A 72,089-nucleotide genomic window follows, 5' to 3' on the forward strand; every position below is an offset into this window, starting at 1 on the left:
ATGCTTGCTTTAATCCATAAATAGATCTTTGTAGCTTACATATCTTTCTAGCATCTTTTGGATTGAAAAAACCTTCAGGTTGTGTCATGTACACATTCTCTTCAAGTTTCTCGTTAAGCAAAGTTGTTTTGATGTCCATCTGCCAAATTTCATAACCATGAAATGCAGCTATGACAGGCAAGATCCTGATGGATTTAAACATAGCTACAGGAGAAAAGGTTACATCATAGTCAACACCATAAATTTGGCAAAAACCTTTAGCGACTAATCACCCCTTATATGTTTGTACATTACCATCCATGTTGGTTTTTTTTTTTTGAAAACCCACTTGCACCCTATAGGTTTAACCCCTTCGGGTGGGTCAACCAAAGTCCATACTTGGTTTTCATACATGGAATCCATCTCAGATTTCATGGCCTCAAGCCACTTTTCAGAGTCTGGGCTCGTCACCGCTTCTTGATAAGTCCTAGGCTCATCTTGATCTAAAAGAAAAATGCCACCATGCGTTGTAATGAGAAATCCATATCTCTCAGGTGCATGGCGTTCTCTTAAAGATCTGCACGGTAGTTGTGTTTCTACTACAGTTACTTGTTCCTCAATTTCTTGTGGAATTTGCTGTTATTCTATTTCTGGTTCAGTGGTATCTTGTGATTCTCGAATTTCTTCAAGTTTAATCTTTCTCCCATTTCCTTTTCTAGAAACAAATTTTCTCTCTAGGAAGACACCAGTTTGACCAACAAACATTTTGCTCTCAATGGGATTAAAGAAATAATATCCTTTGGTTTCCTTCACATACCCCACAAAAATACACCTTTCTGATTTGGGTTCAAGCTTAGTAGACGTCTGACGTTTAACATAAGCTTCGCAACCCCAAATCTTCATAAAATACATACTGGGACATTTCCCAATCTACATCTCATATGGTGTCTTTGGAACCGATTTAGATGGAACACGGTTTAGTGTGAAAGTAGCTATCTCAAGTGCATGTCCCTAAAAGGAAGTCGATAGATCAGCATGACTCATCATGGATCGAACCATATCTAACAGAGTTTGATTTCTTCTCTCAGAAACTCCATTCCATTGAGGAGTACCAAGAGGAGTAAGTTGTGCGACAATCCCACATTTCTTCAAAAGATCATCAAACTCTAGGCTGAAATACTCTCCACCTCAATCAGATCAAAGTGTCTTGATAGTTTTTCCAAGTTGATTTTGTACTTCATTTTTCAATTCCTTGAACTTTTCAAGGGCCTTTGACTTATGGCGCATGAGATAAACATACCCATATCTATTGAATCATCAGTGAAAGTAATGAAGTAGTGAAAATCACCTCTGGCCTGTGTATTTTTTGGTCCACATACATAAGAATGTATTAAGACCAATAAATCACTAGCTCGTTCACTTTTACCAATAAAAGGAGATTTAGTCATTTTTCCCAATAAGCGAGATTAACATACTTCAAATTGTCCAAAAACAAATGAATCCAAGAGACCATCTTTCTGGAGTTTGGATATGCATTTCTCACTTGTGTGGCCCAAACGACAATGCTAAAGATAAGTTTGATTTGAGTCATTTATTTTAGATCTTTTAGTATTTATGTTGTAAATGAGATTCATTTGATCTAAAATATAGAGGCCAATTATCAATTGTGCTGAACCATAGAAAACATTATTGAGATAAAAGGAACAAACAATTATTCTTAATAATTATCTCAAAACCAATTTTGTCTAAACAAGAAATTGAAATAATGTTTTTTGTCAAACTGGGCACAAAATAACAATCCTCTAAACATAAATCAAATCGACTAGGCAAAGATAAAATGTATGTTCCCACAGCTAATGTAGCAACTCTTGCTCCAATTCCAACTCACAGGTCTACATCTCCTTTAGCCAAAGTCCTACTCCTTTGTAGTCTCTGTACAGAGGTACAAATATGAGAACCACAACCAGTATCTAATACCCAAGAAATAGTAGTTGATAAATTAATATCAATAACATAAATACCTGAAGCAGACACTCCGCTTGTTTTGGCCTTCTTGATTTCCTCAAGATGATAGGGCAGTTCCGCTTCCAATGTCCAGTCACACCATAATGAAAGCAGTTTCCTTCCTTAGACACCCCACCTTTAGGTTTCAGTGTAGCCTTTCCTTTTCTAGGCTTGGGCCTACCCTTCCCCTTGGACTTTGTCTGAACTTTGGCCTTTCCCTTGCCTTTGTTGTTACGGACCATCAGTGTGGGCTTGGGTCCAACCTTTTTCATGTTGTCTTCAGAAGTTCGTAACATACTGAGCAACTATGGTAGAGTCTTGTAAATTTCATTCATATTGAAATTGAGGACAAACTGGCTGTAGCTATCTGGCAACGATTGAAGAATAACATCAGTGGCCAACTTTTGGCTCAATGGAAACCCAAGCTTAGATAGGCTTCCAATATAGCCAATCATCTTAAGAACATGAGGTCCTACTGGGCTTCCTTCAGCCAACTTACATTGGAATAGGGCCTTAGAGATATCGAACCTCTCTTGCCGTGCTTGCCCCTGATAAAGTTATTTCAGGTGCTCGATCATATCATAAGCAACCATGTCCTCATGTCGCTTCTGAAACTCAGGATTCATAGTGGCAATCATAAGACGTCCAACATCTACCATGTCATCAAGATGCTTCTTGTGAGCATCTCTATCAGATCTCGAGGCATTATCGGATGGTTCATTAGGAAGTGGTTGTTCAATGACATATAATTTTTTTTCTTGTTTAAGGACAATCCGCAAGTTAGAAACCAGTCAAGAAAGTTCAAACCATTCAATTTGTCATTCTCAAGGACCAATCGCAATGAAAGTGTATTGTTTGCAACCATAATATATCTATAACAATAAAATATGCCTGTGAATAAATTTACCATGTTTATATCAATCATTAAAAGGACTTTATTAAACATGTTCCCACTATTTTATTTCAAAATTAATAACCCTCATATATTAATTTCGAAAAAACTTCCTTAAAAGTATTTCTAGTGGGTTAAGGATCCATATTTCACCTCTTTTTAAGTCAACTTTGGCTTTACTCTCAAGATTATGGTTATTTAGGTAAGCAATCATTTGCTAATTACATCATATGAAACTCCTACAATTTGGTGAACAACTCTTGTTCTAATCATCTTATGATTTATTCACATTACTTGCCTCTAGGTTTCTAATCCTATTAGAGTAACCTAGTTAAGTCATTAACCAATTTTTAACCAGCGAATATCACTTGTTTATTCTTTGCGTTTAACCTAGATAAATACAAGTACTTTGCTTTGGCATAATCTACATAGTATTGATCGAGGCCCTAACGAGGGAAAAATTGGAAGGCCATGATGACTTAATATTTTAATGGAGGTATTTTATTAAAGATGTTGCATCTCACCAATTATGGTCTACTTCAGTCCATTTAATCTTTTAATGATCTCATCAATTAATGAGGTTTATTATTACCTAATTTGCATGTTTTAGACATCCATTATAACAGTTCGATTGTGACCCTAGTCAGAATAGTGGTTTCAAGACCACGTAACTAATTCTGAAAAAAATATTTTAATATGATTTTCTGGGTCTGTGATATGTGAATTTATATCTGCGAAGTTTTTGTGATTTAATTTGTCTATTTCTGTGCTTAATTATGAAAAATGATTTAATCGCGTAAATGATAAAATTTGCATGCCATATATTCAATGTGTTTTATTGGCATGGCTATGGATTATTATGGCCTTATGTGGCAATTACTCCATTGAATTTACGAGTGGTCATAAATGACCTTATTTTATGTAATTGATATGTTTATTTATGAGGGATACAATGGTAATTCATGCTTTAATATGAAATAAAGAAAACAAATTGCATGAATGTGTTCAAAAACACATATTATATCCAAAAATCAAAGAAAACAAAAAGAAGAAAGACGGCTAGCTTAATCTTTGATTAAGGTATGAATTTTCATCTGTTTTTGATAATTTCTATGTTTCTGTGATCGTTGCTTCCTGTTCTTCAAAACCCATTGATGATTATATGAGCTTTGTAATGTTTTTATATGGATTGTGAAAGATATATGTGAGATTATCATGCTTTGTTCTTGAATTTTTGATGAAATAGAGCTATTTGGGCTAATTTGTGAAAATGAGGTTTTGAAGGGCTAAATTATGAATTTAATATGTTATTAGGGCTTGTATAGAAGCAATGTATATTCGGCCAAGCTATAGTCTTGGTGAATTTTGCATATTTGTGATTTTGTGAAAAATGAACTAAATTGTCAAAGTGTAAAAATGTAAGGGCTAAAATGCAAAGTGCCCTAAATATGTCTTCATGGATTATTTTGAACGAGATGAATGATTGAATGGTTGAACATGAATTGTATTAGATCAAGAGCAAAGGAAATCGGACTTAGATCGAGGGAAGTCCAAAATAGTCGAATAGTAGGCTCGTTTTCGTCCAAAATTCGTACGAGGTAAGTCAAATTACAATTACGTGTTAAATTGACTAAATTCTGCCCATACAAACTGTAATCTGTATTGGACGGCCTTGAGAGCCTGATGAATAAATTTCGAGTAAACTCCGACAATATGCTAGTATCTGGAAAGCTCTGTATGTTTTTAAAAGAACGTTGACATTGATCTGAGATATCGTGTAAGACCGTATCTGGGACACAGGCCTCGATATGAGATTTACATGTAAGACCATGTCTAGGACATAGGCATCGTATCTAATTTCGTGTAAGATCCTGTCTAGGACAGAGGCATCGATACTGAATTCCATGTAAGACCATGTCCGGGACGTTGACATTGTACTCGTTTATGAGTATCTGTATCATTTCTGAACCGTCTGATGATAGAGTACCAGAGATGGGAATGAATATATGGAAAGTATAGTCTATACATGTATGTTTGTATCGTACTAAATTTCTGAATATGTAAGACTCTGTTTCTGTTAAATAATGGATGCGATGTGATATCCCGAAGTAGGGCCTAATCAGAATAGTGGTTTTGGGACCACAAATCTGAGATAAAAATAATTATTTTATGATTGTTTTGAGGTCTATGATATTATTGCATGATTGTGTGAAAATTTCGTGAAGAAATTCTATGCATAAAGTGCTTAATTTGAAGTTAGGGACTAAATTGAATAAGTTACAAAACTTGCATTCTAGAAGTTTCTAGTATGAAATTGCTTTGAAATATTAATTAGGAGGTCTTAAATAGAAATTTGACCAATTTCTAAGTTTATGGACAAAAATTGGACATGGATGAAATTTTTGAAAGTTTAGTAAGGAAGGGCATTTTGGTCATTTGGATATTAAATGAAATAAAATGGGAAAAATAACACAAAAATGATCATCTTCTCCATAAGTTGCTGCTGCATTTTTAAAATCCTCGTAGCTCGGTTTAACTATTTCTACCAATATTTTGAGCTAGGATTTATATTTAAAATTTTACCCATGGATGATATGTATGAATTTTGATGTTTTATGGTAGAATATGAAGTTTAAGATTGTGTTAAACAACTTTTGCTAAGTGATTTTTCGTAAAAACAACTAAAATGACATAATCGGTAAAAATACCTAATATTCATAAGTACATGTTAGAGTGAGAATTGGATGTTGCTGTAGAAGGGAAAAATGATCAGATATCATAAAACATAAGAAAATAGGATGAAGTTTAATTTATTTAGATTTGGGGAAAAAGTGTAAATATGTGAAAGTTTAGTGGCAAAATTGTAATTTTTCCAAAATATGATTTTGGGTTGATTTGAATAATATGAGTCCTAATTAGGCTATATTTGAAATGATAGAGCAAGGAAAATCGAAATTCGGGCTAAAATCAGCAAAATACCAAGTTGTGGACAAAATGGTAAAAATGACCATTTTCGCATGCGAGGTAAGTTCATATGTAAATATTGTAATGTAACTGTTATTTTAAATCATTTAATGTTATTTATACGATATTATGATTGTTATTATGTAATTTTATGCTTTGTGGTCATTGTTGGACAACATGCAAAAATTTTGTGAATTATGTGAAAAATGTAAAAGACTACCGAAGTATCGTCATTGGTATTCTAAGGAGAATGGTAAAAGAGTATGAATGAGGAAAGTCCCGTTGAACCTTAGGAATAGATTAGGATATTTTGGCATCCGAGCTCATTGAGTTGAGTCCGAGTTCACTTATGGATGCGAAAGCCCGAACTCGTTGAGTTGAGTCTGAGTTCGTGAGATGTAACTAGGCATCCGAGCTAGTTGAGTTGAGTTCGAGTTCACTTATGGATGCGAACGCCTGAGCATTGAGTTGAGTCCGAGTTCGCTTATGGGCGGGTTACATGGTAGCTTGGCTACATATGTGGAACTTATGTGCAAACTTTCCAAGTATCCGAGTTATATTCCGATGTGTTCAACGGGTAAAATTCTAGTGAATGGAAGAATACTCAATATGGAAGTGACCTACTGGTAAGTGTTGTGGAATGGGCACTTTGGACAGGTATGTACTTAACCCTCGGGTTGAGACCTGATATGACAACAATATTATGTTTTGACAAGCCGGTTTGGAGATCAGGATAGTCGGAGGCACGTTCACACTATCAACGGACCATCTCGGTTTGGTGGCTTGCATATTTTGGGAATATGGCATGTATAGCATTATAATCCTTTTGTGTATATAATCTTATGATATAGCTCATGTATGGCATGGAAATGTTTGAGAATGATTAACTATTGGAGTGGCTAATCGAGATTATATTTGATAACACGTATCCTTTATGTGTTAACTAATCTATGGAAATCCATAAAATGGTGAAACTGGCTATAAAACAGAATCACACAGCAACAGTGACGTGAATTTGAAAAATCACTAAAAATAGTAGAGATAGAATTAGATGATGAATAAAATATTTAATTGAATCTTAATGAATATATTTTCATTTGGAAGAAACATAATAGGTAAAAGAGTTGTATTTTATGAAATATTTATGTTTTGGTGAAACAGGGGCAGAGCAATTTCTGAATCCCCTGTTCTGATTTTAAAAATTCACCATAAATTGTACAAAAACAATTATGAGTTTTACATTACATGTATGAAATCCTTATTGAGTCTAGTTTTATGATAAACAAACGGCATAGTCATTGAAACTCTTTACATGGAGATATCTAATTCGTAATACACATGGGTCAGAGTACCCAAACCTTGAAACAGGGGAGATACTAACTAATAAACTGTACTAATTGGCCCAACCAAAAATTATAGAAAACAATTCGTAAGTATATATATGAGTCTATTTTCATGAAAAATTTACAGAATTGGATTTCGAGTTTCATAACTCGAGATATGGATTTTTTAGCAACTGTGACGCAGTTAGCCAGCTTGTTTGGAAATTCTAAAATAAATTGTTTGAGCTGTTTAATTAATGAATTCAGTCCGTTAACACCTCGTGCTCGACTCTCGCGATGGTCTCGGGTACGGGGGCTTTTTACATATGAAGTATGTATGAAATCATGGAAATGAAACATGACATGTATACAAGCAAATGAGCATGGTTAGGCTCATGAACTATTCTATAAAATGGTTATGAATTCTTGCTGTTGATTTGTACTTTATATGATTTAATAGTTAAACCAATTGTATTTGGCTTCCTAAGCTCTTTGTAGCTTACTCGGTGTGATTTATGTTTGTTTTACAGTTATCGTAGCTACTGAAGGCTTGGGGATAGTCGAGGAATTGTCACCATACTATCGAACTCATTTTGGTACTTTTGAAAGTGCAAATCTTTTTAAGTATAGCATGTATAGGCTATAATGTCTATGTATTTAAGCTTTGATATGTAAATATGTTATGCCATGAGAGTTGGCTAGGAAATGGTATGTTTGTGCTTAGTTTTGGTAAATGGTTTGTGATGCCAAATTGTGTATGCTTGTAATGGTTATTTTGCCTTGTATGTGGTGGTCATTTTGAAATATGCCAAGTTAAGAAAATGATAAGTTTAAGCATGTTTTGAGCATGGAATTGGCTGAAAATTTTAGTATAAATGTTGTTTAATAATCCTTATAGATATGACCCAAAAAGGGGTGGCAAATTGGATTAAACCAAGCCTGCATTGTGCCACACGGTCAGTGAACACGGGCATGCTTTGTGGCTGTGTATGCAAAGTAGTAACCTCTTAAGACCACACGGTTAAGACACATGGGCGTATCATATGGCTATGGGCTTAAGTCAATAGCTAGCTAAGTATCAAAAGGCCATGGCACACGGTCGTGTCTGTTGGCCGTGTGTAAAAGTCAGTATATATACTCTGTTATGGCATGGTTGGATTACATGGGTGTGTCCGGTGCCCGTGTAAGGCACACGGCCTGGTCACACGGGCATGTGACCTCAACAGAATTGAAAAATTTTTCTAAGTTCTGAAAATTCTGATTGTGTTCGATTTAGTCTCGACCTTATCTAAAAGTATGTCTTACGTCTTGGAGACCTCCATAAGGGATGAATTGTTGATTTGATTATGCATTAATATTATGTGATATCTATGATTCTGTATTCATCTGTAATGTTCTGTCTGTCTGCTAATGCACCTTACCTATTCCGGCGACGGTTACGGGATAGGGGTGTTACATCCATAGCATCTCATACATGAATAAATAAAGTAATAAATAAATGCAATAGTTATGGCCCATAAACTATGGTGGTTCAACCTAAGCCAATGGGAGAACCAAAAGGAAACCTAAAGGTGTAAGCCGTCTCACAAGCTATCAATGCACACTAATTGGCCCACATTTCTTCTCATCTAACCCACATCAACTTTTGCAAATTACAAAATGCAGAAACTCGTTTTACATACGAGGGAGTAAGATGAGAAGAGAAATACAAGAGATAAATAGTAAGGCACGACACGTAGGTTTTATTTTATAAAATTACAACCTTTTATCAAATGGGTTATCGGGCTATAACTATGCATTTTAAACACCGTGCATGTCAAAAATAGCATACATCATTCAATGTTTTTCTAAGTGAATTATAAAATATCCTTTCCATCTTTTATGGCCCATCAAGTTTTATTTATTAAAAAACATACCAGAAGATGATGGGCCGCCGCGGTATGGACCAGGGTGCAGGGGCAGAGCCCCCGCGATATAGGCCGCATACCCCAATCAAATGAAACCTTACGATTTGATAAATTTTATCAATAGAATCATGATTTTAGGATTTTAATCCTTGAGGTTTCATACCGAAACAACCCTTGTTCCACTAGCCGGTTAACTCTTATTGGACATTGTAAATACCACGATTGCATAATTACAGATTTGTTAAAGTTAAACAATAATAACATAAAATCATATTGGCCATAACACCATGATTAACATTTAATCAATTATCGAAAGAAACAGATATCAGAATATACTTAGACGATTTGAACAGTCAAAAATGTAATAAAATTAAAGCATGCATCTCATACAATTGCATCACCCAAGTATTTAAACCCGAGTCTGTATCACACAAGTGGCTCTGATACCACTGTTGGAATGCCGGTGCCCCCAAGGCGTAGTGGAAAAATAAGATTCCGACAATCGAAACCATGGATCCATGTGCGAGGAATGAATCAGAAAAAATTTATAATAATGGTTTCGAAATTACCAAACCTTCAATCTGAGTAGACACGACGGCTCGGCAATGAGAATTCAGAACCACTATTGAACCAAGTCGCAACTTTTTCAGATGCTGACCTCTACGTAATCCACCCAATTGACAATGAATGGAAGAAGTCCCCAAAACTGTTTTAGAGATTTCTTTGCTTGATGGCTGCTAGACCACTCAAGCTAGGTTTTCGGGTTTTCTTTATATATAACTCCCCTTTTTAATTGGTATATTTATAACAAATCTTAATTCACAAAATTTTAAAATAAATAAATATAATAATTTTTAATCAAAATTATAATTACATTAATTGTAACAAAAATTTCGATAAACTATATTTATTTAAATTTATATAAGAACCAAATTCATATATTAATAGAATTATGTGTACAAAATTCTTGTACATATAATATGTTCAATATTTGATTGTCCAATTAAATTAATTCTATAATTAATTTAATTCATGTGACAACCAAACACAATACCAACTATGTTTTATTCTGATCATCTCAACCATATGGTGTGGCCCTGTAGGCTCTTGTAACGTTAGCAGTAATACTAGTACGATTCTAATGTTACATATAATGAGTGGCATCTAGAAATGCATCATTGCTACCTAAGTTACAAGAAGTCATGATTCGACATAACCTTTTGTGATTTACCTTTTATGCATTAATCCTTAGGTACTTTATCTCTGGAATGAACACAAGCCATGGAATAGTCACACTTGCATAGTCCATCTCATGTTTCTTGATATCTTGAGTAAACTATGATATACAAATAAGTATGACATCTCATATCAACTTATTTGAGCATGGCCATGCATTTCTAGTCTCACTCAATCAAGTGGCCTAAGATATTACTCCCATTATGTAGGAGGGACTTATTCTCTATTGATCAACCATATCCCTCTACATAAATTATGGTATATCCAACATCAGCCTTTATAGAACAACCAATTACGATGTACAGTTGACTGTATCAAAATATACATCCTACTATGTTGGGATAATGGTGATCTCAAGTCTGAGGATCATATAGATATTAATCACTATGACTAATGTTGTGACAATTACATAATAATCCAAGAAACATACTCATAGCGGGTCAGTCCAATATGTTGTTCTGTAACACACATATTCATGCATTGATTTTGACTCTCCATATCAATGACAACTCTTTATCATCAATCAACTACATGTTAGTCTTAATGCATTATTGTTGTCCTAGTCAACAATAATACTTGACTAAGAATCTTTTAAGAACAATTATATTATTCTCAGGACATTATTATAAAATAGTTTATTTATACACACAGAAAGGAAACTAAAATAATAATGGAAACATCTTATATTAATAAACATGGTAAATCAAGTATGTTATTACAACCATCTCATGATTGATCTTTGGGCATACTCTTACATAATGTTGGCTAATATTGATTATTATTAAATGCATTTGGTGCAAATTTCTCATAGTTGTGGTTGATTTTGTTATATGTGTTAGGCTTAGATTGGTTTTGATTGATATTGTGTAGGTTGGTGTAAGTAAGGGTGGCAAAAAGGCTTGGTAAATAGCCTTAACTCTGTCCACATGGGCAGACACACGGGTGTGTGTCTAGGCCATGTGTGACACATGGTCTGCCCTACGAGCGTGTAGTCCGACCATGTGTCCCCTGCACCCCAATTTTACAAGTCAGTATGCATGGTAGTAAACACACAGTAAGAGACACGGTCGTGTATCTTAGCCGTGTGAAGGACACGGCCTAACACACAGGTGTGTGCCTTGGCCATGTGCCCTTAACTGGTTGATGATGTCAGAAACAAAATGCCAAGGTTTTTTAACACGGGCCATGGACACAGGCGTGCGCCAGGCCATGTGAAAACCCCTATAGGTTCGAATCAAAAAATAAATTCACACGGTTTAGGGACACGGGCGTGTCCAGATATTTTCATGCTGTGTGAGCTACACGGGCCTTGAGCACGATCATGTTAAGACGACACACGGGCGTGTCACTTTTACACACGGGTGTGTGCCCTGTTTACCTTAAAATTTTTCAAAGTTTTCTAAAGTACTCAGTTAAGTCCTGAATCTTTTTCGAAGTGTGTTTTAGGCCTCGTGAGCTCGTATTAGGGACTTTATCTTTGGTTTTCAAAAAGTTTTAATTCGGATGAAAATTTATGGAACAAAAATGTTTGTAAGCATGTGTTTAAGTACGATAACACCTCATATCCTATTCTGTCGTTGAACTCTGGTAAGGGGTGTTACATTTTATGGTATCAGAGCCATGGTTTAGTCAATTCTCAGACTAACCTAGCATGAGAACGAGTCTAGCTATACACGCCATAAATATATTGTGATAGTGTGATAACTCCTGGCAAATTTAAATTGTGTTTTCCTATAGTAAATGAATCCTGACGGAGCTATGGTGTATGATGTGGAAAGTAATGCGCTAGCTTCCACTGAAGGGATCGTGCCAGTCGAAAGTGGGCCTGTGACATTAAGTCTGGGCGGAGGAGCTAGAGAAGCCACCTCCATATGATGGATGCTTTGTACTCAAAGTTCGTTCGTGAAAATCCAAACACTCCGCCTCCCTTACCTTTTTCGATTCCTCAGCCTAACCATATGGCTCCCCAAAGAGTAGAAATGGTTAGGAGAGAAAAACCTCAGGTAGATAGAATTCATAAGCACAGGGCCGAGGAATTTCGGGCTAAAATTGATGCTGACCCAGAGAGAGCAGAATTCTGGTTGGAAAATATCATTAGGGTATTCGATGAATTGTCTTGTACCCTTGAGGAGTGCATGAAGTGCGTTGTGTCACTTCTGCGAGATTCGGCCTGCCAATGGTGGAACACCCTTGTGTCAGTTGTACCAAGGGAATGGATTACATGGGAGTTTTTCCAGGAAGAATTTTGAAAGAAGTATATTAGTTAGAGGTTTATAGACCAGAAGAGGAAAGAATTTCTAGAATTGAAGCAAGGTTGAATGACGGTAACAAAGTATGAGCTCGAGTTCTTGAGACTCAGCAAATATGCTAGGGAGTGCATATCTACTGAAGCCACTGTGTGCAAAAGGATTGAGGATGGTTTGAACGAAGACATCTGATTGTTGGTTGGTATTTTAGGGTTAAGAGAATTTGTAGTACTTGTTGAGAGAGTGTGTAAAGCCAAAGAATTGGCCAAAGAAAAGAAGAGAGCTGATATTGAGTCATGTGAATCAAAGAAAAGACAAATGGGAACATCATTCCAGACCTCATCCAAGAAATCAAGGGAGTTTCCTACTCAAACAAATGCGTCGACAGGATTCTCAAGCAGAAACAAGAATAAACAGTATGCGGCATCTAAAGCTCAGACCACTTCCATCGCGAGCGTTGGTAGTGCTCGACCGAATAGACCAGAGTGTTCACAGTGTGGTAGACGACACTTCGATGAGTGCCAAGGTAACGATAGAGGCTACTTCAAGTGTGGTTCACTAGACCACTTTATTCGAAACTGCCCTGAGATGGAGGAGAAAGAGAAAAAGGAATATGTGAGAGTGAGTAATACTCCATTGAGGGGTAGACCACAGAAGAACCCTAGGAGTGGGGCTGGTAGCAGAGGTATGCCTAGATATTCTACTATGAGGTCCGAGGGTAGAGCGCCTGCAAGAACATACACAATTCGTACCTGCGAAGATACTGCGTCTCCGATGTGATTGCGGGTACCTTTTCTATCTATGATATATCTATGCTTTGATCAAACTGGGGTCTAACCACTCTTATATTTACATGAAATTGGTACCTAGTACGAGTATGCTAGTGGAGTCTACTAAATTTTTGGTAAAAGTGTCCAACCTGTTAGGCAAACACGTAACAATTGATAAAGTGTGTAGAAACTGTCCTTTAACGGTTAGGGGCCACTATTTTTCGGCTAACCTCATGCTACTAACGTTTGATGAATTTGACTTAATTCGTGGCATGGATTGGCTGACTGTTCATAACGTGTTAGTAAATTGTGGTAGTAAATTTATTGAATTGAGATGTAAAAATGGGGATATTATTCAGGTTGAATCAGGTGAATCAGACAGTTTACTAGTACTAATTTCTTCTTTGACTGCTGAGAAATACATGAGAAAAGGGTATGAGTCTTATCTTGCATTTGTGTTGAATACCCAAGAGTCTAGAGTAAAGATTGAGTCTATGTCAGTGGTATGGGAGTACTCGAATGTGTTTCCAGAAGAATTGTCCGGATTACCTCCAACTAGGGAAGTTGAGTTTGGTATCGAGTTAGTCCCTGGTATGACACCTATCTCAATTTCTCCATATAAGATGGCTCCGATGAAGTTAAAGGAGCTAAAAGTACAGTTATAAGAACTAACGGACAAGGGTTTTGCGAGACTGATCTATTCCCCATAGGATGCTTCGGTACTTTTTGTGAAAAGGAAAGACAGGTCGATGAGGTTATGTATAGACTACAGACAACTCAACAAGGTGATGGTGAAGAACAAGTATCCCTTGCCAAGGATCAATGTTTTGTTTGATCAACTAAAGGGAGCCATGGTGTTTTCTAAGATAGACGTGAGATCTGGCTATTACTAGCTAAGAGTTAAGGAGCAAGATATGCCAAAAATCGTGTTTCGGACGAGATATGGGCACTATGAGTTCCTTGTCATGCCCTTTGGCTTAACAAACGCCCCCGCCATGTTTATGGACTTGATGAATCATATTTTTCGGCTATACTTGGATAACTTCGTGGTTGTTTTTCTCGACGATATATTAATTTATTCTCATGGTGAGAGTGAGCACACAGAGCATTTAATAACCATTTTGAAGACAATAAGAGATAAACAGTTGTATGCCAAGTTTAGTAAAAGTGAGTTTTGGCTCTGAGAGGTCAGATTCTTAGGACATATCGTGTCGAGTGATGGGATTAGAGTTGGCCCGAGTAAGATCTTGGCTATTGTTGAGTGGAAACCACCGAGGAATGTATCAGAGATTAGAAGCTTTCTAGGCCTAGTGGGTTACTACAGATGATTTGTTAAAGGATTCTCCATGATTGCTACTCTGATGACAAGATTGCTGTAGAAATATGTCAAGTTTGAATGGATGGAAAAATGCCAACAGAGTTTTAAGAGACTAAAGGTGTTGTTGACTGAAGCTCCAATTTTAGTGCAACCAGAACCGGGAATAGAATTCGTAGTGTATAGTGATGCATACTTGAATGGATTAGGATGCGTACACATGCAAGAAGGTAAGGTGATAGCGTATGCCTCAAGAGAACTGAAGCCGCATGAGAAAAACTGTCCAACTCATGACTTAGAGTTAGCCACCATAGTGTTCGCACTGAATATTTGGAGACACCATCTATATGGCGAGAAATGCTGGGTATTCACTGACCATAAAAGCCTAAAATACTTGATGACTTAAAAGAATTTAAATCTACAGCAACGAAGGTGGCTGGAGTTGATTAAAGATTACGAGTTGGTAATTGACTATCACTCGGGGAAGGTGAATGTGGTCGCTGGTGCATTAAGTAGGAAGTCATTATTTGCCTTGAGAGCTATGAATACTCAGTTGTCCGTAATGAGGATGGTTCGATTCTAGCAGAGTTGAGAGCTAGACCTATGTTTCTTCATGAGATTTGTGAAGCTCAGAAGAGTGACAAGGATTTGCAAGCCAAGATAACTCAGTGTGAGACAGTTGAAGAATTAGATTTTCAGATTAGTACAGACAGTTGTTTGATGTTTCGAGATAGGGTTTGTGTACCTAGAAATGATGAGCTTATTGGGAAAATTCTTCACGAGGCACATAGTAGTTGTATGTCAATGCATCAGGGTAGTACTAAGATGTATAATGAATTGAAGATATTGTATTGGTGGTTGGTCATGAAAAGAGACATCTTAGATTTTGTGTCGAAATGTTTAATTTGTCAGCAAGTGAAAGCCAAGCACCAAGTACCATTGGGTTTATTTCAGCCTGTGATTGTTCCCGAATGGAAATGGGATCGAATTACCATGGATTTTGTGATGGGATTACCACTGTCACCCAGAAAGAAAGATACTGTTTGGGTCATAGTTGATCGACTAATGAAATCACCTCATTTTGTTCCGGTGCAGACCGACTACTCACTCGATAAGCTAGCTGAGTTATATATTTCTAAGATTGTGAGACTTCATGGAGTACCTTTGTCAATTATTTCGGCTAGAGATACGAGGTTTACTTCGAGGTTTTGGAAAAAGTTACAAGAAGCTTTGGGGACAAAGTTGAATTTTATCACGGCTTTCCATCCACAAACCAATGGTCAGTCAGAGAGAGTAATTCAGATTCTTGAAGACATGTTGCGGTGTTACGTCCTAAAAATCCAAGGCAGTAGGGAAAAATATTTACCACTGGTAGAGTTTGCCTACAACAATAGCTATCAGTTGAGTTTGAAAATAGCACCTTATGAGGTTTTGTACGAGTGTAAGTGTCAAACGCCCTTGTATTGGACTGAACTCAGAGAGAATCAAATTCACAGGGTTGACTTGGTCAAAGAGACTGAAGAGAAAGTGAAGGTGATTCGTGACTGTTTGAAGGCCACTTTAGATAGACAGAAATCCTACGCGGAATTGAACCGAAAAGAAATTGAGTTTCAAGTCAGTGATAAGGTGTTTTTGAATGTATCTCAATGGAAGAAAGTCCTCAAATTCAGTAAGAAAGGAAAATTATGTCCTCACTTTCTTGGACCTTATAAGGTGACTGAGAAAATTTGACCGGTAGCTTATCGGTTAGCCTTGCCTTCAAGTTAGAGAAGATCCACAATGTTTTCCATGTGTCAATGTTTCCCCATTACCATTCTGAAACTTCGCACGTTCTTTCGCCAACAGAGGTTGAGATTCGATCAGACATAACTTATGGTGAAGAGCCGGTTAAGATCTTAGCCTGAGAGGTCAAGTAATTGAGAAATAAATGTATAGCACTCGTGAAAGTAATTTGGCATCGACATGGGGTTGAAGAGGCCACATGGGAGCCTAAGGAAATTATGAGAAACCAATAGCCAAACCTTTTTAACGGTAAGATTTTCGGGGACGAAAATCCCTAAAGGGGAGAATTGTAACAGCCTAATTTTGGGGCTAGTAGGAAGAGTGGTTTCGACACCACTAACTCGAGGTCAGAGAAATTATATTTAATATAATTTTATGTGTTATAGCATGTGAGTACATGAAAATTTTGGTGAAAACAGACTAAATCGCATAAAGAGCAAAAGTTTTGTTTTTCTAGTAAATGGTGTTAAATAGCTAGAGAGTCATAATTAAGGGTCTTTAAAGGGAAAATAGACCCATTTCAATAGGGGTGGTCAACCATAGGGACAAAGATGAATAGAAAAATCAAATTTGGTGAAGTTGGTAGCCTATTTTGACTAGAAAATGAGATTAAATAAAACAAAAGACTTCATCTTTTTCATCCCTTCTTTCACCATCGAAAATTTCAGCCATTTTAGGGGTTTTGGAGCTTCAAAATTTTAGCCACTCTTTACCCTTACAAGTAAGTGATTTTGATGGCCTTTCTTGATAATTTTTGTACTTTTGGGACCCTTGTAGCATAATCTAGCTAATAAGGGGACTATTTTGCAAAATGGTTGAAAGTCTAGGGTTTTTCCATGAGAGTGTTCATGTTTTTTGCTAAATTTTTATGGAAGAAAAGGAATCATGGTTGTTAAACAAACAACTTTTGTGAAGTAGTTTTCATGAAAACCCTAACTAAAGACCATTTTGCAGAAGTTATAAATTATGGGGTAAATGTGTGAATGATGGGAACTATGGGCTGCTTCTAGTATAAAAAGAATTTGGCTAGGCTTGGTTAGTGAGAAAATTTGATAAAAATCAATTTACGAGCCTAGGGGTAAAATCATAATTTTGTAAAAATCTAGGGGCAAAATGGTCATTTTGCCAAAATATGATTTATAAAATGCATTAATTAATATGATGATTAAATTAGTGAATTTTTATCATTTCAGATCAAGAAATACGAAATCTAGACCTAGACCGGGGAAAGGCCAAGCTAGTAGACGAAAGCCAATTAGTCGTCCACGTTTTGTATACCGAGGTAAGTTGTACGTAAGTAAGGTAACTTTATCGTTATTATGTGTGGAATGATTTATTTTTCATATTATGGTTGAATATGATTACGAATAATGCATGATGAAATTAATGCAGTAAATTCCCGGTTGAACCTAGAAATAGATCGGATATCCATGCCATGATATTTGGGTGATATGTGTGCCAGTGTAAGACCATGTTTGGGACATGGCATCGGCCACGATATGAGAGCCAGTTTAAGACCATGTTTTGAACATGGCATCGGCAATGTTATGAGGGCCAGTGTAAGACCTGTCTGGGACATGGCACCGGCATTGAGACGAGAGCTAGTGTAAGACCATGTCTTGGACATGGCATCGGCCTCGACATTTGAGGCAGTGTAAGACCATGTTTGGACCATGGCATCGACAATTCACCCTCTTGTGTAAAGCTTGTCAAATATCCTTTAGGATTCCACATTGTTTCACGGGTTATTTTAAAAGCTTATGACAATGATATGGAATGACATAATCACGTTGTGAGTGGTACAGGATCTTATTCGAAACTCATGAGATATGAGTCTAGTTATGTTTCCTTGATGGTAAGCATGAAGTGAGTAAATTCTACCTATGAAAATTATCTTGGGACAATATTGAAATCTTTGGTTTATACTTGTGATATACATAAGCATGTAGTGGTATTTACCCATGTTCACTCAAGAATGTTGTGTTGATTTATAATATGCATGGTTGATGTTGTCACTTCTTTATATGCAACTTACTAAGCTTTATGCTTGCTCCCTCTCCTTTCCGTTTTCTTATAGTGCCACCGAGCTAGTATCGGGGATCAAGGGACGTCGGAGGCATCGATCACACTATCACCTGAAGCTTTGGTATAGCTAGTTTAATATTTTTATTTTGGCATGTATAGGGACTTGAATCTTTTGTTTAAGATTTTGTTAGTTTAGTCACAAGAGTTTCCTCATATGATGGAGGCCATTAATTTTGGCTAATATTGATTATTATTAAATGCATTTGGTGCAAATTTCTCATGGTTGTGGTTGATTTCGTTATATGTGTTACGCTTGGATTGGTTTTGGTTGATATTGTGTAGGTTGGTGTAAGTAAGGGTGGAAAAAAGGCTTGGTAAATAGCCTTATTTTTGTTCACACGGGCGTGTGTCTAGGCCGTGTGTGACACACGATCTGCCCCACGGGCGTGTTGTCCAGCCGTGTGTCCCCTGCACCTCAATTTTACAAGTCAGTATGCATGGTAGTAAACACACGGGCAGAGACACGGCTGTGTGTCTCAGCCGTGTGAAGGACATGGCCTAACACATGAGCGTGTGCCTTGGCCGTGTGCCCTTAAATGGTTGATGACATCAGCAACAGAATGTCAAGGTTTTTGTACATGGGCTGAGACACGGGCGTGTTATGGGCATGTGAGGGACACGGGCCATGGACACGGGCGTGTGCCAGGACGTGTGAAAACCCCTGTAGGTTCAAATCGAAAAATAAACTCACACAGGTTAGGAACACGGGCGTGTCCAGATATGCCCAGGCCGTGTGACCTGCACGAGCCTTCAGCACGATCATGTTAAGATGACACATGGGCGTGTCACTTTTCCACACGGGCATGTGCCCTGTTTACCTTGAAACTTTTCAAAGTTTTCTAAAGTACTCTGTTAAGTCCCGAATCTTTCTTGAAGCGTGTTTTGGGCCTCGTATGCTCGTATTAGGGACTTTATGTTTGGTTTTCAAAAAGTTTTAATTTGGACGAAAATTTATGGCACAAAAATGTTTGTAAGCATGTGTTTAAGTACAGTAATAACTCGTATCCTATTTCAGTGTTGAACTCAGGGTAAGGGGAGTTACATGATCGATAGTGCGATAACTTATTCTCGATGATCCCCGAGTTCGAGCTAGCTTCGATAATCTATAAAACATGGAAAGAACAAACAAAGTATGCTTTAAAAGCTTAGTAAGCCATTTACAAACAAAGCTATCACTTGAACATTTGCATTTCAATTCAAATATGTTTAACATAGCTAATACCATTCGAATTCACAAACCTTTCCATTGAACATATATTCAATGTCATAATCACGTTCATGAAATATTTCCCCTTTTTAATATTCGTATGAATTTCGTACATACCTGAGTCACTTAGCTCATTCACATATTCTTTTTCGACTTGACTTTGCCCGTTAACCATTCAGAATCATTAAGAATACTCAGAATCACATAATGCTCGTACAATGTCATATCCCAGATGTGGTCTTACATGTTATCACATATCGATGCCTCTGTCCCAGACAGGGTCTTACACAAAATCAAATAACGATGCCAATGTCCCAGACATGGTCTTACACATATTCACAATACAATGCCAATTTCCCAGACATGGTCTTACATGTAATCATATCTCGATAACCTAATGTCATGACATTTGTAACCTACACTATTCCTAAGGTTCTCACGAGACTTTCAGGTGTCGAAACTTCTTTGTCTCTTGCTCATAATTGCTTGTTCCACATTCATAACAATTCAATAGCAAGTAAACACATATAATTCAATTTAAAGACATTTATTTGCATATGAACTTACCTCGTAGTTAGAAATAATGGACGAGGTCGACTATTCGATAACTTTCGTTTTCCCCCAAACTAAATCTGATCTCTTTCGTTCTTGGTCTATATACATTAAAAATTAACTCTTTTATTCATCAAAACATTCAATTTAGTCCACAAACACATATTTTTTATTTTTGCACTTTAGCCCCTAAAATTACACATTCTTATAATTTAGTCTTTATTTCATAAATACACATAATTCACAAAATTCTATATGGTCCATGCTTAGCCGAATTCCCTATAGCTTCATAACAGCCCATATTTTTATTTATTTCACACTTTTAAACACACATTTTACATTTTTCACAAATTAGTTCCTTTTATGCAATTTCACTAAAAATCACTTTACAAAACTTCAATATCTATCAACAAGCTTTCAAAATTCATCAACAATCATTCAAAAGCTCAAGCATTCCTCAATGGCAACTCACAAATTCACCAACAATTTAAGAAATTAGGATACGGGCTAGCTAGATTACTAAGCAACGATCACAAAACACAGAAATCATCGAAAATGGAATAAAAATGGACCTTCAATTGAGCTTCAATATGGCCAAACCCTAAAGCATCATATTTGCCTTATTTCTCTTCTAATTTCAGCGATGATGATGATAATTTAGGCATATTATAACTTTGTTTTATTTATTATAACCTTATTAACCAAATTACAATTTTAACCTTAATGAATAAACATGAAAACCTTATAATGGATGTCCATAAATATCCATTATCACAATCAATGGTCTAATATCAACATAACGACCTCTCATTTAATTCCACATACAAAATAGACACTTTTAACTTATAGAATACAACTTTTGCATTTTACGCGATTTAGTCCTTTAGTCAAACTAAGCACTTAAACGATAAAATTTGCACATGAAACTTTCACACATATATAATCACATACTGCAAACACAAAAAATAATATCAAAATAATTTTATGACCTCGGATATGTGGTCCCTAAATCACTGTTTCAATTTAGCTAAAATCGGGCTGTTAACTCCCCCCCAGAGATTTTCGTCCCCAAAAATCTTACCAGTAAATAGGTTTGGATATTGTTTTCTCATAGCATCCGCGAGTTCCCACGTAGCTTCTTCAACCCCGTTTCGGTGCCATAATACTTTTACTAACGCTATTCTTTTATTTCTCAACTCCTAGAATTTGAATCGGTTATTCACTGAACGATAAATCTGATTGTATCTCAACTTCGGTTGGGGAAATATTATGCGAAATATCAGATTGGTATCATCGAAGCATTGATACGTGAAATACATTATGAATCTTTTCTAACTTAGACGGAAATGCTAGCGAATAAGCCATTGGTCCAATTCGTTCAATAATCTCATATGGCCTGATGAATCTCAGACTCAACTTGCCTTTATGACCAAAATGAAGTATTTTCCTCCACAGAGATACTTTCAAAAATGCTTAATCCCTAATCTGAAACTCAATTTATTTCTGTTTCAAGTTTGAATATGATTTCTAACGATCTAACGTTGCTTTCAAACTATCTCAGATCACTTTTACTTTCTCTTATGTTTCTTTAATCAGATCAACCCCGCGAATCTTATTCTTACTTAGCTCAGTCCAGTATAATGGTGTTTGACACTTCCGACCGTATAAAGCTTCGTACAATGCCATTTTAATATTTGATTGAAAGCTATTATTATACACAAATTCAATCAACGACAAATTTTTTTCCACGTACCTTCAAACTCAAGAATACAACATCTCAACATATCTTCAAGTATCTGTATAACTTGTTCGGATTGACCATCCGTTTGAGGGTGAAATGCGGTACTAAAATGTAATTTTGTACCTAGTGGATCTTGCAGTTCTTCCCAAACCTTGATGTGAACCTCAAATCTCTATCTGAAACAATAGAAATAGGTACTCCGTGTAATCTCATAGCCTCGGAGATATACAACTTAGCAAGCTTGTCAAGCGAATAATCTGTACGTACATGAATGAAATGAGCTGATTTTGTCAACCGGTCAACAACAACCCAGATTGCATCTTTCTTACTCAGAGATATGGGCAAACCCGAAACATAATCCATAGCCACTCTATCCCATTTCCACTTGGGAATCATAATCAGCTGTAATAAACCAGACGGTACCTGATGCTCAGCGTTAACTTGTTGACAAATCAAACATTTAGAAATGAATTCTCAAATGTCACGTTTCATACCATGCCACCAAGAAAGCTGTTTCAAGTCATTATACATTTTAGTACTTCCCAGATGAACAGATAAACGACTATTATGTGATTCATTCAAAATCATCTGACTTAACTCTGAATTTCTCGGAACACATATTCGGCCTATGAATCTTAAGCAATCATCAAAATCAACTTGAAACTCAAAATCAGGATTCAAATCACATTGAGATATTTTAGCTAACATTTCATTATCAGCCTTCTGAGCTTCATAAATCTGCTATACAAACAATGGTCTCGCTTTCAACTCAACCACAATTGAGCCGTCATTAGAAAGAGCCAACTGAGTATTCATAGCACGTAGAGCAACCAAAGATTTTTGGCTTAATGCATCAGCAACAACATTTGCTTTTCCCAGATGGTAGTCAATCACTAGCTCGTAATCTTTTAGCACTTCTAACCATATCTGCTGTTGCAAATTCAAATCTTTTTGAGTCATCAAATATTTTAAACTCTTGTGATCTGAATAAACATGGCATTTCTCTCCATACAAATAATGGCTGGTAACTCTAAATCGTGCGTCGAATAATTCTTTTCATTCGGCTTTAACTATCTCGAGGCATAAGCTATGACTTTGCCTTCCCGCATCAAAACACAACCCAGACCATTCAACGATGCATCACTATAAATTACAAAATCTTTACCTGATTCTACCTATACTAACACTGGAGCTTCAGTCAAAAGAACTTTTAGCTGATCAAAACTTTTCTGACATTTATCTGACCACTCAAACTATACATCTTTCTGAAGCAATCTTGACAATAGAGTTACAATCATCGAAAAGCCTTTTACAAACCTTTGGTACTAACCAGCCAGTCTCAGAAAACTGCAGACTTCAGATACATTTCTCGGAGGCTTCCATTCCATTATTGCAAAAATTTTGCTCGAATCAACTCGAATACTCGATTCTAACACAATATGTGTAACACCCCTAACCCGTAACCGACATCAGATTAAAGTTACAAGGCATTACCAGACAGACAGAACATTTTGGACCAATTCAAAATCACAGATACTATTTAACATCATTTCATAAACAATCATCTCTAATTATGGTCTATGAGACCTAAAATATACATTTAAAGAAAGGTCGGAACTAAACCGAACATATTTAAAATTTTCAGAACTTAACCAATTCTTTCAAACTGTTAAAGTCACACGCCCGTGTGAGTAGGCCGTGTGGCACACACGGGCAATAGACACGCCCATATAAGCCAACTGTGCCAAAAATAGGTCCTATACTGACTTTTTCACATGGCCAATAACCACGCCCGTGTACTACGGCCGTGTGATACTTAGCTAGCTACTGACTTTAGCCCACAGCCATATGACATGCCCGTGTGTCAAGACCGTGTGATTTTTAGGTGAATACTATTTTTCTTACACGGCCATAAGGCACGCCTGTGTTCCCTGACCGTGTGGCACTAAGTAGGCTTGGTTTAAACCAACTTGCCACCCCTAAATGGGTATTTTCTACTATCAATATTTACAACATTCATGTGACCATTAACAACCAATTCCATGTTCCAAACATGCTTCATTCTAACAAAAACATATTAGCTCATAAAACACTACAACCATGCATCATTTGGCACCATTAACCAAATACCAAAACTATAAACAACATTTCATTTGCTAGCCAACTCCCATGGCATAACATATGCACATCAAAACTTATATACATAGACCTTCTAGCCTATACATGCCATACTTTAAAATATATACACTTTCAAAAGTACCAAAATGAGATCAATAGTGTGGTGACGATCCTCGACTATCCCCAAGCTGTCAGTAGCTATGATAATTGTAAAATAGATCGTAAACACTTAGAGTAAGCTACAAAGAGCTTAGTAAGCCAAATACAATTGGTATAATTACTAAAGCATATATGTACCATTCAACTATTTAGATTCATAACCATTTCATAGAATAATTCATAAACTTAACCATGCTCCTTTGTTTGCATATATGTCATGCTTCATTTCCATACATATTTCACAGAGACAGAGTTTTTCATATTCAGAAAATTTAGTAGAATACAAACGTACTTGCATAGGTCATACAATTCATATACTCAATCTCAGATTTCGTACGCTATAATCCGACGAGTCAGAAACGATACAAATGCTCATAATCAAGTACAATGCCGATGTCCCGGACGTGGTCTTACATGTAATTCAATATAGATGCCTCTGTCCCAGACCAGGTCTTACACAAAATCAAATACGATGCTGATGTCCCAGACATGGTCTTATACATAAATCTCAATCGAGGCCTGTGTCCCAGACACGGTCTTACACGATGTTACAAACATATGTCAACTTTGCTTAGGAACATACAGAGTTTTTTAGATATTAACATATTATCATACTTTACTCCAAAGATATACATCAGGCACTCAAGGCCATCGAATACAGATTACAGTTTATATGTGCTTAATTTTTTTCAATTAACACATAATTGTAATTTAACTTACCTCGTACAAATTTTAGACGGAACGAGTCGACTATTCAAATATTTTGGACTTCCCTCGATCTAAGTCTGATTTTTTTTGTTCTTGATCTAATACAATTCAATTTCAACCATTCAATTATTCATTCACTCAAAATAATCCATGAACACATATTTAGGGAACTTTTCATTTTAGCCCTTGTAATTTCACATTTTGACAATTTAGTCCATTTTTCACAAAATCACAAATATGCAAAATTCACCAAGACTATAGCTTGGCCAAATATACATAGCTTTTATACAAGTCCAAATAACATAATTAATTCATAATTTAGTCCTTCAAAACTTCAATTTCACAAATTAACCCAAATAGCTCTATTTCATCAAAATTCAAAGACAAAGCTTAATAATCTCACACGTATCTTTCATAATCCATATAAAAACATTACAAAGCTCATATAATCAACAATGGCATTTCATGAAATTTTTAACAGAAACAGAAATTCAGACATGGGCTTTTAAGAACACGAAGCAATGATCACAGAAACGTAAAAATTATAAAAACGGACAAAAATCCATACCTTAAACAAGGATCAAAGTGCCGAAACCTAGCTTGTTCTTTTCCTCTCTTTTTCTTTTGTATTTTCGACACGGATATGCATGAATGAACAAATTTTCATGCATTTGTTTTATTTAATAACATATATTACCTAATTACCTAACCATCCTTTAAAAATTTATCTATTTACTATATTTGAACTAAACATTTTGAATTATGGCATGTATAGTAGGCTTCCTTATTTTGTTACGTGTCATAATTGCCTAGGTTTAAAATATTGGTTACAGTATTTGACTAATTATTTTGTATAAAGCCATTGAAGTTGGCTAATATTATTCAAGACATATGTTATAATGATACATTATCTAATTGGATGACATATTTCTATCTCGGTTTTGTTTAATGGTATGTGTTATGTTCTGGTAATACCTCGTACCCTGTTTCAGTGTTGAACATGGGTAAGGGGCATTACATATAGTGGTATCAAAGCTATGGTTTAGTCGGTTCTCGGACTAATATAGTGTGTGTAAAAGTCTAGCTATACATGCCATAAATATACTGTGATAGTGTGGTGACTCCTGATTATTCTAAACTGTGTTTTGTTTTAATATAGTAATGAATCCCATTTAAATCATGGGCTGCGATGATGATCTTTAGTAATGCTACTGCTCCCACACAAGGGACCGCTTTGTAGAAAGTAGGCCTGAGACATTAAGACAGGGAGATGAGGCTCGGGATGCCTTTCTCCAAATGATGAACAATTTGTATACTGAGTTTATTCGAGCAAACCCAAATGCTCAACCTCCTCCACCCCCTCCCATACCTTAGACGGTTCCCATAGCTGCTCAAGATATAGATTCGGTAAGAATGAACAAGCCTCCGGTCGACAAGATTCGAAAACAAGGGGCCGAAGAGTTCAGAGCAAAGATCGACGATGATCCCAAGAAAGCGGAGTTCTGGCTTGAAAATTCTACCCGTGTATTTGATGAGCTCTTATGTACACCCGAGGAGTGCTTAAAGTGTGATGTATCACTTTTGAGAGATTCGGCCTACCATTGGTGGAAGACTTTGGTAACAGTGGTGCCAAAAAAAAGGGTTACTTGGGATTTCTTCCAAGAAGAATTCAGAAAAAAATACATAAGTTAGTGATTTATTGATCAAAAACAGAAGGAGTTCATTGAATTGAAGTAGGGCAAGATGTCTGTGGCAGAGTATGAACGCGAATTTGTAAGACTCAGCAAGTATGCCCAGGAATGTGTGTCCACCGAGGCTACTATGTGCAAAAGATTTGAGGATGGACTTAATGAGGACATTAAAGTGCTTGTAGGAATTCTGGAGTTGAAATAATTTGTAGTATTGGTTGATCGAGCTCTTAAAGCCGAAGAATTAAACAAAGAAAGAAGAAAAGCTACCATTGAGGCCCGAGATGCCAAAAAGAGGCTGATAAGCAAGTCATTTCAATCTCAATCAAAGAGGTCCAAAGAGGCAAACCCTCGAATGACAGTTTCAACTGGGAATTCACACAGAGATCGTGGTAGGGCATATTCGAGGTCTAAAGTTCAAGCTACTTTAGTGGCAAATGTGGGTAATGTGCGGTCTAGAGAGCCCGAATGTCAACAATATGGCAGGCAACATTATGATGAGTGTTGGGGAAACGAGCGAGCTTGTTTCAGGTGTGGTTCTCACAAGCATTTTATTAGAGACTGTTCGAAGAAAGTTAAAGAAGAAAAATTTCAGAGTATTAGAGAGAGTACTACAGTTAGCAGAGGTAGACCACCGAGAAATACTTGAAGTGGAGCTAGTAGTAAAACTGTAATGAAAGATTCAGCGGCGAGATCAGAAGCTAGAGCACCTGGTAGAGCTTATGCTATACATGCTCGAGAGGATGCATCATCTCCCGATGTGATTATTGGTACATTTTCTGTCTAAGATACTATTATTATTGCATTGATTGATCCTGGGTCTACTCATTCCTATATTTGTATGAATTTAGTATCTAATAAGAAGTTGCCTGTTGAGTTTACTGAGTTTACGATTAAAGTGTCGAACCCTTTAGGCCAATATGTGCTAGTTGATAAGGTTTGGAAGAATTGCCCATTAATGATTCAAGGTCACTATTTTCCGGCTAATCTGATGCTGTTACCATTTGATGAGTTTGACGTTATTTTGGGAATGGACTGGTTGACATTGTATGATGCCAAGGTAGATTGTAAACAGAAAACGCTAGAGTTGAAATGTGAAAATGGTGAAATTCTGTGGGTTGAAACAGATGAAACAAATAAATTGCCTATGGCGATTTCGCACAAGTCTGCACAGAAATACATGAGGAAAGGGTGTGAAGCTTATCTAGCCTATGTAATGAATACTGAGTTGTCTGAATTAAAGCTTGAATCAGTACCAATAGTCTGTGAATTTCCAGATGTATTTCCAGAGGAATTGCCTGGATTGCCTCCGAATAGAGAGATAGAGTTTGCCATTGATTTGTTGCCGGAGACTGCACCGATCTCGATTGCTCCATATAGAATGGCTCCAACTGAATTAAAAGAATTGAAGGCTCAGTTACAAGAGTTAACAGACGAGGGGTTTGTGAGACCGACTTTCTTTCCCTGGGATGCTCCTGTATTGTTCGCAAAGAAGAAGGATGGCTCAATGAGGCTTTGCATTGATTACCATAAGCTCAATAAGGTGACTATAAAGAACAAGTACTCGTTGCCAAGGATTGATGATTTATTCGATCAGTTAAAGGGGGCAACAGTGTTTTCAAAGATCGATTTGAGGTCCGGTTACTACCAGTTGAGAGTTAAGGAGTCGGATGTGCCGAAAATCGCCTTTAGGACAAGTATGGACATTATGAGTTCCTTGTGATGCCTTTTGGCTTAACAAATGCTCCAGCTATATTTATGGACTTGATGAACCGAATCTTTTGGCCATATTTGGATAAGTTCGTAGTAGTATTCATAGATGACATTCTAATTTATTCTCAGGATGAGTCTGAGGACGTTGAACATTTGAGACCTATATTGCAAATCTTGAGAGAAAAGAAACTATTTGCTAAGTTTAGTAAAAGTGAGTTCTGGCTTCGTAAAGTCGGATTTTTGGGACATATAGTCTCAGGTGATGGTATTCGGGTGGATCCGAGCAAAATTTCCGCGATCATTGATTGGAAACCGCCAAAGAATGTATCTGAGGTTAGAAGCTTTTTAGGCTTGGCTGGGTATTATAGACGTTTTGTCGAGGGAAGGAGTTCATAATTTATAGTGATGCATCATTGACAGGCCTTGGATGTGTGCTGATGTAAGAGGGTAAAGTGGTAGCTTATGCCTCGAGACAGTTAAAACCGCATGAGAAGAACTATCCTACACATGATTTGGAATTGGCCGCTATTGTCTTTCCCTTGAAGATCTGGCAACATTATTTGTATGGTGAAAAATGCCGAATTTTTACTGATCACAAAAGTTTGAAGTATTGGATGAATCAAAAGGATTTGAATCTACGACAGCGGAGATGGCTTGAATTATTGAAGGATTATGAGCTAGTGATTGAGTATCATCCGGGAAAAGCGAATGTAATTGCTGACGCCTTGAGCAGGAAATCTCTTTTTACTTTGAGAGCCATGAATACGAGGTTTGCATTGTCTGATGATGGGTCAATCTTGGCAGAGATAAGGGTTAAACCGTTATTTCTTCAGAAAATTTGTAATGCTCAAAAGAACGATAGTGAGTTCCGAACCAAGAGAACTCAGTGCGAATCGGGTTACGACTCAGATTTTCGAGTTGGACCACATGACTGTTTGATGTTTCGAGATAGAATATGTGTACCGAAAAATGATGAATTGATTCAGAAAATATTACATGAGGCGCACAGTGGCTGTTTGTCAGTTCACCCTGGTAGCATAAAAATGTATAATGATTTAGAGAAGTTGTATTGGTGGCGAGGTATGAAAATGGACATTTCTGAATTTGTAACCAAGTGTTTAATCTGTCAACAAGTAAAAGCTGAGCATCAAGTGCCTTCAGGATTACTCCAACCGGTAATGGTACCTGAGTGGAAATGGGATAGGATTACCATGGATTTTGTAATCGGTTTACCTCTGACTCCTAAAAAGAAGGATGCTGTCTGGGTAGTGGTTGATAGGTTAACAAAGTCGGCTCACTTTATACCGGTACGTACCGATTACTCACTTGATAAATTAGCTGAATTATATATTGCTAAAATTGTGAGGTTGCACGGGGTACCTATGTCTATAATATCAGATAGAGAACTGAGTTTACCTCGAGATTCTGGAAAAAGTTACAAGAAGCTTTGGGTACAAAATTTAATTTTAGTACCGCGTTTCATCCACAAACAGATGGTCAATCAGAAAGAGTAATCCAGGTACTCGAAGATATGCTTAGATGCTGTGTTTTAGAATTTGAAGGCAGTTGGAAGAAATATCTATCTTTGGTTGAATTTGCCTACAATAACAGTTTTCAGTCAAGTATACAGATGGCACCATACGAAGCCTTCTATGGTCGTAAGTGTCGAACTCCTTTATATTGGACCGAACTTAGTGAGAAATAGATTCACAGAGTTGATTTAGTTAAAGGAACTGAAGAGAAAGTAAAAATAATTCGTGATTGCTTGAAAGCTGCTTCAGATCGACAAAAGTCATATGCAGATTTAAAAAGAAAAGAGATTGAATTTCAGGTGGGTGATAAAGTGTTCTTGAAGGTGTCACCATGGAAGAAGATTATGTGATTTAGCCGAAAAGACAAGTTGAGTCCGCGTTTTATTGGGTCGTACGAGATTATTGAGAGGATTGGACCAGTGGCATATCGGTTGGCATTACCGACATAATTAGAAAGAATTTATAATGTGTTTCATGTATCAATGTTGCGATGTTATCGTTCTGATCCTTCACATGTGATTAAGATTTTGGCTATGATGAGGAACCGATTAAGATTTTGGCTCAAGAAGTAAAACAGTTGAGAAAGAAAAGTATAGCTTTTGTGAAAGTGTTATGGCAAAGACATGGAGTAGAAGAAGCTACGTGGGAACCAGAGGAAGCCATGAGAAAAGAGTACCCAAATCTCTTTAGGGACGAAAATCCCTAAAGGGAGGGAGAGTTGTAACAGCCCGATTTAGGGCCAAAATAGAACAGTGGTTTCGAAACCACGAATTTGAGGTTGAAAAAAATTTTAAAAAAATTATTTTGATTTAGTTTTAGTGTTTATATTATGATTGCATAATTGTGTGAAAATTTCGTTGCGAAATTTTATCGATTGGGTGTTTAATTTGACGTTTAGGACTAAATTGAAATAGGTGAAAAATGTGTGTGTTCTAGTTCATAAAGTACTTGATTGAAATGGGGGTTTTAAGTAGAGGTCCTTAAATGGAAATTAGACCATTATACTTTATATGGACAAAAATTTGGACACGGATGGAATTTTTAGAAAGTTTAGTAGTAAGGGCATTTTGGTCATTTGTATATTAACTGAAATAAAATGGGAAAAATAACACAAAAATGTGTTCATCTTCATTTAAGCTTGGTCGAAACTTACATGTTCTCCATAGCTAGGGTTTTTCCAAGCTTTCAAGCTCAATAGTAAGTGCATTCAAGCCCCGTTTTTAATGTTCTTTACATTTTTGAAATCCTCGTAGCTCGGTCTGCCTACTTCTACCATTATTTCGAGTTAGGGTTTATGTTTAAAAATTTAGCCATGAATGATATGCATGTATTTTGATGTTTTATGGTAGAATATGAATGTTTGAAGTTAGGAGAATGATCTTTCTTAAGCAATTTTTAGCAAAAACGAGCAAAACGGCATAATCGGTAAAAATACCTATTGTTCATAACTATGTGTTAGAGTGAGAATTTGATGTTGTCATAGAAGAGAATAATATTCAGCATCATAAAAATAAGAATAAGGGCTGAAATTAAATTTCCAAGCCTAGGGGTAAAATCATAATTTTGTAAAAGTTAAGGGGCAAAAATGTAATTTTTTCATAATGTGATTTTTGGATTGAGATAAATAGTATGAGTGTTAAATGAGCTAAATGTGTTGTTATAGATCAAGAAAGGCGTGGAATTGACCTTGAACTGGGGAAAGAAAAGATTTTGGACTAAATTGCAAAATTCTCATATTTTGAACCAAGGTAAGTTTGTATGTAAATAATACATTAACTTCATTTACATTCTTATATTTCAGCCTATTATATATATTTTAGATGATTTTGAAGCATAAATCAACTATTGAAAGAATAGAAATAAGTAATAGAGAGAGAAATCTCGGTTGAACATTCGGAAAGATCGAATAATATAGATGGAATGTAGCTAGGTCACATGTATGGTGCTAAGTGCACATCATGTGTACAAGAGAGCTACGAGATACTATGTAGTAGCTAGGTCACATGTGTGATACGGGATGTATCCCATGTAGACAAGAGAGCTATGGAAGAGATAAATGTAGCTAGGTCGCATGTGTGATCCCAAGTGAAGGACACCATGTACACAAGAGAGCTACGAGATAAATTGGCTAGGTCACATGGGTGGTACTAAGTGTTCACCATGTGTACAAGAGAGCTGAATTATATGAAATATGATGGGTGGAGCTGTGTGCTGAAACCACCAAGTATCGAGAATTGATCCGAAGTGTTCAACGGGATGATTTTATGGTGACATTGTAATCATGGACCTATACTTGTGATGTATGAAATGTGGTGAAAATGAATTGTGATATGTATGCTAAATGAGGTTAATACAAAGAAAGTGTGAAAGAGTGAATTTACAATAATACTGTTTTGGACAGTCGCAGTGACATGAATTTGAAAAATCACCAAAAATAGTAGGAATTTAATTAGAGGCTGAATGAGATATTAAATTAAAGCTTAATGAGTCAATTCTCATGTAAGAGAAACAGAGCAAGTAAAGGAACTCTATATTTTGAGATATTTATATTTGTGTGTGACTTGTTTAGAATGACTATGTGATCCCCTGTTCTGACTTTGATAAATCATTAAAAATTATATAAAAATAATTAAGAAATATAGTTTATATGCCTAGATTCCATTGAGTCTAGTTTTAAATGAAACAAATTTCATGGCTATTTGACTCTTTTACTAGGAGACAATCAATTCGTAGTTAACAGAGGTCAGATCCATCGAGCTGTATAATAGGGGAAACTTTAACTAATAAAATATACTAATTGGCTGGACCAAAAATTCTAGAAATATTTTAGTAAGAAGTAATATGAGTCTAGTTTCAGGAAAATTTTACGGATTTGAATTTTGAGTTTCTTAACTCAAGTTATGATTTATTTAGTGAACATGACGCAGGAGAGATAGCTTGATCAAAGTGGAGTAAATAGTGAAATTAAAAGTAGATACACTTGAGTTATTGTGTTAACATATTAGATTCTTTAATTATTATTTATATACTTACTTACTAAGCTATAAGCTTACTTTCTTTTCTCTCTTTTGTCTTATAGTGTCGTCCAGCTTGCACAGGAGTTAAGGATCGTTGAAGATCTACCCACACTATCAATACTTTTGGGTATTTGAACTAAACATTTTGAATTATTACATGTATAGTAGGCTTCGTTATTTTGTTACGTGTCATAATTGCCTAGGTTTAAAATATTGGTTACAGTATTTGACCCATTATTTTGTACAAAGCCATTGAAATTGGCTAATATTGTTCAAGACATATGTTATAATGATACATTATCTAATTGGATGACATATTTCTATCTCGGTTTTGTTTAATGGTATGTGTTATGTTCTGGTAATACCTCGTACCCTGTTTCGGTGTTGAACACGGGTAAGGGGCGTTACACCCGAGCTAGCTTGACGATGCCAAAAGAAAAGGGAAAGGAGAGAAAGTAAGCATAGGGCTTAGTAAGTTGCATGTAAATAAATAACAACATAAGTCAAGATATTCATGGATTAAACATATTATCAATTATCACCACAATATCATACTATACACATGAACGTAGTCAAAATTGACATTAAATGTCATTAAACATCAAGCTTATCTTACTCCTTTCTACTCATGTTAAATTTCCCATCATGAATCAAGTTCAAAACTCATGAGGTTTATGTACATACCTGTTCCGTACTTTCATACTTATATCACTCCAGTTCTTAACCCAACATCTTGAATGGCCCGTTGAACCACCGGAATACTAAAAGACAATCAGGATTGTCATACACTAAGTAAAGTACCAATGCCATGTCCCAAACATGGTCTTACATGAATCCACATCTCATCGTCGATGCCATGTAACACCCCTCACCCATATCCAACGTCGGGACAGGGTTCGAGGCGTTACCGGACTTAAACATTCACAACATGCAAAACCGGGCCACAAAATTTCACTAAAAAATAAAGCATCTCAAACACATGCATATCGTCCCTTATATAGGTCTTCGAAACCTATAACATACATTGTGGTGGTTCAGGACTAAACCAAGAACTTTGAAAATCTTTGGGCAACTTAACTAATTTTCTTGCTTCGGAGAGTCACACACCCGTGTGGATTGGGCCGTGTGGTCAATTTCAAGGATATTTTTCAAGCCAATTGTCACCCTTAATTACCTACATACACTTATACATTTTCATAGCAATCGACACGGCATATTTGAGTAATTATATATTCACAATCAAGACACAAGTATGGCATTCTTACAACAACACATAACATATTACCAACCATGCATGGCAAACAAGCATTTGCACATCACCAATATCAGACATAACATGAATAGTTAGATTTATAAGTAAAAATCATTAGCTCACTAAAGATCAATATATTTGGCCAAATTAAAATTACACATGTTATAAAACTACGTCCCTATACATGCCACTCACTTGATAATTCTAGCATATGTGTTTATACTGTCAAGGTGTTAGCTTGATAGTGTGATGCTGCCTCCGACGATCTCCAACCCCGAGTTAACCTGAAAACACTAAAAGAAATGGAAAGGAGGGGGTAAGCTTTACTCTTAGTAAGCTCACATGAAAATAATAAACAATTTACTAACATGTTTTCCATAGTAAAACTATCCAAATTGTACATTTACACATGTTCTGGTTAAGCTGTTTTCTTGACTCATAGTCACTTAATCATTTATATCTAGAGCTATGGAACTCAAAATTAAGATCCGTAAATTTTACCATAAACTAGACTTATATATATTTTTATCATAAAATTTTAAGAATTTTTTGCCTAGCCAATAAGTGTATTTTATTATTTAAATTATCCCTATTTTCCTATTTGATAGCTTCGACCACTCTTCATTAAAATTTAATTATCTTTTTCTACCAAATTCAAATGAGGTTATTGTTTATTTATTCTTAAAATATATTCAATAAGGAATCCAAGAATATAAATTATGTTCCTTAAATGTTTCTATACAATTTTAATGATTTTTACAATTCAGAATAGGGAATCATGAAATTAGTCTGAACCAGTCTTACAAAAATATAAATATCTCAAAATACAGAATTCCTTTGTTTGCTCTGTTACTTTTAAGTGAAAATAGATTCAATAAGATTTAATTCCATCTCTCATTCTACTTCTAGTTCAACTTATACTAGTTTTGGTGATTTTTCAAAATCACTCCCCTGCTGCTGTATTAGACTGTTTATCCCAAATTTCATTCCTTCACTAAAATTTCTTATTATCAACTTTCAAGATAATACTTATCCATATTCATCTTATCAAAAATTCAATTACAAATCTAACTCATAATTCAAAACACATATATTCATATTCCAGTATTATCCCACATTTTTTTTCACGTTAAATTTCATTTAGCAAACTTGTTTCTCCCGGTGAACACTTCGGAAAGTAACAATATCTGGTGGTTTTAGCACAGAGCTCCACACTATTTTGCTAACATGTAATTGTGGCATACGCACTTAGCACTACTTTTCAAATTAACATGTATAACCGTGGCATATCCACTTAGCACCACGTTACATGTTTAACCGTGGTATATCCACTTAGCACCATGTAAATGAATCAATATATGTAACCGCGGCATATCCACTTAGCACCACGTTACATGTATCAATATGTGTAATTGTGGTATATCCACTTAGCACCACGTTACACGTATAACCGTGGTATATCCACTTAACACCACGTTTTTTCATTCCGAAGGTTCAACTAAGATTTCCCCATTTAATCTCAATTCATCAACCATAAATCATCGTTTGTGTCCATTAATTGAACAATACTAAAACTTATTTCATTTGCACTCTCTTCACAAGTCCATTTCATTTCACATGTCAAACATGTACTCATGAGTTTCGAGTACGTACCTGTGCTATCTCTTAGCACAACCACTCGTGCAAACAGGAAAATCATATGCTATCTCATATTCTCGGTAATCACCCATTTCTTTTAAATATCATATTCCATCAAATTTCTATTAACATCAAATTCAATACAATTATAACAAATTATATTTCATGTATATCAATAATAACATGAATAATAGGCTTATTAAATCATGGGAACTTACCTCGGATCCAGAAATGGCAATTTACCATTCTAGTCCATAACCTTGTATTTTCCCGATTTAAGCCCAAATCTCTATTTCCTTGATTATTAATCTTGGAAGCTTGGCCAAACCCTAACCATGGCTGCTCTTGGTACATTCTGCTGTAGCAAGAAGAAAGGGACACATTTGGGGTTTAAAATTTGTCTTTTAATTCATTTTACCCCTAAATGACCAAAATGCCATTTTTACTATTCTTTCAAAATTTACCCAACCAAGGCCATTTTTGTCCAATAAGTTACACAATGGTTTAATTTTCATTTAAAGACCTCCCATTTAAAATTTCATGACAATTAGACACCTCTAACATGTAAAACTTAACTTTTGCACTTTTTACAATGTAGTTCGTTTTACTAAATTGAGTGCCCAAACATCAAAATTTTTGAACGAAATTTTCACGAAATCATTCCGTGAAATTGTAGACCATAAAAATATAATAAAAATAAAATTTTCCTCATCGGATTTGTGGTCCCGAAACGACTGTTCCGACTAAGCCCAAAATCGGGATGTTACATTTCTCCCCCCTTTAGGGATTTTCGTCCCTGAAAATCTCACCAGAAAAGTGGTTTTGGGTTTTCACTTGGGTTTCTCAATCCTATAATCGATGTCAAAGAACTTTTACTCAAGTTAAACTTTTACTACCTATCTCTTTAAATTTTACATACAAAAATCATAAGTGGTATTCACTTTACAATACTTTTACTGAAACTTAATCTCTACTAGAAAGCTCATGCACTCAAAAGTCCGATCCATACCATCATATTACATATACATTCGTACCCGACTCTTTTCGGATTCGAATAGTAAAACTAGTTAGTTCATCTCAACCTCATACTCTTTATAATTTCACACAGTCCAATTATTTGTCAATTCAACCCTCAGCTACTTTTTATTTCAAGCCTCTTCTGGCTTTCCAAAGAAATCATGATATAAAACTCGGATCTCAATCCGATTAGTGGAGATTAAAATTCCATGATATCCAAAATTCATAAAGACGCGAAATTCTATGAATCTGGTGAGCAAACATTCGGGTATACCAGCATAATTTACACATGTCATAACGTTTAACAACGCTACATATCACTTTCCTCTTTCAAGGATAGGAATGATCCAGACAAGAAAATCCATATTAACCTTTTCTATTTCCATTCTAATTCTAGACGGAAAAAATAATTATGATGGTTCTTGCTATACATCTTTAAACTTTCAACATTTCAAGAATTTGTACTCAAAGATAAACAATTATCGTTTCAACATTTTTTTAATACCCAGATTATCTTCACATTATCAATATCAGATCTTCTTATTGCATACGATTCTTCTAGGAAACATACACTTCTTAATTAGACTATTCGTCTTTTTACCTGTGAAGAAATAAAATCTTATTCTCAAGCATGCATATCTCATTAAATGCTAGACATATATTCCATACAGATTGAACAATCAAGTCGACCTTATTCATCCGTAATTTATATTTCAAGAAATTCTCTCTTCTAGTCAACAGAACGGTTCAACATGCATCATTCCAAATTCACTCATCATGCCAATCGAAGACCATAACAAATGCATTAACATAAGTAATACTGATACCTCAACTGAATACATTAACTCTGATTAACTTACTTGAGAAAGGAAATCCACCATACACATTGGGACTTGAAATTTCACCACATTATCAGGATCAATTCAGAGGTATAGTCACACTTGTTCTTTATATATATCAATCACAAGTTGGAGGTCATGCTCTAAGTGCAAGTCATGATCAACAAGTTACAAGATAAAATATCCAAAAAACCCAAGATAGAGAAATCTGAAACGAAGAAGCCCAGAATAAGGAAATCCAAGATAAATAAATCCATGATAAGGAAATCCCATTTACAGCACTGCATCAGAAGACCAAGAACCAGACTCATAAAAATATGAAAGACCCCAATGTTTTTTTTCAAAGAAAAGAAATCCACATTAACATCATTTCAAACCATTGACAACAAATACGACTGGAACTATATGCTTCTCAAATATATAAAATCAATCAGAGCAATGATCGGTAGAAATAGAATCATGGCACCATACACAATTTCTCATCGATTCCCAACAAGTGGAATATAACAAAATACTAGAGAAAAACAGAACCATGTAGATTATAATCCAATCAGACTGACAACACATTCGTCTAACGTTAAGATCAGGGAACATTTTCATAATATAAGAATTCATCAGGGATTAGATCGCCCCAATAATATTTCCAGTGCCAGATAGTCTCATACCATATCTCAATAGAGACAATCACAAACTGTTAATTGTAATTACCATGCTTGGACATTTCATATTTCAAACATTATTCCTTTAACTATTTCTGTTGTCCCAAATTCCATAATAATCCCTTTACTAAGAAAACGAATTCATGAGGGAATTTCAATCAATACATTTCTCGACATCATACCAGGATAGGTCATTTTACCAAAATTAACCTTTTTCGCAAACTGTGATGTTGCGAAAATTAAACAATCTTTCGGTCAATCTGATATCTTTCTAACTCATGTCTATACTTATCAACCTATTCTCAATCTCTAATCATGCTTATAACCTTTACATCATTGAACTCTTTGGTTTCTCACCTAGAAACTCATTCAACATAAATATTAGGAATTTCCATTATGAAACACCACTTTGGTAAAGAGGAGGGGGTCGTAGGGCCTCTGACTCAACTCTCATATACATGTAAAACAGTTTTCATCATAGCAATCATATTTCAATCATGTCATTCATTTCGAGTAACTAACATTTATTTTGATTTTACACTCACTTTCCAGTTATCTCATTTAAACAAGTGTACTTATACATGTATTTTCATGTTTCCTAGATAATCTTACTTATCCATTCATTAAATCAGGCAAATCAAGCACATAATATCATATAAGGGCCAAACAAACATGGATAAGTATATCACAGTCTAAACTTTCATCTTATACGTCATCATATACATATCATTACAATCATATAAATCAGTCCAATCAATTTAATCCATTTACTCAAGTTATACGAGCTTACCAATCATAATCATCCCAACCAATATACATGAATATTCATCTTATCAATATTTTTGAGAAGTTACTCAAACACATGCATTTGTTCAAATAAATCGATCATATACATCATGGAATTATCTATTAATCATAGATAAGCTCATTTCACCATGTACACATTTCATCAATCCTCATTCGTACCTTTCCAAGTTTCAGTTCGTCATAACTATACTTTACTCGAATATTTTAGCATCACATTCAACATAGTCCGCATAGCTCGGTTAGAGAGTACCTTTTTCTAAACAAAGTGGTTCTCAAACGCGTCGGGAGACATCACATTATCACGGATCGGCGGCATGTATAGTTGAGCATTTACACATGCTAGGCTAGTCTCAGAACTGACTAAACCATAGCTCTGATACCACTAAATGTAAAACCCTCAACCATATCCAACGTCGGGACAGGGTTTGAGGCGTTACCAGACTTAAACATTCACAACATGCAAAATCGGGCCACAAAATTTCACCAAAAATTAAAGCATCTCGAACACACGCATATCGTCCCTTATGTAGGTCTTCGAAATCTATAACATACATTGGGGTGGTTTGGGACTAAACCAAGAACTTTAAAAATCTTTAGGCAACTTAACTAATTTTCTTGCTTCGGAGAGTCACACGCCCGTGTGGATTGGGCTGTGTGTTCAATTTCAAGGCTATTTTCCAAGCCAATTGTCACCCTTAATTACCTACATACACTTATACATTTTCATAGCAATTGACATGGCATATTTGAGTAATTATATATTCACAATCAAGACACAAGCATGGCATTCTTCCAACAACACACAACATATTACTAACCATGCATGGCAAACAAGCATATGCACATCACCAATATCAGACATAACATGAATAGCTAGATTTATAAGTCAAAATCATTAGCTCACTAAAGACCAATATATTTGGTCAAATTATAATAACACATGTTATAAAACTGGGTCCCTATACATGCCACTCACTTGATAATTCTAGCATGTCATTTATCTTGTCAAGGTGTTGGCTTGATAGTGTGATCTTTGCCTCCGACGATCTCCAACCCGAGTTAACCTGAAAACACTAAAAGAAATGGAAAGGAGGGGGTAAGCTTTACGCTAAGTAAGCTCCCATGAAAATAATAAGCAATTTACTAACATGCTTTCCATAGTAAAACTATCTCAATTGTACATTTACACATGTTCTGGTTAAGCTATTTTCTTGAGTCACAGTCGCTAAATCATTTATATCTGGAGCTACGGAACTAAAAATTAAGATCCGTAAATTTTCCCAAAAACTATACTCATATATCTTTTCACGATAAAATTTTTCAAATTTTTGTTCCAGCCAATAAGTAAATTTTATTATTTAAATTCTGCCATGTTTTGCTGTTTGACAGCTTCGACCACTCTTCACTAAAATTTAATTATCTTTTTCTACCAAATTCAAATGAGGTTCTCATTTCTTTATTCTTAAAATAAATTCAATAAGGAATCAAACCATATGAATTATGTTCCTAATAAATTAATTATGTTATTTTACAATTCAGAACAGGGAATCACGAAATCAGTCTGAACTAGTCTTACAAAAATATAAATATCTCAATATAAAGAATACTTTTGTTTGCACTGTTTCTTTTATATGAAAATAGATTCAATAAGCTTTAATTCAATATCTCATTCCACTTCTATTTCAACTTATACTAGTTTTGGTGATTTTTCAAAGTCACTCTCCTGCTGCTATTTTAGACTATTTATCCCAAATTTCATTCATTCACTAAAATTTCTTATTATCAACTTTCAAGATAATACTTATCCATATTCATCTTATCAAAAATTCAATCACATATCTAACTCATAATTCAAAACTCATATATTCATATTCCGGTATTATCCCACATTTTTTTTGACGTTAAATTTCATTCAGCAAACTTGTTTCTCCCGATGAACACTTCAGAAAGTAACAATATCCGGTGGTTTTAGCACATAGCTCCACACTATTGTGCTAACATGTAATTGTGGCATACGCACTTAGTTCCACTTTTCAAATTAACATGTATAACCGTGGCATATCCACTTAGCACCACGTTACATGTTTAACCGTGGTATATCCATGTAGCACCACGTTAATGAATCAATATATGTAAACGTGACATATCTACTTAGAACCACGTTACATGTTTAACTGTGGTATATCCACTTAGCACCATGTTAATGAATAAATATATGTAACCTTGGCATATCCACTTAGCACCACGTTTTTTCATTCCGAAGGTTCAACCGATATTTCCTCATTTACTCTCAATTCATCAACCACAAATCACCGTTTGTGTCCATTAATTGAACAATACTAAAACTTATTTCATTTGCACTCTCTTCACAAGTCCATTTCATTCCACATGTCAAACATGTAATCATGAGTTTCGAGTACGTACCTGTGCTATCTCTTAGCACAATCACTCATGCAAACAGGACAATCATATGCAAGTTCTCATATTCTTGGTAATCACCCATTTCTTTTAAATATCATATTCCATCAAATTTCTATTAACATCAAATTCAATACAATTATAACAAAATATATTTCATGTATATCAATAATAACATGAATAATAGGCTTATTAAATAACGTGAACTTACCTCAAATCCATAAATGGAAATTTACCATTCTAGTCCATAACCTTGTATTTTCCCGATTTAAGCCCAAATCTCGATTTCCTTGATTATTATCTTGGAAGCTTGGCCAAACCCTAACCGTGGCTGCTCTTGGTACATTCTACTGTAGCAAGAAGAAAGGGACACATTTGGGGTTTAAAATTTGTCTTTTAATTCATTTTACCCCTAAATGACCAAAATGCCCTTTTTACTATTCTTTCAAATTTTACCCAACCAAGGCCATTTTTGTCCAACAAGTTATACAATGGTTTAATTTTCATTTAAGGACCTCCCATTTAAAATTTCATGACAATTAGACACCTCTATCATGTAAAACTCAACTTTTTCACTTTTTACAATTTAGTCCGTTTTACTAAATTGAGTGCCCAAACGTTGAAATTTTCGAACGAAATTTTCACGAAATCATTCCGTGAAATCGTAGACCATCAAAATATAATAAAAATGAAAATTTTCTCATTGGATTTGTGCTCCCGAAACCACTGTTTCAACTAAGCCCAAAATCGGGATGTTGCATGCCATGTCCCAGACATTGTCTCACACTGGCACACATATCATCGTCGATGCCATGTCCGAGACATGGTCTTACACTGGCATGTATGCGATCGTTGATGCCATGTCCCAGACATGGTCATGCATTGGCACATATATCATCGCCGATGTCATGTCCCAGACATGGTCTTACACTGGCACACTTAGCACAGTGTCATGACATCCAAGTCCTAAGTATTCCTTTGGGTCACCCAGGCTTCCGAGACATGAAGCTATCACTAAACTTCCATTGGATCATCACAAGGCAATTTGATTAAGGCATACATACATGCATCATATAATGTCAAATATTAAATACGTAATATGGAGTTGTTGAATTACTTACACACAACTTACCTCGGTATAAAATATGCCAAATTTGCGATTTAGCCCTCAACGTTGCCTTTTCCTCGGTTAAGGTCTATCCCTCGTCCCTCTTGATCTATAATAGCACATTTAGCTTTTTTAATACAAGCGTTATTCATTTCAGTCCAAAAATCATGATATGGCAAATTTATAATTTTGCCCTTAAAATTTTACAAAATTACAAAATTGCCTCTAGGCTCGTAAAATGAAAAGTACTTTTTTTTCTCATTATTCAAGCCTAACAGAATCATTTTCCCTCTTATACAAACCCACATTTTTTATTAATTCACACATTTAGACATAGTTTCTACAACTTTTATAATTAGGTCATTTTTATCAATTTCACCAAAAACCACCTAGTAAAAGTTGTTTATCACACCTCAAACGTCCATATTCTTCCATTAGACATCAAAGCACAAGCATGTCATTCATGGGCATGTTTTTGAACATGAACCCTAGCTCAAATTAAGGGTAGAAATAGCCGAGCTACGAGGATTTCAAAAATATAAATAACATTAAAAACAAGGCTAGGATGCACTTACTTTGAGCTTGAAAGATGAAAGAAACCCTAGCTATGGCTTCTTGTGAAATTCGGCCAAAGAGGATGAAGATGGACACAAATTTTGACTTTTTTTCCTTTTAATTCTTTTATTAACCAATGGACCGAAATGCCCTTCCATTATAACTTTGATATTTTATCCCTCCTATGTCCATTTTTTTCCATAATGACATATAATGGTCTAATTCCAAATAAGGACTTCAAATTTCAAATCTCATCACAATTAAGCCATTAAATCAACTAGAACACATGTTTTTCACTTATTGCAACTTAGTTCTAATAACTCAATTGGACACATTATTAGTAAAATTTCTCATCGATATTTTTGCACAAGCATGCATATATATCATGGACCTCGTAACATCCATAAGATAATTATTTCTATCTCGAATTTATGGTCTCAAAACTATTGTTTCGACTAGGCCCTAATTCAAGATGTTAGAATTCTCCCCCTTCAGGATTTTCATCCCCAAAAATTTTACCGGTAAACAAGTGCGGGTATTGATTTCTAATAGCTTCTTCAGGCTCCCATGTATCCTCCTCTATCCCATGCCTATGCCATAACACTTTTACTAAGGTGATATTCTTTTTTTCTCAACTATTTAACTTCTCGACCCAAAATCTTGATCGGCTCTTCACCATAAGTCATGTCTAGTCGAATCTCAACTTCTGTCGGTGATATCACATGTGACGGGTCCGAGCTATAATGGCGCAACATAGACACGTGGAGTACGTCATGGATCTTTTCCAATTCTAGTGGTAAAGCCAACTGATAAACTACTAGTCCTATCCTTTCGGTGATCTCGTAAGGTCCTATGAAATGAGGACTTAACTTGCCCTTCCTACCGAATCTCTGTAACACCCCGTACCCGAGACCGTTACCGGAGTCGAACACGAGGTGCTAACTGACTAATTCATTTACTCTCACAGTCCAATTAAAAATTTTCCAGGCAGTTGGCTAACTACATATATTTTTCCCCGAAACTAGACTCATATGTCCATCTACATATATTTTTCTAGAATTTTTGGTCGGGCCAATTAGTACAGATTTATTAGTTAAAGTCTCCTTTATTGTGGTGCGACTACACCGATCTTCATGCATTACGACTGGATATCTCCTGCATGTGGCTTCAATATCGATGCCGTTTGTTTCTATAGAAACTAGACTCAAAGAGGAATCTATACATATATTGCATGCTCCCATTATCTCTGGTTAATTTACAATGAATTTCCAAAGTCGAGCAGGAATCCAGAAACCGTTCGCCCTGTTTCACGAAAACCTAAATATCTCTTAACATACAACTCATATGACCGTTTCGTTTCTTCCATATGAAAGTATATTCATCAAGGTTCATTTACATAATTTATTCACTATTTAATTCCATCTATACTATTTTTAGTGATTTTCACATCCACATCATTCTTGCTGCAAAGATCTATTTTAGGGTGGACTTTATCTAACACATAGTTTCTATGATTCAACTAACCCTCTTGCATATATAGTCCAAAATATAATCATGATGAACCATTCTAATAGCTGATCGTTTCCAAACATTTCCATGCCTCTTAATGAGCATATACATACCGAATGATTATAACATTATGCTCAAAACATTTATAAGCCATTTTCGCATGGCTACCCAAAATTATACAAATCCAAAGGGTCCATGACCCACAACAAAAGGGGTAGTCCTATACATTAACCAAAATATCCTCTCACTACTAGTCTATTCTATACATGCCATAAGATATTCTGTAACACCCCAAAACCGGCCTGGATGTTATGACCAGATCTGATGCGCCACATTGATGCGTTCAAAACATTCCGTATTACTTAGTTTGGAAAAGATGAGTTGGTGTTGTAAAGACACTTTTAAAGGTAGGTTAAAGTGAATAGAAGGCATGCACCGGTAGGAAACCAGGAAAAGAGGAGGTGAGTCCGTCGGACCGCTTAAGTACCAAGCTCTTCCGGATCCAATCCTAGACATGCACACCACCATTGCCACACTCTAACATCTCGTATAATTTTGAGAAAATCATTTGATTATGTCCGTCTTAAGAAAATGTTTAAGTTGAAAACGTTTGTTTAAAATATTTATTTCCTTGGAAAAACATTTACTTTATGGAAACTTTGCGTCATCGTGATCTTTTAAAAATCAAGTAGTTTTTATAAAACGAACCTAGTGCTAACAGGTTTAATAATCCCCAAAATAAAAATAATTAAAAAAGCGGCCTTATTACAACTTTAAACATAATAAAATAAAATAATCCAAATTAAATGCTAAACTTATTTAAAATTGGCAATCCATCTTCATGGCCACTCTGAATCCCTTGACTCCAAGTCCACCAACTAGGGCTCACTGCAAGGAGGGAAGAGGAAGGGGTGAGTTTGGAAAACTCGGTGTATCAGAAACCCATCCAAAGCCCAATTCAGCTCGAGCCCATTGGGCCTAAGCCCTATTCAGATAACAAAGACACGATGGTCAAGCCCTTTTCGAATCTGATAGCAAGGCCTTAGCCCTTTTACATAACAAGTGTGGCCCATAGGCCCGATTCAAGAATATGAGTATCAATGAAATAATGAATGCAAGCCCATCCGGGAGACTACTCAACCCACCAACCGCTACACCGCCTGCACCAGCCCTACACACCATGTGGGGAATATCTCAACCCACCCCACCCTACACACCACAGTTGCAACAGAATGCTCAAATTTCGATCGATTGAGGCAAAGCCTCCAAGACGTGGATGAACCACTTTGATACTTCCTCCATTAATACCCCAACCCCATGCAGCAGATATTAATAAAAGCATATCATGTAAAATACAACATTGATCAATCATGCGTTCAGCCAATTTAAAACCCTAGGGTATATCGATAATTTTGCTCTTTAGGGGTAATTTGGTAATTTTGCTCTTTAGGGTAATTTCGTGATCTACGCTCTCGCACAAGCTAATTCATAATTTTATCAGTTTTATGCAATTTGATTCCACCATCTACCTAATGAGCTAATTTGCCCATCTCTTACCCATATTGGTCCAGTAAGCCCATTGGGCCCGTTTTGGCCCATCAAGCCCCTTTTTCCGAAATACGCTAAAGCATCACGCGAACGTGCTTACCACCTTGCGGTGCCAGATCTAACAATTCCTCTATGACTTGAGAGCATTCACATACTTACATGACCATGAAATGCCGGAATTTCGGCATTTCGGCTTTTGCCGAATTGAACTAAGAAAGGGTGTTCGGTACACACCTGATTCGCGACGACTGCTTCTGAGATCCCTTTCGATGTCCTACAATTTATTAGCACAGTTCTTATTTACAAACCATAATCACTAAACCCCCAAAACTTACTTATCCATGATCGAACCATATCCCTAAAAACCTTTGAAACCTTACCTTTTTGCCAAAATCGATAGTTAGCTCCGAATCTGATTGCTCCAATGAACCACGCCTTAGATTCAACGCTTAAGAAGACTCTAGTCACTGAAAGAAAACATTAGTTAAAGACTCTTAGAGCCATATGCCCAAATCAACAGCCTCCCTAATTTTAGGGACTTCGGCTTTTCTTAACTTTGCAAAATAAGAACAGATCTGAGATGATACGTACTTACCCCTTACTCCCACTTGATTTCCACGCAATCTAGTGTAGATTTATCTATCAAACGATGGTAGAACTCGATTCCCCAAAGTCTTGAAGTTTCGGCTATAAGCCCCCAAATCTATGGTTTTTCGGCTTTTGTGTGATGAAGAAGATGATAATGTGGGGCTACAACCTTGAAGTAGAATTGCGGTCAGAGATCTAGGATTAAGAAAAGATAATTGCAAATTAATAAAAACAAAAGAACATAGGAGAACCCGGCTTTGAAGAAATCGGCACAAGCAATGATCACAGGATTTCGCTTTTATGGATTCGCAAAAGTATTGATGAATAGCGGTATGATGAATAGTTTTGAAGAAGAAGAAAGAAAAAATAGAAGAAGAGGAATAGGGAGGTGGTAGTTTTGCTAGAGAGGAAAAAGAGAGGAAAAACAACCTTAAGGTGTTAAAGCGGAAGAAAAATGGCACCACTCAATACCCTAAGTGCCAAATACTAACAACATAGCCCCCCGCCGATTTTTCCTCTTCAATTCCCATAATTGACCAACTCCTAGCCTCATCCAAATCCCTTAAATCTCTCCCTTATCCCTCCTTAATCCAAGCATTTAAACTGATCCAACTCTCCTTTAGCGTAATCCACGAACTCCAACACTTACCCTCCCGCACTAAAAAAATAAATGCATCTATTTGCCAACACAGGAATCGATCCTTGCCTTCCCAAAGCTCCACACGCCACTTTTCTAGGAGCCTAGTGGCGTCACCCTTGCCACTTAACCAAGGCTCTTTTGTGATGCAATTTACCCATCACTCCATTTAAGGCCACTTAGCGAACCCCTAACTCCTAAGTCTAAAATTCCAAAAATTCAACTGGTTTTGGCCAACTCATGGGCCTTCTATAAGCCCATTTACCTACTCAAAATACTAATTCCACATCCAAATACAAAATTTTAAAAATCTTTACAAAATATTGAAAATCGCAAATAAACCCGAAAATCGGGATGTTACAACTCTACCCTCCTTAAAGAAATTTCGACCTCGAAATTTTACCTTATCGTAACGATTAAGGGTATTGTTCTTGCATAGCCTCCTCGATCTCCCTGTAGCTTCCTCCTTGCCATGGTTTCTCCAAAGTACTTTCACTAGTGGAATTGATTTCCTTCTCAACATCTTGACGTCACGATCAAGTATTTGCATGAGTTCCTCTTGAAGGTTAAATCTGGTGTACTTCAATTTCAAAGAATCGGTATGATATGAGTTGGGTCGATCGATACCGCCTCAACATGGATACATGAAAACGTCGTGGATACGATGCGATTCGTGGCAACTCTAGGTGATAAGCCTTTGGTCCAACCCGCTTAACAACTCGGTAAGGCCCAATAAAGCGTGGGCTCGACTTACCCTTCTTACCAAATCTCAAAATTTTCTTCCAAGGGATACCTTCAAGAAAACCATATCCCCACAAATAACTCAATCTCTTTGCGCTTCAAATCCGATACAACTTCTATCTATCGGACGCCTCCTTTAACCGAGGCCCTTATCGACTTAACCTTGCTTTCGTTCCGCCACCAATTCGGTCCAAGCACTCGTTGTTCACCCAACTCGTCCAACACGTCGGCGTCGACATCTTCGCCCATAAAGCGCTTCATATGGTGCCATCTCGAATACTTGCTTGATAGTTGTTATTGTACGCAAACTCCGCCAATGGTAAGTAGTCCTCCCAACTTCCACAAAATCGATGATACAACCTCTCAACATATCTTCCGAACTCGAATAACCCTTTTCGATTGTCCATCATGCGTGGGTGAAAAGCGGTGCTAAAATCCAATCGTGTTCCCAGCGCTTCTTGCAACTTCCGCCAAAACCGAGACGTAAACCTAGGGTCTCGATCGAGATTATTGACACGGCACCCCATGCAAGTCGCACTACCTCCGCCACATATAGCTTAGCCAACTTTTGTAGTGAGTAGTCGGACGAAACGGTATGAAATGAGCGATTTTGTTAACCTATCCACAACTACCCACACCGAATCTTTCTTGGTGGGTGTCAAAGGTAACCCACTCACAAAGTCCATTGTTACTCTTTCCCATTTCCATAGTGGAATTTTCACCTGGTTGTAGTAATCCCGACGGCAGCTTGGTGCTCACTTAACTCGCGGGCACGCCGACATTTCCCAACAAATTCGGTCACCTCTCGTTTTAATCCGGGTCACCAAGACACCTCTCGCAAGTCTCGGTATAACTTATTCCTCCAGGATGCATGGCACAGAGTCCACCATGAGCCTCTTTTAGAATTAACTGCCTCAATTCAGGATCCTTTGGAATACAAACCCTTCCACGAAAACACAGAACTCCTTCACTGTTCAACCCAAAATCCTCGTTCTCACCACTCTTAACTTGCTGGAACCGAAGAGCTAATGAATCGTCCTTCAACTGTTTTTCCTTAATCTGTTCAGTCCAAGTAGGCCTTACTTGCAGTTCTGCCAACAAGCTTCCATCATCGAATAGACTTAATCGTGCGAACAAGGCTCTCAAATCCGTAACAACCCTTCGACTCAATGCATCCGCCACCACATTAGCCTTTCCTGGGTGGTTCTCTATCGAACAGTCGTAGTCTTTAAGCAACTCCACCCACCTTCATTGCCTAAGGTTCAACTCCTTCAGAGTCAACAAATACTTTAAGCTCTTATGATCTGTGTATATGATGCACTTCTCCCCATATAAGTAATGTCTCCAAATTTTTAACGCAAAAATCACATTGCTAGCTCCAAATCATGCGTAGGGTAATTCACCTCATGAGTCTTAAGTCGTCGTGATGCATAGCGACCACCTTGCCCTCTTGCATCAGTACGCAACCTAACCCCACATGCGACGCATCGCTATATACGGTGAAGTCCTTCCTAGACACCAGTTGAAACACTGGCGCTTCGGTCAATACCTTTTTCAACTGATCAAAAGCTTTTTGCTGTTTCTCGGTCCAGACAAATGGTACTCCTTTCCTTATGAGTTTTGTCAAGGGCGCCGCCATTACCGAGAAACCCTCCACAAACCTTCTGTAGTAACCTGCCAACCCTAGGAAACTTTGAATTTCTGATACTGACCTAGGTGGCTTCTATTCCAGAATAGCTTCAATTTTACGAGGATCCACCTTAATCCCCTCGACAGAGACCACATGCCCTAGGAAGGTTACCTCTTTCAACCAGAATTCACACTTGCTAAATTTCGCATAGAGCTCCTTCTCCCTTAACACTTGCAGCACAATACGGAGATGCTCATCATGCTTCGCCTCCGTTTCAGAGTATACCAAGATATCGTCGATAAAGACGACTACAAACCGATCCAAGTAAGGTTGGAATACTCGATTCATCGATCCATAAAAGCTGCAGTGCGTTCGTTAGCCCAAGCGGCGGGACCACAAACTCATAATGTCCATATCGAGTTCGAAATCTGTTTATGAATATCCCTTCTTTACCCTTAGCCGATGGTATCCGAAGCGAAGATCGATTTTGGAGAATACCGAAGCTCCCTAAATTGATCGAACAGTCATCAATCCTTGGTAGTGGATACTTATTCTTAATCGTCGGTTTGTTCAATGGCGATAATCGATGCACATGCGCATCGTTCCATCCTTCTTCTTTACAAACAGACCGGTGCTCCCCAAGGAGACACACTAGGCCTAATGAAGCCTCTATCTAATAGCTCTTGAATTTGAGCCTTGATTCCACTAACTCCTTGATTGCCATCCTATAGGGTGCAATAGAGACTGGAGCTGTCCACGGTAACAAATCGATTCCAAACTCAACTTCCCGATTGGGAGGTAATCCAGGAAGCTCTTCCGGGAAAACATCCCGGAATTCCCTAACAGATTCGATGGTCTCCACAATGATCCTCGGCCACTTGACTTACCAAAGCCAAATATGCCTCGCATCCCTTGCGCATCAGTTTCTCAGCCCTCAACGCCGATACTACATTGGATAAGTAATCCCTTCGTTCTCCATTGATCATAACCTCTTCATCATTGACAGTTCTTAACACCATCCTCTTAGCTGTACAATCCAAAGTTGCCTTATGCTTGGTCAACCAATCCATCCCTAGGATCAGATCGAATTCTTCAAACGGTAACTCCATCAAATCCCCACAGAAAACCTTGCCTTGAATCTCCAAATGCACCTTCTTGAAGAGTTTCTCTACCTTAACCGAATGACCTAAAGGACTTATCACAGACACCCCACATACAGTCTCCTCGAAGTGCACGCCCAGTGCCCCAGAAATGTTATATGCCACATACGAATGGGTTGATCCCACATCAATCGAGCAAAGATAAGGTACACCATAGATAAAAACGTACAGTTATGACATCAGGTCGTCACCCTCCTCATGGCGACGAGCAAAGATACACCAAAGTCGGCCGACGAGCATCCGTTACCAATACCGCCGGTGCCCCACGCCCACGGCCATTACCTCCGCGACCTTGTCCACGACCTCTTGGGCGGTGGTCCATCCTCACAAAGTTGAGCCGGTCGCTCGGCCCCTTGTTCGCCACTTGAGTGGAGTGGCCCTCCTAGGACAATCCTTAATCCTATGCTCCTTAGACCTACAACGAAAACAAGCCCCGAACGCTTCCAAAGACTCTCCTTGATGCATTCGCGCAATCTCCACAAGCTTGCGGTCTACATGTTCACCGGAATCGCTCGAACCGGTTCCCCATCCTAGCTCTCTTAACATTTCGATTTACAAAGACCACGTGGTCCAAAGATCCCTCCTGAACCGATTTCGGTCCTTATCACGATTCCTCCGTTCGGTTTGCTTCACTTCCTCGGCTATCTTAGCCTTCTCTACCAGTCTGTGAAATCTCGCTCCCCTCTGGAGCTATGAGCACCCTTAACTCATCTCTAAGGCCATCCTCAAACGCGTCTGTTGCGCTCATATTCAAGTGGAAACGATGCCATTAGCATATCGACTCAATCGTAGAAACTCCGCCTCATATTCAAGAATGGTCTTATTTCCACGAGTCGATTCAGAACTCCTTCTGCGTGCATCTACATAGCTAGCTCCAACATATTTCGCCTTAAAGGTCTGTTTGAACAGCTCCCATGTTACCCTCTCGGTGGGTACCTTCTCTCACAAGAATCCACCATCGACACGCTTCATCCAAGAAGAACGACATCGCCCTTTCAACTTCGCTCTCTCGAGCGGTCCGGTCGTCCATGATCCGCTCTATGGCTTCCAACCAAGATTTCACCACATTTGGGGCCACTCTAGATACGCCCTAAAAATCTCGGCTCGTTGGCGAAGTCGTTCGAAATGGACCCCTATTCATGGGCCCGACGTTAGCTCGGCCACCCTTTCCAAAACCCTCAACATGGCACGAGACAAAGCGTCATCCCTGCGGCCCGGTCATACGGCCCATTTTCATTAATCGGTGGTGGGCGTACCCGCCGGTACCGGCACGTGTTCGATGACGCCGATCCGGCTTGAGTGCTACCTCGGCCTCGACCACGGCCTCTTCCTCGAGTAGCCCTTGTACTCATAACGATTTATCGACACGAATTTTATGACATTAGTTTCTTGGTTTCTTTGTTTAATACCGAATGTCTTATGAGCAGATAAAGTTTTAAAGTTATTTCGGCAGCAATCATAATTTAGCTATGGTTCCGATCTTGTAGTCCTAATACTACATCATCAATAGCTCTATCTCTAAGGCTCAAGATTATCTACATGATTATTTACAAGCGAAGACAAGATATATATATAAGCGTAAAGATACTTACAGACTTGGTGCCGGGATTGATTGTGCCACTCATTTATCGGTCTATTTAAAATTTCAAATACCATGTTTTTGTTTACCAAAAATAAAAAGATTTTATTTGAAAAACTTTTATTTTAAAACTATTGATTTAACCCGTTTAACAAATAGAAAAAAACTTGAACATCTTGAAAAACTTACCATTTCTAAAAATACCCTTCTTAGGCCCAAGTTTTTGAAAAGATTTTTCGGACCGATCCACGACCAAGTTGTTGCAACCAGCTCGATACCACTAAATGTAACACCCCAAACCCGGCACGGACGTTATGACCGGATCGATGCGCCACATTGATACGCTCAAAACATTCCAGTATTACTTAGTTTGGAAAAGTTGAGTTGGTGTTGTAAAAGACACTTTTAAAGGTAGGTTAAAGTGAATAGAAGTCATGCACCGGTAGGAAACCAGAAAAGAGGAGGTGAGTCCGTCGACCGCTTAAGTACCAAGCTCTTACGGATCCAATCCTAGACATGCACACCACCATTGCCACACTCTAACATCTCGTATAATTTTAAGAAAATCGTTTGATTATGTCCGTCTTAAGAAAATGTTTAAGTTGAAAAGCGTTTGTTTAAAATATTTATTTCCTTGGAAAAACATTTACTTTGTGGAAACTTTATGAGTCATCGTGATCTTTTAAAAATCAAGTAGTTTTTATAAAACGAACCCTAGTGCTAACCAGTTTAATAATCCCCAAAATAAAAATAATTAAAAAGAGCGGCCTTATTACAACTTTAAACATAATAAAAATAAAATAATCCAAATTAAATGCTAAACTTATTTAAAATTGGCAATCCATCTTCATGGCCACTCTGAATCCCCCACTCCAAGTCCACCAACTAGGGCTCACCGCAAGGAGGGAAGAGGAAGGGGTAAGTTTGGAAAACTCGGTGTATACAGAAACCCATCCAAAGCCCAATTCAGCTCGAGCCCATTGGGCCTAAGCCCTATTCAGATAACAATTACAGAGGTCAAGCCCTTTTCGAAATACAAGAGCAAGGCCTTAGCCCTTTTACATAACAAATGTGGCCCATAGGCCCGGTTCGAGAACATGAGTATCAATGAAATAATGAATGCAAGCCCATCCGGGAGACTACTCAACCCACCAACCGCTACACCGCCTGCATCAGCCCTACACACCATGTGGGGAATATCTCAACCCACCCAAATTACACACACACAGTTTAAAGAAGCAGCGCTCAAATTTCATCAATTGAGGCAAAGCCTCCAAGACGTGGATGAACCACTTTCAAGATTTCCTCCATTAATACCCCAACCCCATGCAACAGATATTAATAAAAGCATATCATGTAAAATACAACATTGATCAATCATGCGATTCACTAATTTAAAACCCTAGGGGTATATCGGTAATTTTGCTCTTTAGGGTAATTTGGTAATTTTGCTCTTTAGGGTAATTTCGTGATCTACGCCATTGCACAAGCTCATTTAGTAATTTTATCAGTTTTATGCAATTTGATTCCACCATCTACCTAATGAGCTAATTTGCCCATCTCTTACCCATATTGGTCCAGTAAGCCCATTGGGCCCAGCTTTTGGCCCATCAAGCCCCTTTTTCGAAATACGCTAAAGCATCACGCTGAACGTGCTTACCACCTTGCGGTGCGGATCTAAAATTCCTCTATGACTTGAGAGCATTCACATACTTACATGACCATGAAATGCCGGAATTTCGGCATTTCGGCTTTTGCCGAATTGAACTAAGAAAGGGTGTTCGGTACACACCTGATTTGCGACGACTGCTTCTGAGATCCCTTTCGATGTCCTACAATTTATTAGCACAGTTCTTATTTACAAACCATAATCACTAAACCCCCAAAGCTTACTTATCCATGATCGAACCATATCCTTAAAAACCTTTGAAACCTTACCTTTTTGCCAAAATCGATAGTTAGCTCCGAATCTGATTGCTCCAATGAACCACGCCTTAGATTCAACGCTTAAGAAGACTCTAGTCACCGAAAGAAAACATCAGTTAAAGACTCTTAGAGCCATATGCCCAAATCGACAGCCTCCCTAATTTTAGGGACTTCGGCTTTTCTTAACTTTGCAAAATAAGAATAGATCTGAGATGATACGTACTTACCCCTTACTCCCACTTGATTTCCACGCAATCTAGTGTAGATTTATCTATCAAACGACGGTAGAACTAGATTCCCCAAAGTCTTGAAGTTTTGGCTATAAGCCCCCAAATCTATGGTTTTTCGGCTTTTGTGTGATGAAGAAGATGATAATGTGGGGCTACAACCTTGAAGTAGAATTGCGGTCAGAGATCTAGGATTAAGAAAAGATAATTGCAAATTAATAAAAACAAAAGAACATAGGAGAACACGGCTTTGAAGAAATCGGCACAAGCAATGATCACAGATTTGGCTTTTATGGATTCAACAAAAGTATTGATGAATAGCAGGTATGATGAATAGTTTTGAAGAAGAAGAAAGAAAAATAGAAGAAGAGGAATAGGGAGGTGGTAGTTTTGCTAGAAAGGAAAAAGAGAGGAAAAACAACCCTAAGGTGTTAAAAGGTAAGAAAAACGGCAATACTCAATACCCTAAGTGCCAAATACTAACAACATAGCCCCCGCCAATTTTTTCCTCTTCAATTCCCATAATTCGCCAACTCCTAGCCTCATCCAAATCCTTAAATCTCTCCCTTATCCCTCCTTAATCCAAGCATTTAAACTGATCCAACTCTCCTTTAGCGTAATCCACCGAACTCCAACACTTACCCTCCCGCACTAAAAAAATAAATGCATCTATTTGCCAACACAGGGAATCGATCCCTTGCCTTCCCAAAGCTCCACACGCCACTTTTCTAGGAGCCTAGTGGCGTCACCCTTGCCACTTAACCAAGGCTCTTTTTGTGATGCAATTTACCCATCACTCCACTTAAGGCCACTTAGCCGAACCCCTAACTCCTAAGTCTAAAATTCCAAAAATTCAACTGGTTTTGGCCAACTCATGGGCCTTCTATAAGCCCATTTACCTACTCAAAATACTAATTCCACATCCAAATACAAAATTTTAAAAATCTTTACAAAATATTGAAAATCGCGAATAAACCCGAAAATCAGGATGTTACATATTCCAAAACATAGCAGTACCAAACAGTGGATAGTGATAGTGTGACTAGTTGCTGACGATCCCCGAGCACAGTAGCTTCAGAATGAGACCTATAAGACAGAGGAAACAGAATAAACGGAGTAAGCATTACAATGCTTAGTAAGTTTTAAGCAGTGTCAACAGATAACAATCAAATTATAACATAGTTGTTCGTATTTTTATTTCACTCTTCCTTCGGGCATACCATCCCTTTACCGAATATGCACATCTCATCATATACAATAGGCAGATAAACTCTCACACTAATTCGATGTCACATAATCATAGGAATAGTCCCATAGATTGCTCTCGTATGCATCATATATAAACTTGGAGTACATACCTGTTTAACCTTTCGCATTGCGTATATTTATAAGCAATTCTTATTACGAAGTCTTACCCGAACATAATCTCCACATGTAGTCATCGGGTCTTACCCGGACATAATCTCCACACGTAGTCATCGGGTCTTACCCGGACATAATCTCCACACGTAGTCATCAGGTCACACCCGGAACATATTTCCAAGTTTCATGTACATTTAATCACATATTACAACATTCACATTAGCCATTCGGCTTTACCACATATACATATCACACATATATTTCACATTAGATATTCGGCTTTACCACATACACATATCTTATATATGTTTCACATTAGCCCTTCGGCTTTACCACATATACACATCACACATATATTTCACATTCATCACATCGGCCATTAGGCCTTATCACATATATATACACTTTCACATTCATCACATCGGCCATTAGGCCTTATCACATATATATACACTTTCACATTCATCACATCGGCCATTAGGCCTTATCACATATATACACTTTCACATTCATCACATCGGCCATTAGGCCTTACCACATATATACACTTTCACATTCATCACATATATATATCTCATACATGTTTCATATTTTTCTTGTACATCAATTTCAGCAATAGCTTATAAGCAACTCAAATATTTTCATCAAAGTTTACAACAAAATCACATATTCACTACAAACAGTTTTCCTGAGCAACAGTCACTAAATTGTTTATAACTGGAGCTACAAAACTCAAAATCAATTACCGTTAATTTCCCCCGAATGTAGATTCATGTATCTTTCATCCATAAAATTTTCAGAATTTTAGGTGTGGCCAATCAATACCAGATTTTTCTTAAAGTTTCCCCTGTTTCACTGTTTGACTAACCTGACCAGTCTTCACCACAAATCAAAATTCTCATTGTACAGAATTCAAAGTATGTTCTACTTGATTTCATTTGAAACTAGACTCATTAAGGAGTCTAAGCATATAAATTTTATCTTGTAAACATTTTTGTACAAATTATAGTGATTTTCTTAAAACTGAACACGGGATTTCGGAGTCATTCCGACACTGTCCCGTACAACTTTAAATATCTCTTTATAGGAAATTTCTTTGCTTCCACGGTCTCCTTTATAATAAACTAGACCAACTAAGCTTTGATTACATATTTTATTCAGCCTATAATTCCACACCAACAATTTATAGTGATTTTCTAAAATCACATTACTACTGCTGTCCAAGCAATTTATTACAATTCGCTCTTAATTTTCCAAGTCCAAACACTTATGAACTTACCATTTGGGTCTAAGACATATCATATCTTATTAAATCAACTCATTATATCCTATTATAGTTGAATTTACTCAACATTTAATCACTTAAAACTTACCTCGAAGTTGCCGAACGATTCTGACGGCTATTCGATCACCTCTTTCTTTCCCTTATCCAACTTTGATCCTCTAGGCTCTTGAGCTAGATCAAACAATTTACTTCCCAAATTAAACATAGTCATCGACATCCATATACATTTTATACTAGCGAAATGTACCATCAAGATATACTTTACTCAAATAATTTACATTGGCCGATCATGTATAATGTTTTGTAACTTAATAAACTTATCATACATTATGTATTCATAATATTTGTGCAGCCAATTATTCATGGTCATACACACACAATCAAAAATAAATACCAAATTTCATATCCTTTAGGCCCTAAGCCGAATACACTTGTCACGTTCACCTACATTTTCAAGTACAACATTCTCATATTCGCATTAGTATCAAGCATAATAGCTAATTCTTCCCACCATTTCATCAATGCAATCATACCATCACAAATCAACTTAAAATAACCATATCTAATAATCAAATACCTATAGCATTGCACATTTCTCACATAGCAAGTACAACTAAATTCATTATTAATATATATATATCTAAACACTTAACTACAAGATTTAATCACCATTATCAAATCATAAAATAGCTTATATCCATCATCTATATTTACTTCACATAAACCGAAATAACCATTACACAAATTATACCATAAATCATACTTCCAAAATGAGCTACTTCCAAGGCCGATTATATTTCATCATTAACAAATCTCATTTTCGAATCATATAATCAATATCACATACACATCACCCAAACACAAATCATACCTATCATATAACAAGCATAACAAATAAACCAACTATGTCAAATATAACCACAATTTGTTCAAACCTTAAAACGGAACTTAACAAAATAAACAAGCCATTGATTGATTAGAACTTGAACTAATCATCTCAAACATGCATAGATTTTCAAGAATCATTCAATACATACCTCATTCTAGCCATCTTCTAAGCCAAAAATCAAGGCAACCAAACTTTTGATTCAATTTTCTCTATGACCGAATGCACATACCTCAAATTTTTAGCTTGCTATCTTGCCGAAATCCTCAAAACATATTTCTTCTTTCTTTCATTTTTTTTTGTCAAGAAGAACAAAGAATGAAGCCTTTTTTTCTCTTCTAGTTTTGGCAAAATGGGGAGCAAGGATGAAACAACTTTGGTTTCTCCTCCCACTCCCCACATATTTTATTGTTCTTAACACAACATGTTGTCATAAACTTTTCATAATATGTTTTTTTCCCATCACAATTTGTCTATCCACCTTGTCATGGCCGGCCACTACTATTAAGGGGGGAAATTGACATGCAAGTCCTCCCTTTTTACTACATGCACTATTAGATCCTTGTAGATTAGCCTATCACATTTCAAAAGTGTCACACAAGTCCTTTTGACTAAATTCACATGCAATTTACTAAATCGAAGCTTAAAATTTTCGCACATTCATATTCACATATTTTAGACCATAAATATCACATCCAAATAATTTGGTGACTCGGTTTAGCGGTCCCGAAATCGCTTTCCGACTAGGGTCACTTTAGGGCTGTCACAATCTCAGAACCTTTTTTCCATGGGGATACTTTCAAAAATATCTTATCAACCACTTGGAACTCAATTTCTTTCCTTTTTAAATCCGCGAGAGACTTTTGTCTATCCGATGCTACTCTCAAACAATCTTTAATTACTTTCACTTTGTCTTCAGTTTCCTTAACCAAATCAACACCGTGCAATCTACTTTCTTTGAGCTCTTTCCAATACAAGGGAGTTCGACACTTCCGGCCATACAACGCTTCATAGGGTGTCATTTTTAAACTCGTTTGAAAAATATTGTTATAGGCCAACTCAACCAAGGGTAATTACTTTTCCCAACTACCATGGAATTCTAGAACACAACATCTCAATATGTCTTCCAAGGTTTGGATCACTCTCTTGGATTAGCCTTCAGTTTATGGGTGGAAAGTAGTACTAAAATTCAACCTCGTGCCTAAGGCTTCTTGCACCCTTTTCCAAAACCGTGAGGTAAACCTCGAATATCTATCCAATATGATCGATAAGGGTATTCCGTGAAGTCTCACAATTTCATAAATATATAACTCAACCAATTTATCAAGCGAGTAATCGGTACGTACCGGGATGAAATGAGCCGACCTCGCCAATCGATCATCAACGAGCCACACCGCATCTTTTTTATTCAATGTCAAAGGTAAGCCGATTACAAAATCTGTAACACCCCTTACCCGTACCCGAGATCAGGATAGGATACGAGGCATTACCGAACACATACACAATCATTCATGTAAAAACTAGGTCATAAAATTTGCGTCCAAATTAAAACTTTTCAAACACATGTATATCATCCCTTATACGGGCCTTCGAGGCCTAAAACATACATCGAAAGTGGTTCGGGACTAAACTGAGAACTTTTGAAAGTTTTGGGAAAACTTAGAAATTTTTTTCTCATGAAACAATGTCACACACCCTGTCACCAGACCGTGTCCCTCACACGGTTAAGACACATGGCCTTGCCTCACCCCGTGTAGTTTACTCTTAGGCTATTTTCCAAGCATTTATGTTACCCATAACCCCTTACAACTTTATACACGTCATAATCACAATTCATAGCAACATTTTAGTGATTAAACACCCTTTTATTAAGACACATTCAATTCATGGTCATGACCACCTCGATTGGTCGTAAAACATGCATTCAACACACGTGACATATTACCAACCATGCATGGCAAACAAACATATTCACATCACAATTATTAGACATAACATGAATAGCTAGATTTACAAGCCATAATCAATAGCTCAATATAGGCCAATACATTTGGCCAAATTATAATAACACATGTTATAAAACTAAGTCCCTATACATGCCACTCACTTGATAATTCTAACATATGTAACAATATTCCAAAGGTATTGGCTTGATAGTGTGATGCTGCCCCCGACGATCTCCAACCCCGAACTGACCTGAGAACACTAAGGAAATGGAAAGGAGGGAGTAAGCTTTACACTAAGTAAGCTCGAATGAAAAATAATATGCAATGTACTAACATGCTATTTTTCAATTCCTCTCTATTTTTTCAAAGTCTAGTTAAGTTGTTTTCTCGACTCATGGTCACTAAATTATTTATATCCGGAGCTACGGTACTCCAAATTGAGAACTGATAATTTTTCCAAAAACTAGACTCACATATCTTATTACCATAAAATTTTTAGAATTTTTAGTCTAGCCAATAAGTACAGTTTATTCTTCAAAATCACCCCTATTTTGCTGTCTGACAGTTATGACCCCTCTACACTAAAAACTAATTATCTCTTCGTACAAGATTTGGATAATGTTCCCATTTGTTTATTTCAAAAATAGACTCATTAAGGGTTTTAACCATATAAATTATAGCCATAATTATTTTTTTACAATTTTTAATGATTTTCCAAAATCATAACAAAGGATTCCGAAATCATTCTGACCCTGTCTCACAAAATTTCAAATATCTCATAATATGAAATTCTTTTTCTTACACCATTTCCTTTATATGAAAACAGACTCAATCAGATTCAATTTCATTTCTTATTCAACCTCTAATTCAATTCTTACAATTTTTTGTTATTTTTCAAAGTTACACAACTGCTACTGTCCACAACTGTTTTATTATGAATTTCACTCTTACATAATTTCACTTACTCCATTCCATCTTACCGAAAATTCACTCAACTGTCGAGCACATTGCTCATAAATTTCCAAAAAAATATACCTGCACTTATTCATCACATGGTCATGTTCACATTTATTTTCACTTAGTCGATTTTCCATTGAGCTCATCGGAAAAATAACGAATACACGGTTGCCTGCACATATTACCACCCTTGTAACCGAAGCTATCTGGTACACATAGTAGCCTGCACTTAGTACTACACATGCAACCAACAATCCGGTACATGTAGTAGCCTGCACTTAGTACTACACACATGACCTAACCATCTGATACACGTAGTAGCCTGCATTTAGTACCACATATGCGACCTAACTATCTAGTACACGTAGTAGCTTGCACTTAGCACTACACATGTGACCTAAAACAATTTTAAACACATAGTAGCTTGCACATAGTACTACACATGTGTTCTCACAATGGATACTTCGTATCATTTCTATTCCGAAGGTTCAACTGAAAAATTCCTCACTTTTCAACATTTAAAAAATTCAATCATAGTCTATTTTGATTCGTAATTTACATCAAATGATCATTCTATAGGCAGCCACATCTCATATAATGAAATATAATAACATAAAAAGAATCGATATATTATTTACATACAAACTTACCTCAAATGGGAGCACGGCTATATATTCCGATTTAGTCCATAATCACATTTATTTCCAATCTATGTCCGAATCTCATTTTCCTTGATCTATAATATCACATTTAGCTTACTAATTAGACCCATATCATATTTTTTTACAAATTTGCATTCTGACCCCTAAACTTTTACATTTTTACACTTTTCCCCAAGGCTCATAAAATGATTTTTGTCTAATTTCAATCCATTTTAAGCCTAGCTGAATCATTTTCATAACTATAGCAGCCCCTAATTTCCACTAAATCACACTTTTATGACAAATTTTGTAACTTTTGCAAAACAGTCCTTTTTGACAATTTCACCGAAAATCACTAAGTAAAAGTCGTTTATTATACACTGAGCATTCATTTTCTACCATTAGACATCAAAAAACATGCATGTCATCCATGGGTAAATTTTTAAACACAAACCCTAGCTCAAAATATGGGTAGAAATGAGTAGATCTTGTTACGAGGATTTCAAAAACATAAAAAATCATTAAAAACGGGGTAGAACTGACTTACAATCGAGCTTGCAAGCTTGAAAAACCCTAGATATCTCTTCTCCATGCAGGTTTCGGCCATGGGTTAGAAAATGGACAAAAATTGGCTTTTAATTTTGTTTTTCATTCATTTTAATTACTAGATTACCAAAATGCCCCTAACTTAAAAATATTCTATTTCACCCATTTCATGTCCATTTTTGTCCAATAAATTATCCAATGGTCTAATTACAATTTAAGGGCCTCCAATTTAAAATTTCATAACAATTAGGCACCTCTACGATGTAGAACTAAACTTTTACACTTTTTACAATTTAGTCCTTTTGACCAAATTGAGTGCCCAAACGTCAAAATTTTCGAACGAAATTTTCATGAAATCATCCAGTTAAATTGTAGACCATAAAAATATAATAAAAACAAGTTGTACTATGTCAGATTCGTGGTCCAGAAACCACTATTCCGACTAGCCCTTTATTCGGGATGTTACAAAATCCATGGTAATTCGGTCCCATTTCCACTCGGGAACCATGATAGGCTATAGTAATCCTGAAGGCACTTGGTGCTCAGCTTTTCCTTGTTGACAAATTAAGCATTTCGCAACAAACTCAGAAATATCTCTCTTCATACCATCCCACCAATATATTTTCGTCAAGTCGTTGTACATTTTAGTACTATCAGGGTGTACTGATAGACGACCGTTATGTGCCTTGTTCAAAATCTTATGAATCAAATCGGTGTCTTTAGGAACACAAATTCTATATCGAAACATCAAGTAACCATCAAAATCAACCCAAAAATCAGATTCAGAACCTGGCTCACACTAAGTTCTCTTGGCTTACAATTCATTGTCGTTGTTCTGAGCTTCACAAATTTCTTGAAGGAACATCGGCCTAGCTCTCAACTCCACTATGACAGCACCATCGTCTGATAATGCTAACCGAGCATCCATGGCTCTCAAAGTAAATAAGGATTTTCTACTTAGGGCATCGGCAACCACATTCGCCTTTCCCGGATGATAGTCAATTATTAACTCATAACCTTTTATCAACTCTAACCATCTCCGTTGCCTAAGATTTAAATCCTTTTGGGTCTTCGGGTATTTCAAACTCTTGTGGTAGGTGAATATTCGACAAGTGCCACCATAAAAATGGTGTCTCCAAATCTTTAATACAAACACAACGGCGACTAGCTCTAAATCATGTGTCGGGTAATATTCCTCATGCGGTTTTAGTTGTCTAGATGCATAGGCTACCACTCTGCCTTCCTACATAAGCACACATCCCAAACCATTCAAGGATGCATCACTGAAGATCATGAACTCCTTTCCCGGGTTAGGTTGAACTAACACTGGAGCTTTAGTCAACAACGCTTTCAGTTTCTCAAAACTCTATTGGCACTTCTCTATCCATTCGAACTTAACATCCTTTTGTAACAACCTCGTCATTAGAGTGGCAATCATCGAAAATCCTTTAAAAAACCGTCTGTAATAATCGGCCAATCCTAAAAAGCTTCTGACCTCTGTCACATTATTTGGTGATTTCCAGTCAACAACGGCTGAAATCTTACTCGGGTCAACTATAATACCATCTCCCGAAACAATATGTCCTAAAAACCCGACTTCACGAAGCCAAAATTCACTTTTACTAAACTTGGCATACAACTATTTGTCTCTCAGAGTCTGCAAAATAGTTCTCAAGTGCCCGGCATGCTCTGCCTCGTCTCTCGAATAAATTAAAATATCATCGATGAACACCACAACAAATTTATCCAAATAAGGCCAAAATATCCTATTCATTAAATCCATAAACACGGTAGGAACATTTATTAACCCAAATGGCATAACGAGGAATTTGTAGTGGCTATACCTCAATCTAAAGGCAGTCTTAGGCACATCTGATTCTTTAACCCGTAACTAATAGTAACTGGACCTTAGGTCTATCTTTGAAAATACCGTGGCTCCCTTCAATTGATCAAATAGATCATCAATCCTTGGCGAAGGATATTTTTTCTTTATTGTCACCTCGTTAAGCTGTAGATAATCTATACATAGCCTCATCAAACCATCCTTTTTTTTTACAAATAGTACGGGAGTGCCCCAAGGTGAAAAGCTCGATCGCGCAAAACCCTTATCGGTCAACTCCTGTAACTGAACTTTCAACTCCTTCAATTCTGTTGGAGCCATCCTATATGGAGCAATCAAAATAAACGCAGTACCAGGAGTCAAATCAATGCCAACTCTATTTCCCTAATAGGAGGAAACCCCGGTAATTCTTCCGAGAACACATCCGGATATTCACATACTACTGGTACCGACTCAATCTTTAACTAAAACCCTTTAGTGTTCAACACAAAGGCAAGGTAAGCTTCGTACCCCTTTCTTACACATCTCTAAGCAGACATGGAAGAAATCACTATAGGCATGCCATTTAATTCATCTGGTTCAACCCGAAGAACATTACCATTCTCACATTTCAGTTCGATAAACTTTCTATAACAATTCATGATCACATCATAAGTGGTCAACCAATCCATACCAAGAATTACATCAAATTCATCGAACGGTAATAGCATAAGATTAGCTGGGAAACAATGACCTCTAATCATTAAAGGGCAATTTTTACACACTTTATCAGCTAACACATACTTGCCTAACTGGTTTGACACCATTATTATGAATTTTGTAGGTTCAACAAACAAGTTCATACCAGACACCAACTTCATGCAAATATACGAATGGGTAGACCCGGATCAATCAACGCAACAACAAGAGTTTCATACATAGAAAATGTACCCATAATTACATTAGAAGACGAGGCCTCTTCGCCAGCTCGAATGGCATAGGTCCTCGCAAGTGTCTTGCCCTCGGGTCTCACAGCAGAATCTCTAGGTTCACCTTTACTACTCATTCCACTACCTGGATTCCTCTGAAGTTTTCCCTTATTATCAGTACTATCTGACCTTGTTCTTTGGAGATTTCTTCTTTTTGACCTCCCGGGGCAGTCCCTAACAAAGTGATCAGGGGAATCGCACTTAAAACAAGTTCTATCATTCCCTTGACACTTGCAAAGTGGCATCTCCCACATTGGGGACATCCTGATCTATCGGGTCAAGCATTCCCAACACTGGCAATTGAGGTAGTCTGAGCTTTCGAAACCGTGTATTGTTTACTCCTATTGTTGCTCGAATACCCAGCAGAGGCATTAGATCGAGTAGTAAACTCTCTTGACTTCTTCGATGAAGATTGAAAATATTTGCTCAGTTGCCTCTTCTTCAAGTCTCGAGACACTAAATCAGCTTTTCACTTTTCTTTAGCCAATTCTTCGGCCTTGCATGCTCTTTCGACCAAGACTACAAACTCTTCCAACTCGAGGATGCCAACCAACAATCGGATGTCGTCGTTCAACCCGTCCTCAAATCTTTTACACATGATGGCTTTGGTAGATACACATTCCTGAGCGTATTTGCTAAACCTCATAAACTCGCGCTCATACTCGGTAACAATCATTTTACCCTGTCTCAACTCGAGGAACTCCTTCCTCTTTTGATCCATAAACCTTTGACTGATGCAATTCTTGTGAAATTCCTCTAGGAAAAACTTTCAAGTCACTTTCTCCCTCGACACAACTGACACGAGGGTATTCCACCACTAGCAAATAGAATCTCTTAGAAATGATACCATGCACGTCATGCACTCTTCTAGTGTGCATGACAACTTATCAAACACTCGGATGGTGTTCTCGAGCCAAAACTCTGCTCTTTTTATATCGTCATCAATGTTAGCCCAAAACTGTTCATCTCCTTACTTTCTAATTCAATCAACCGAGGCCTTTCCCTTCTCACCATCTCAATAACTTAGGGAGCTATAAGGGTAGGCTAAAGAATAGGAGGGGCTAGGGGAGGTTGAACACCTGGGTTTGCCCGAAAAAACTCGATGTACCAATTATTCATCATGTAGAGAAAGGTTTCCCTGTCTCCTTCTCCTCTACTAATCGCCTCAGGTCTACTATCAGTTGGCACTACTCCTTCGGTGAGAGCAGAAGCGTTACTTTCTACATCGTCAGCAACTGCTCGTTCAGGATTCATTTACTATATAAAACACAATTTCAATGGTCAAGAGTTGTCACACTATTATAATACACGTATGTCATCTATATCTAGACTTCCACACTTGCTATGTAATCCTAGAACCGACTACACCATAGCTCTGATACCAATAAATGTAACACCTTTTACTCATGTCCAATGCCGGGACAGGATACGAGGCATTACCGGACTTGAACATACACTACTATGTAAAATTGGGCCATAAAATTACATTTAAATTTAAAATTTATTCAGGAACGTGCATATCGTCTCATATATGGCCTACGAGGCCCAAAACATACATCGGGGGTAGTTCGGGACTAAAACCTAAACTTTAGAATTCTTTTCTTAAAACAGGGTCACACGCCCGTGTGGACACAAGGACATGCCCTTACACCCTTGACACGCTCGTGTCCCCAGGCCTTATAACTCTCTGTTTATGATGTCAGCATAAATTTAATATCACAGGCCAAGTCACACGCCCGTGTGCTAGGCTGTGTGGTGAATTTAATTTTTTCATTTAAGGTGCAGACTTCACACAGCTTGGGCACACGCCTATGTCTTAAGGCTGTGTCCTCCACACAGCTGTGTCTCTGTCCATATGTTTACTACAATGCATACTGACTCGTAAAACTAGGGTGCAGGGGACACATGGCCGAACTACACGCCCATAGGACTGAACGTGTGTCACACACGGCCTAGACACATGCCCGTGTGTCTACTCGTGTGGGCAACTTTGAGGCTATATTCCAAGAACTCTTGTCATCCATAACAACCCCAACACACACTCACATGCTAATGGTGGTTGACATGGCATAAAAGGGTTACTTAGACATCCATAGCTTTAACTCATGCATGATAAATTCATATCAAGTTTACCTAATTTGGGACTCCTTGACTTGTTAAGTTCATTCAATACATTTCTTTACCTTTATTAATATAGTGACCATACCAATTGACATCATTTATCTATCAAGCATAAATTCCACATTTTATCAACCATTTGGCACACACTACAAAAGTAATAACACATTTCATACATGTAACAATATTTAGGGATTTCAACCTAATAATCAATGTGTCATATTTCATGGCCATATACAAAATGGAAAATATACCAAATAGAGCCATCATTTTGGCTAAAAAATATGACACGTATAACAAAATGCTAAGCCCCCTATACATGCCATACTTAAATGTAGTAAACTGATTATACATGAAAAGATTTGTTGATAGTGTGACTCAAGCTCCGATGTCCACGATCCCCGAGCTAGCTTGATGATGCTAAAAGAAAACGGAAAGGAGAGAAAGGTAAGCACAGGGCTTAGTAAGTTGCATGTAAATAAATAACAATATAAGTCGTGATATTCATGGATTAAAAATATTATCAATTATCACCACAATATCATACTATACACATGAACATAGTCAAAATTGACATTAAATGTCATTAAACATCAAGCTTATCTAACTCCTTTCAACTCATGCTAAATTTCCAGTCATGAATTGAGTTCAATACTCATGAGGTTTACATACATACCTGTGCCGTACATTCTTACTCATATCACTCCACTTCTTAACCCAACATCTTGAATGGCCCGTTGAACCACCAGAATACTAAAGGATACTCGGGATTGTTATACATCAAATAAAGTACCAATGTCATGTCCACGACATGGTCTTCTATGAATCCACATCTCATCACCGATGCCATGTCCCGTACATGGTCTTACACTATCACACATATCATCGCCGATGCCATGTCCCAGACATGGTCTTACACTAGCACAAACATAATCGCCGATGCCATGTCCCAGACATGGTCATACATTGGCACGTATATCATCGTCGATGCCATGTCCCATACATGGTCTTACACTAGCACATATATCATTGTCGATGCCATGTCCCAGACATGGTCTTACACTGGCACACTTAGCATGGTGTCACGACATCCAAGTCCTAAGTATTTCTTTGGGTCACCCAGGGTTCTGAGACACGAGGCTATCACTAAACTTCCATTGGATCATCACAAGTCAATTTCATTAAGCCATACATACATGCATCATACAATGCCAAATATTAAATACGTAATATCGTAGTTGTTGAATTCTTACACACAACTTACCTTGGTGCAAAATATGGCAAATTTGTGATTTAGTCTTCAACATTGCCTTTTCCTCGGTCAAGGTCTATCCCTCATCCCTCTTGATCTATAATAGCACTTTAGCTTATTTAATACAAGCATTATTCATTTCAGTCCAAAAATCAAGATATGGAAAATTTACAATTTTGCCCCTAAAATTTTACAAAATTATAAAATTGCCCCTAGGCTAGTAAAATGAAAAGCACCCATTTTTCTCATTATTCAAGCTTAGCCAAATCATTTTCCCTCTTATACCAACCTACATTTTTCATTTATTCACACATTTACGCATAGTTTCTACAACTTTTACAATTAGGTCCTTTTTATCAATTTCACCAAAAACCACCTAGTAAAAGTTGTTTATCACACCTTAAACCTCCATATTCTTCCATTAGACTTCAAAGCACAAGCATTTCATTCATGGGTATGTTTTTGAACATGAACCCTAGCTCAAATTAAGGGTAGAAATAGCTAAATCGAGCCACGAGGATTTCAAAAATATAAAGAACATTAAAAACGAGGCTAGATGCACATACTTTGAGCTTGAAAGATGAAAGAAACCCTAGCTATGGGTTCTTGTAAAATTCGACCAAGAAGGATGAAGATGGACACAAATTTTGACTATTTTTCCCTTTTAATTCTTTTATTAACCAATGGACCGAAATGCCCTTCCATTATAACTTTTATATTTTATCCCTACTATGTCCTTTTTTGTCCATAATGACATATAATGGTCTAATTTCCAAATAAGGACTTCAAATTTCAAATCTCATCACAATTAAGCCCTTAAATCAACTAGAACACATGTTTTTCACTTATTGCAATTTAGTCCTAATAACTCCATTGGACACCTTATCGGTAAAATTTCTCATTGATATTTTCACACAAGCATGCTATGTGACCTACATAGCCCAGTCCAATAATTATCACAAGTTACAAATTCAATCCGTGTGGGGCCCACAAGCCTATTAGGCCCACACGGCCCACAACTACCTAAGTCGTGTGCTCGACATGACAAGTCTATCTACATCCCACTTAACAATGATGTTTACACAAGTGAGCCTACAGGCCCATCGAGGCCCAGAATAGCCCCAGCACATGAGAACGCTCGTGCCAACCTCTACAATCTATCACCCATGATTTATGGGCTCGATTGACCCCTCGTGCGTTCGTTCGCTTGTGAAGCCCCGAATGCCAGAGGTTTCAGCTTTTCAACTTTTTTTGACTTCCAATAAAGAAGGGCGAGGATACACACTTGTTACTGAAAATGCGTCGAAGTCCACGATCACCAACCTTGGTTAAGCAGGTATGGAATAATCCTTCCTAAAACCAGTGATCACCAACTCATCTTGTTCGCTCTATTTAAAGCCAGCTTCTTTCCAATTCTCATGTTAGCTTCCCCGATGTGGGATTACTTTCAACCGTTAGGAAAATTCCTTATTTTTATATGACCACTTCAACCACAGAGTTCCTGTCTAACTCCACCTCCTACACAGCTCAAACAACAAAATAAATACCCCACCGCTCATGCCAAGAGTTGAACCTTAGATCTCACAGTTACACAATACACCACCTTTCCACTACACAACACGGCTCTTTGTGTCACCATTTAAGCCTCAATTAATTATAAGGTCTATAGACAATGTCCAGGTTCCTTTGCAAGAGACAAGACTTAAACCCAGGCTCCTTTGTAACCTTAATGATGCCACAACCACTAGACCACTTGCTTCCTTGTGTCATTTATTTACCACAATAATTTAAAAAGCCTTTATTCAAGCACCCAGGGTTTTATTTACATAAAACCAAAATTTTTGCTAAAGCCTAGGTTTAAACCCAAGAATTCTCCAACACTTCTCAGGGCCATTAACCACCAAAGTAAACATTTAATTGTGTCATTACCCTGCACAATTAAATGCTTATATACAGCCTCCTTACGGACCCATACTCAAGGCCCAATACTTCTAGCCCAAATTTCTGGCGTTACAGTGAAAATGTCTTATAGCGTGAGTCATATCTAGAAGTAGAATGTGATAAAGTGTTAAGGAATTCTAAGTAATGGAGATATCATCGAAAGGCATTGACTGTAAAGTTTGGCTAGTTAAGTGTTGGTTATATTCTAATTAGATGTTTAGGAGAGAATGATGTATTTGACTCAAAAATATTTCTTTATACATGTAACTATGGACTATTGTACACGTTTCCTTTCAACCATAAACCACCCATATGATAGATAGAGTAAGATTGCGATGCATGTCAAGTTTCCAAAAGGACAAAGGTTATATATCTAGATAGAAAAAAAATTGAAAAAGGGAAGTTTTTCTTCAACCTTCTTCAGGAAGTATTTCCCTGGTCTTAATCTAAAACAATAAAATGTGCTTCCATCCTTTACAAAAAAACAAAACGGAGGTGCTGATTTGGATCCGCACCTATGAGTGCTTTACCTCAAGGTAAGGTTTGTAATCTTCTATGCTATTTTGTATGAGAGTAAGTTTGTTTCTACTAGGTAAGGTTAACAGCCTAAAGCTTTATTCGAGGGATTTTAGAATTTGACATGATGAAAAAAGGGGATATATGAATGGGTCTTAATAAGTTTCCATATTCTGAAGTAGTAGACGTCGTTGATCATTTGATGGAAGTCTAGATCTAGGGTTTAGAGTTGAGAAAGGGCTAAAAGTCAGATGAGTCCCTAAGCTAACTCTTGCATAAATATGTATGTTCTAGGAAGTTCTATACTAACTAACAACATCATGAAATAGAAACTAGTAAAGTATGATTTGATGTATCCGATGAGGAACATAAGATTATGAACTTGCATGTATACATAACATGAAGTCACGTGGTCAAAGCATGAAAAGTGAATCTTGAAGTTTAAGTATGCTTGTGTCTAGGTAATGGAAATGTATGAATGTGCCTATTATGAAGGAGTCAAGATATGATGAGTTCATGAAAGAATGGTCTAAGTTTGAAGAATTTGTGTCTGTCTCCGTAGCCATCAAATAGGTCCCTTGAGACTAAAAACACGAATATCATAAAGGACAAGTCCATGCCCATAGCGTTGAAGACTGCATCATGCGAGAACATAACCAGTGGGTTATGCAATCATATGGAAAATTTTAAAGAAGGCTATTACCTAATGTGGTTCTCTATGTTCCAGGAATGATGACGGGCAAACCTCAGTAAGTCTGAGTTTAGGCAAATCCATATCATTTAAAACACGTGTTAAAGAATGCCTTTGTGGAAAAACGCTGGATAGGAATGCCTTTGTGGTGAGTATTGTGATATGTCGTAATTCAACGTAACAGATTAAACTAATTTTCACACTTTAGGAGCTTGAAAATAAGTATTACCATTAGATTTTAATTATGTTTTACTAAGTTTAATTAAAGTCAATAAAATGTGTAAATTGATTCTTTTATTGACCTTAGGGGCCGAATGAGGTCTAAGGGTGAGCCAATGAACTTTGTAACAGTGTAGGAGACCATT

This window comes from Gossypium arboreum, chromosome 12 (assembly GCF_025698485.1).
Source record: "Gossypium arboreum isolate Shixiya-1 chromosome 12, ASM2569848v2, whole genome shotgun sequence".
Classification (NCBI taxonomy): Eukaryota; Viridiplantae; Streptophyta; class Magnoliopsida; order Malvales; family Malvaceae; genus Gossypium; species Gossypium arboreum.